Source organism: Ursus maritimus, unplaced genomic scaffold (genome assembly GCF_017311325.1).
Source record: "Ursus maritimus isolate PB19 unplaced genomic scaffold, ASM1731132v1 scaffold_18, whole genome shotgun sequence".
In the NCBI taxonomy this organism is placed as follows: Eukaryota; Metazoa; Chordata; class Mammalia; order Carnivora; family Ursidae; genus Ursus; species Ursus maritimus.
In genome coordinates, this window is record NW_024424230.1 from 8976976 (window position 1) to 9049064 (window position 72089).

Genomic DNA, 72089 nt, shown 5'->3' on the forward strand with positions numbered 1-72089 from the left:
AAAACAAACAAACAAACAAACAAACAAACAGACAAACACAAAGAATCTATATTTAAACACATCATCAAGCTGTCAAAAGTCAAAGTGAGACTCTTGAAAGCAGAAAGGGCTAATTGGTTATGTACGAGGGATTCTCAGTAAGATTAATAGCAGATTTCTCATAAGACAAAGCCAAAAAAACAATAGGTTGATATATTAAGATTGCCAAAGTTAAAAAGACTTTCAGACAAGAATTTTATATCCAATAAAACTGACTTTCAAAAAGTGAGGGAGAAGTTAAGATATTACCAGATAAACAAAAAGCTTACAGTTTGTCACCAGCAGACCTGTCCTACAAAACCACTAAAGGGAATCTTTCAGGATGAAGTGAAAGGACACTAAAGGAAAAATCAAATCACTATACCAAAATAAAGACCACCAGTAAACATAACTACGTAGGCAAATATAAAATACAGTATAAATACATTACAGTTACCTATCTGCATCAAAAGGCATAAACACTATAACTTTTAAGAGATACTAAAAAAGACTGTAGCAAGTTGTACCTCCACCAGCACTTTATGTGACTTTCTATTTCTTTGTAGTTTGTCCAAGCATTGGATAGTAGAGATATTTTAATGATTGGCAGTATGCCTCAGCACATCAGAATGTCATATAGTTGCAATCACACAGTATGTAGATTGGCTTCTTTCACTCAGTAATAGCATTTAAGTTTCCTCCATGTCTTTTCATGACTTGATAGCTCATTTCTTTTTAGCATTGAATAATCCCATTATCTGGATGTATCACAGTTTATCTAATCACCTATTGAAGGGCATCTTGGTTGCTTCCAAGCTTTATATTCTTTATACATATTGCTTCCAAGTTATTATAATTCCAATTATATATAAAGCTACTATAAACATTAGTGTACAGGTTTTTGTGTGAACATAATTTTTCAGCTCATTTTGGTAAGTATCAAGGAGTACAGTTGCTGGATCATATGGTAAAATATGTTTAGTTTTATAAGAAGCTCTCAAACTGTCTTCCAAAGTGGCTGTTCCATTTTACAGTTTATATTTCCACCACCAATGAATTGGAGGTTCCTATCGCTCCACCTCCTTGCCAGCATGTGGGGTTGTCAGTGTTTTGAATTTAATAGGTGTACAGTGGTACCTCCCTGTTGTTTTAATTTACACTTCCCTAATGACATAAGGAGCATGTTTTTATGCTTATTTGCCCTCTCTATATCTTCTCTGCCAAGGTGTTTCTTCAGGTCTTTTCCCTTTTTAAATAGAGAGTTGTTTGTTACCTTAATTAATTTAAAAATGTTGACTTTTAAGAATTCTTTTGATATTTTGTCAACAGTACTGTATCTCCTGTCTTATGCAAAGATTTACTCCCAGCCTGTGACTTGTCTTCTCATTCTCTTGAGTAGTTCAGTTTTTACTTCTACATTTTTTAACCCCCAAATAAGACATTTTTGTTATTATCATCGTTATTAATATGTTATAAATCTTTGTTTAGATTTACCTATAAGCTTAGGATTTCCTGCACTCCTCATTTATTCTTGCATCTCAGACCTTCCTTTTGGGCTCACTTTTCTTCTTCTTGAAAATATCCATTAGATTCATATAGTAGGTGTCTTTGGGTGCAAGCACACTCAATTTTGCATTTATTTGAAAGGATCTTTATCCTCCCTCATTTCTGACGGTCAGTTTTGCTAAGAAGTTATGTAAATCAGGAATAATCATCATTTTCTGAAATATTTTTGGTTTTTTTTAAGATTTTTTTAATTTATTTGAGACAGAGAGTGCATGCATGTGCTCAAGAGTGCAGGAGCAGGGGGAGGGGCAGAGAGAGAGGGACAGGCAGACTTCCTGCTGAGCAGGGAGCCCATGTGGCACTTGATCCCCGACCCTGAGATCATGACCTGAGCTGAAGGCAGACACTTAACCAACTGAGCCACCCAGGTGCCCCAGAAATTTTCTTTTTGTTATCGGTTCATATTCTATTTGGTATCATCTTAGTTCTTTGATGGAACTCTCATTCAATAAGCATTTCTTTCTCATTCTTCAATCTGTTTTCTGTCTCATATCCTCTGCCCCTTCTTTCTCCTTTCTTTCATCTCTGTTTTACCTCTCTCTCTCCTGTAAACAAACTAACCAAACATTTCAGGTGTTTCTTCCAAGTCAGTGATCGTCACTTATGCTGCCACTCACTCGTCCATCCACTGAGTTCTTAACTTAAGCTATTTTAGTCTCTATTTTTAAATTTTTCTTTTTCTTCCTTCAAGCTTTCTGATCTTTGTCAGATCCTTTTTATGGCCTTTTTAAAAAAGAAATATATTTTATATCTTTTAATATTAGCATGCATAGTTTTATTTTATTTTCTGTATTTGACATTTTTAATAGTAAAGGGACTGAGAATCTAAATCTATTTCTTGCTATTTTTACTGACTCTTACATGTTTGGCTTATTACTTTACACATTGGGCTTTTCTTGGTTTGTGTGTTTTCAATCACAATAATATTTATGTCTATATATTAAACTGGAAAGAAAAAAACCCAGAAATACCAGTCATGATGTAACACAAAGCATAGTCAAATAAAATCTTTCTTGGAACATTTGACTCAACCTGTATAGGCAGTCAACAAAGCTCTTTCAAAATGCCTTAAATTTGTTTCCTTATCAACACATTATAAAACATTAAGGATAAAGCATTGGAGAAAATATGATACTTTTATGTCCAAATGCTTTGCTTCATGATCACCTCTTAATTAAAGATAATTCTGGGGCACCTGGCTGACTCAGTCAATTAAGCATCTAACTCTTGATTTCTGCTCGGATATGATCTCAGGGTCCTGGGATTGAACCCCAGGGAAGGGCTCTGCCCTCAGCAGGGAGTCTGCTTGAGATTCTCTCACTCCCTCTCTCTTCCCCTCCCCCTCTGCCTTTCCCCTTGCATGAGCTCTCTCTCTCAAATCAATCAATAAATCTTAAAAAAAAAAAAAGTCACAAAAAATGGTATTTTCCTTTTATAAAAAGACTTACTTTTTTTTGGTAGTATTAGTAATTATTTGTTGACTTTTTTTCAAAAATGAATGATAAACTCCTTAGACTGAAAAGGGCTTGAAGAAGTGAGAATGTTTACATCTGTTTATAGAAACAGGTATAATAATGGTTAAGATTCCTTTGATATTTTGTGAATGGCTTTTGGCAAAACTATATAACATTTAAAAAAATGACTGACTCTTGATTCAGTAATTCTACTTTTAGGTATTATCACTAACATATATCTAGAGATGTTCACTGTAGCATTTTTCATCAATAAGAGAATGGTTTCTTAAAGTCGATATATCCAAACAATAGAAAATCATAAAACAACTGGAAAGTGAGCATAATTTTATTTTTATTTATTTTTTATTTTTGGAATATAAGCATAATTTTTGTATACTGACATGGTAATATGTCCACAATATGCTAACACAGAAAGAACACGTTTTAAACAATTATAATCTAATTTTTAAAAAACTACATATGAAAGTAGATATACTCATCAATTATGAACAGTTCCCCCTATTTTAACATAAGCCTAGGTGATTTTCCTTTCTAACTCCTTTTGCTGTAGTACCAAGGAGGTCTTTATTTACATTTTGACCTCCATTTAGCATCATTACCATAGAAATACATAGAGAAAGATTCATTGCTCAACCTTGGCTATCAGAATTGACTTTTGAAGTCCATGGCAGAGAGAGGAGCTTTGAGAGGAACAAGACTTTGTGTTATAAGAGCCATGATATATTGAGTTTGAAAGGCAACATTTACACCATAAATAATAGATTTGAGAAAAAATAGATGAAAAGCTGGGTGACCATATAATGGGTAGATAAACGTACCGAAAGATGTGTAATTTGGGGATTTCTTAGCATCTCAATGGATCATGCAGAGAAAGCATGGCAAGTAGGAAAATCTATCTGGAAAGCTAAATCCCAAGTGTTAATGACAGTTACATAAGGGGTTCCTGGAGTAGAAAAACCTCTTTTTCAAGTTTTTTCATTCTTATATTTTTGGCAATTTACAGTAATTAATAACTGCTTTGTGTAATCTTTAAATAATCTTAAAAAACATGAAACAGAAGGAAAGAAGTATTGGATTTGGGAAGGGGCAAGATTAATCCAGTAAAACATCTGTGGTTTTTATGATTCATTGAGTTTTTTATGATGTTATTTAAAAAAAATAAATCTTATTACTTCTAGTTATTTTCCAGAAATTACTAAATAATTCAATCACTTAAACAAAATGACATAGATGTGTAACTTTTATAATTAGCAACAAGCCTCGTAAGGAAATTTGTTTCATGTTCCTCAGTTATTTTTGAGAGGTTAGAAATTGGGGAAGGAAAGAAAGGAATGGCAGGTGAATACAAAACGTACAGGGCAGTCCCAGGAAACTACTGGAAGAAGAGTGGAGGCTGGGAGACTGGGGAAGGATGGAAAAGGAGACCTCACGTCTGAGGGAAGTGAGCTTTCCTGAAAGAGCTTGCCAATTAACCCAATGGCAGCTGTTATCTTTATCTTACAAACTGTTCAAAGTCAAGAGGACATACAGCACATTTGATTTATTTTTTTATTTTTATTTATTTTTATTTATTTTTTATTTTTTTTAATAATAATTTTTTATTATATTATGTTAGTCACCATACAGTATATCCCCGGTTTTCGATGTAAGGCTCGATGATTCATTAGTAGCACATTTGATTTAAAAGAGATTTGAAACAACTCCGAGTCCATGGATATCACTGAGTTTACCAAAGCAGAGGTCAGTTAGTGTGAGGACATTGTAGATCTGACCAGTGTTTTTAGAGCTCATGAGGAGCGGGTGGCGTGGAGGCAACAATGTGCTCAGATAATCCCTGTCACGGCATTCTGAGGAAAATACTTTTTTTTTTTTTTTGAATAAATTGTGGTATAACCTAGAGCACGATATGCAATCGAATGATATTGCTGGTTTTGAAATTTACATTGTGACCACCGGCAAGTTACCCAGGCATCATCTGCTTTAGTTCTCCCTGCTTAAAATGCCAGAAATATTAATTTCCCCGGCTGACATATGTATGTTCTTAGGGTAAATGTGATGGCAGTTTGAGAACCAGGGAGAGGTCTTTAATGAATTGTTTTAGTTCACTGTTTTTTTTTTTCATCGTTATTTAAAAAACAAAAAAATCTAGGTGAGGAGCCTGCCTTTCCTAGCAAATGGTGGTAAGTTCTCAGTATGGAATGGAATGGTGATGATAGAAGTATCACTTTTTTCCTAGTGGTAAATATTGGAATATTTGAAGGTGATGACCTTTATTAATATAAACTTTATTGTTACAAATTACTCTATTATTAATTTGATCTTGGGTAATAGCATAGAGCAAATCTAATTAACTGTAATTAGTAAAATAATCATCTTAAGCCTTTAATCCTGAAAGGAAAACAATTCTTTTTTTTAGCTTTCGATGTATTCAATACTTGAAAAATGATTGTTTTTCTCCCCCTTCTTTTTAATCAAGAAGTAATTGCTTCAATAATTAGGCAAATAGTCTTAGTGGACCAGAAGCTTGTCCTCTGTGGAAATGATAAAAAAATGCGAAAGAATGACACATTAATCAGCATATAACCCTATGCAATATTGAAACTGACACCATTTTAGAACTTTTTCTAAAAAGCAGGATTATCTTTCTTGATCTCATTCAATTTTTCATTTTGCATATATTTAATATGGCATGTTATTTTTCACTTAACTAACATTTTTGCTGAGGATGCACATGTGAATATGAAACAGGAACTAATGTGTGACAGTGAGTTGAAGCTGTAGTAAAGGAAACAGGCAGATTGGAGAAATCTTTCAGAACCAAGCGTATTATTAGATAATAGAACAGCCACCTAAATACTCTAGGCTTCATTCTCTAAAATGTCCTGCTCTGCTTTGACTGTGGCGACAGTTGTGCAATGGGTTTCCTGGATTGCTGGAAAATCATAAGCATTTGTGCAAATTCAGCACTGTGTTTTGAAAAATAGTCACGGAACGGTTCTATACTCAATTTGTTTTGAATTGGGTATGCATGATTTAAACTAGAGTATCCTGCACGTTGTACTATCTTGCAGTCTCTTATTCTAGGTTATCTAATATTTAGAGCATGAATCTAGGTGTCTTTCAAAGCATCTCATTTATTCTCAATAATTTATTCTTAACTGTCTCTCTTAAATACTCTGATATGATGTGCCATTTGATTTTTTTTCATTTAATGAATTGTTATCCTGCTGTAGACAAAACTTAGGGGGAGAGAGCCTATCTCTGGCCTAATTTAGAAGTCTAGTTTTATTTGAGCAGACTTTATAGTCCTGTTTCCTTACATAAGTCCACGGCGTTTTGGAGCCTCCTCCACCTCCAAAATCTCCTATATAGAATACTTATCAAGTGCAAATGGTCCCAGTAAATTTATCTATGACATTCCATCTCTTTCATCCTGTGTGATCTCTTTGCTTCTAGTTTCTCCTCCTACAGTTTTCCATAACTCGACAGTATGTATCTTTCTATGGTACAATTTGATTCCCACTTAAGAAAAGGAGAATCAAATGGAATTTAGGGTCCATAAACATATAACCAAAATAAAAATTCAGTGGATGGGCTCAGCAGAAGAATGGAAGGAACAGAGTAAAATCGTAGAATTAGAAAACAGAACAATATAAATCATTCAGTCTGAATAATGAGAAAATAGACTGATTCTTCTTCTTCCACATTTGCTTTTATTGAGTTGTAAGAGTGAAGACCTAGGAGGAATAGGGGCTACTTCATCTTCCCCAGAAGGAAAAGTCAATGTCAAAAAATCTGTAAATCTCAAGCATTCTGACACCACTACCTAATACCTCTTTTGTGTGTGTGTGTGCATAATTCACAATGTATCTTCTGTCATTTATGGTTTCAGTTTATCTGAAGTATAAAGAGAATTTAGCAATGCTTGCAGAACAACTCAAATGCAGAATACTTCTGATTTTTAAAATTTTAGATTTTTTTCCCACATGCAACCAATCACACATTTTTTAAAGCCACTCACCTTTATTGAGATATTTCAAAGAACTCGAATTAGCTATAAAAAACATAACTCTCTTTTCATACTTGTTACACACACATATACCCACATCCACATACATACATTTAAATTGAATCATTAAGAAAAACATAGTATTTCTTTATCCTATGGTACTTATACTAAAATTTACTACTGTAATCATTTGGGGCACTTGCAAAACATAACTTTGTTTAAGCCCACTCTGCCAACATTAATTCAGATTTTGTGAGGAGGGCCCAGATTTTAGTGTTAATTTTTAGAGATTCCCAGGTGATTATAGAAGAGCCATGATGATTATAGAAGAGCATCATTGAAATAAATAACTTTATTATAACTAGAATGGGAACCAAAACCAATTTCTTCAAGACACATTCAAATCAGTTTGTGGACTCAAAAATACCCAAATGTATTCAAGAGAGCTTAGCCTGTCAGACTTAACCATTTAGCCTGCTTTCAGCATGTATCAATATGTTGAACCAGCCATGGACTCTCCAGCCTAGCAAGGGGAAACATGCTACTTCTTTGCTCACCTACCTCGTTAGGGTGAGGATATGTTCACCTAAACGTTTAAAGATTTATAGTGAAGATTTTGAAGTCTCTTTTAATCAGTTCTAAATATTTGGTAAACTTTCCTATGTTATTTTTAACTCTAACTATTTCTGTACAAGGTGCCATTTGCCCTCTTTTACAGTTGGTGAGGTGGGGCCTTGGATGCATCACATAATTATAAATGTCAAAACCATATTTAGAAACTCAAGTTTGGAACATCTGGGTGGCTCAGTCAGTTAAGCATCTGCTTTCAGGTCAGGTCATGCCACCCGCGTCCTGGGATCCAGTCCCTCATGGGGCTCTTTGCTCAGCAGGAAGCCTGCTTCTCCTTCTGCCTGCCACTCCCCCTGTTTATGCGCGCACGTGTGTTCTCTCTCTCAAACACATAAATAAATAAAATCTTAAAAAAGAAAAAGAAACTCAAGTTTGTGTGTTTCCATTACTCATTTGTTTTACTTATGTAAGAGTTTAGAAAGAAGTGCTCTGGGATTTATAAAAAGCAAGAAAGTAAACCATTAGACCTAGATTGTATCATATAATGTTATAGCCCATCTCTTTAGAAGAAAGAATTATAATTTAATGTGTAAAACACAAGTGACTAGAAGATGTACGGTTATAGCTCCTTTAGTTTTCTATATATCATCTAAGCTAGATTACTAGATATAAACAAAAATGCACGAGGGCCATCTTATAATTGGTAAAGATTCTCAAAATACTTGTTTCATGCCTGAGACAATGATTTATTCTCTTCAAGGTGAATAATACATCCTTTACTTTTTGCCATAATATCTAAAAGGACCATATTTATGCACTAAGGACACTCTTTGACATTCGCCTCTTTATTTGTTTTCCTAGAAATAGAAAGAAGTCTTGACTAGGTTGGCAGATACATCTGAAAGAGCTGATGACTGCAGGCGTGGCATAGGATTGTCAAATGAATTCAGAAAAATGGGGAGTTTGAAGAGCTTTCCAATCCTAATGAATTAGACTCTCACCATATGTTTTGACTTTTTTTTATTGGAACTATATTCCCAGAGTTTCAGTCAAATCTATGTTTAAGTAAAAGCTGAAATTTCATTCTGAAACCCCTAATATGAAAGATGTTGTGTCGTCCTTGTTTCTTTTCATTGGTTTCCTATTGTTCATTGGAAATGAAATAAAATGGGCTATAAGAAGATAGGAAAAATGTCCTATAGAATGAATGCTATATGATTATTGTGGTGGTTAATTTCATGTGTCAACTTGATTTGGTAGCTGGGAGAATATTGTTTCTGTTTGTGTTTGTGAGGATGTTTCTGGAAGAGATTAGTATTTGAACGAGACTGAGTGATGAGAATTGCTCTCACCAGTGTGATCCATTCTGTTGAGGAACCAACTAGGACAGAAAGGCACAGGAAGGGTGAATTTATTCTCTCTGTTTGAGCTGAAATATCCATCTTTTCCTGCTCTTGAGCATTGGTGATCCTCATCCCCAGGTCTTCAGACTCAGCCTGAATCATACCATTGACTTTCATGGGTCTCTACCTTGCAGAGGGCAGGTTGTGGGACTTCTCAACTTCCATAATTAAATGAGCTGATTTTTGCTTCTGTTGGTCTTGTTTCTCTGGAGAACCAATTACAATTATGCACTTATAAAAGAGAAAAACACACGTTTCTGATTATAAGAAAATTTATAAATGATAATTTAACTGAGCTGAAAAAAATCATGCTAACATACCAGTATGCAGTATCCGGTGAATAACTAAGTTTTTGCATTGTTTTTATTTGAGATGTTCACAATATTTTAATCTTCATCTGATTTCTGCTACATGTTAATTATCAAGCGATTTTGAACTTTGGAGTATTGATTGGTGGGGGTTTTTTTGTTTGTTTATGTAAGAGGATCTGCCACATGAATTGTAGAGTATTAATCCTTGCTAACAAGACATTAATGATATTTATATTTACCAAGGTGAACTTGGCAACAATTCTGATTCAGAGGTTTTATTTCTGGTCTGGTGGTGAGAAATCTAGAGTTAAATGTCTATAAAACACTGGCAGTCTGCTAACAACACATAAACAGGGCAAGTTCAACAACACTGCTTTGCATGACTTAAGCAAGATTTTTTTTTCTGCTACAATTATCTTTCTAATGAAAGATTCTTTTGAGTGACTAAACACATTTTAAGGAATAATTAGTGTAAACCCCATCACGATATATTACTAGGCTAACAAAATTAACATGGCAGTCTTGGGCCAATGATCAGCCTCTTCTTGTCCATGCATCTAGCTCTGTCAATAAAACACATGTAACGAGAGATTTTTTGCAGTGGTGCATTTATTTCTTTATGAATATATGTTGGTCTCTGGTGTTTCAAATATTCATGAAATTCAGCTTTAAAACGCAATAGTTTTAAAATATAGAGGTACAATTGGAAGAGAGCATTATCTAATTGAGAGAATTGCTAGTCATCTCCCCCATTCTGAGTGGCTTTCAAAGGACATTGCAATTCAAGGAGGCTAATTTTAAAGTGATTTCAAAATAAGAAACATTATTTTTCCATATTGTTTTTTAAAGTGTCTAAATAATTGCAACAAAGAAACATATTTCCATAACAGAATGTGGTATATGGACACTCCTCTAATTTTAACTGGTGAAATCTAATTATATTCCAAATACTCTGGTGAAATTTGCTTGTATAAGATCCTATCCTATTTCTTATGGATGGCCCATATACCATTCTAAAAAGTAAATAAAAGGTACTCTTTATTGTGACTTTGCATGGAGAGATTTGTTCAATGTAAGTAAAGCTTGTGCAAAAATAATAAAGATGATAAAGAATAATGTCTTAATAAGAAGGACTTTACTTAGAAAATTTAATATGACTCATTGATAAATGAGTTATATTAGAGGCTTAACTAGGACTTAAATTACCCCAATATCTTATGATGTTGGTTGTAATAATAATTCAGTTTTAATATTTGTAGAACTAGAAAACTAAGAATGTAATGAAAAAGGCAGGAACAGTGAACCATTGTAAATGACATCTGGTTATGAATCATTTGATTTGCTATATGTAGGAAGTTTCATTGGTAAGTCTTTACAATCAAAATTATGTTTTCAAAATCAACATCAATTTTACTTATATGGCTTTGAGATTATAATTTTAAAGATCCAAAATATGTGCTCTGGCACTAAAATTATAAATGAAAATAGAAATCCCTGAATGACACATTTTAAAGGTAGAATATTTAGTAATTCAATATTGAATACCAAATGTTTTTAATCTGGTATCATCAGTGAGATACTTTTTGCATAGCTTCCTTGGAAAAATGTGAATAACTCATTCACATGGGAATTCTGGAACTATAAGCTCCATGTGTGGATGGAGGGTATGGGGGTGATACAGAGCCAACTTGAGGAGGGGTAGATAAAGTTCTCGAACACATGCATTCATTCTTGAGTAGTTGAGAGTGTCTGAGAAGACAGTGTTGCTACTGGAAATGACCCAGAATGGGAGGAAGTGGTATGACACCTACTGTGGGTTCTACGGCTGCCCCAAAGACGAGCCACAGTTTCAGCCGGGGATGGGGTTGGGGAGGTCAACACAAAAAGACAGAAATTAAGTCCGAGTATCCTAACATCAGGGAGAAAAGTAGGTAAATGTTCATCTTTCAATATGTTCCTTCTAAGTAGAAAAAAAATACCCTGCCAGGAAATACGGTGGGAACAGAAGCTTTTAAATGCTTTGTGTGAGCTGGGGGCAGCTGCAGAAACTAAGAACTGAAACCCAGATCTTTGAGTTCGAATGGAAGATCTAGCTCAGACAAAGAACATTAAAAACATATCTCACCACTCTCGATTTTATTCTTTTATTCTTTATTTTTTCTTTTCAGGAAGGGCAGGGCAGGCTTTTACTATTTCAAAGGTCAATGCCTAATGCAGGTGAGAAAGAGGGCGCATGGCTTGGTGACAAACCCTGCTGAATTTAAGAAGAGAGCTCTGAAGAGAGGCTAGGATAGGCAAACAAAAGGAGTGAGAAGAACTGCTTCAAACCCAGACAAGAACTCCTTCTATCAAATTTCAGTTAAGAATGGTAGGCAAGTTCAATGCCTTTGAAGGAAGAGAGATCTCCATTCACCTCTGAGCAAAAGAGTGAAGTTGAAAATGGCTCCTATTTGTGTATATTATTTTTGTTTCTGGAATCAAGTGGCTGTATTCTTTTATCAAGGAGAAAAAATCTCTCAGTGATTTTGCAGTGTGTGTAACTGATGCAGCCCAGGACGAGGAGGCTGCCTGGTGCCTCGGCACCAACATGACCCCTTTTACTGAGCAGATGTGGCGGGTGGGATCTTGGCTCTGCATTGCTGAATAGTTGTGTGCCTTTATTCACATCATTTAACCTTCCTGTCCCTCATGTTTTTCTTTTTTTTTCTCTCTGCAACAATAGGGCCTTCGATCAAGTAATTTCTATCATTTTTCTATCGAAAGTCATGTAATTAAATCTCTCTTATTTTACTTACTAGGCCATTTCTTCTATGACATTTACCATTACAAAAATAAAGTGTTTCCATAGGGCATAGTCCTGAGAGATTTGAGAATGACTTTGGGGGTTTTGTGCTGTCATTCAGCCTTGTCGACAGCCAATTGAGTTGTTAGTTTGGTATTGATTGCGGGAGCAAATGTCTCCTCCAGCACTGATTACTAAAATAAGAAAGTCACACAACCCATCATGGCTGATTTGCTTTTTTTTTTCCCCCTGCTAATCAAAGTAAACTATTTAGTGCACAAAATACTTTTATAAACCCAACATTTTCTAAGTAATATTTATAATAAGTGATAGAACACCACTCTAAAACTAAAATCACTGCTGGTATTTATTGACCATGTGTGATATGCTAGGCGTGCATGTAGCAGGTACATTCCACATATTAACTCACTTATTTCCTATAGCCACTGTGAGTTAAGGGCATCTTTCCCCATTTTATAAATAGTGAAGTATTAAGCCCACAGAACCGTGATCATATTGTAAGTCTATGGGAAGGGGAATTTGAACCCAGACCATCTTACTCCCAAGCCTGTTCTCTGAATTCCACACTGCCTTTCTCTCAGCATAGGCTACTCATTTCTGCTTTTCTCTTGCTGTTTTCTGCTCCTATTATCAAGGTCCTTAGTCAAGAATTCCTACTTGTTTCTTTTATATCCCGCACTTCACACACACAGATTTTTAAATGTCTGCTGTTACTTTTGGCTTGACTGGTCTGACGATGTAAACTCAGAATTACCATGAAGCCTTATATGTGTCTATTTTTTAAAAATTAATTTCCTTCAGGACTCTAATGGCCTTATTATTTTTTTTCTAGAGCAGTAGCCAGTTCTGTCCCATGTTCGTTCTCATTAAACTGAACAAGAACTGAACAAGTTTTACTGCAGTTGCCAGTGGATTTCTTCCCAGTTGCTTCTAGACTTTGCACTCCTGTTTTCACTGGCTTTATCTTTGCAGTTTTAACACACCCTGCAGAAGAGCCCTGTTCTCTCCACTTACGTAGCACAGGCTGTTTTCATTGGTGACCCTGGGGAAATGCTCTGCCTCTTTGTCTCTAGGAGGCAGCACTGGCTGTCAGTTAGTGGCTGTTGACAAGCTGCCTTCTAATGGGACCAAAAAAAAAAAAAAAATCACTTTTAACAGGACATAATTTTGGAAGACAATTATGCAGAACTACCATTTCTCTACACTTCCAGACCGACAGTAATGGCATTTTAAAAGTAGATGCCTGCAGAGGGACTGTTCACAAAGAGTGAACTACAGACGATGAAATGACAGATCATCAGGAGAGATATTTTTGGGCAGGCAGGCTCTTTGGTGTCCCTGAAAGTGTACTGCATATATACCCCATTTTTGAAAGACACTTTGATAAAACACCTGTGAATAAAATATTTTAGATTAAAAAAAAAAAAAAAACCCTGCCAGTTCTATCGAGCCTTCACTTAAACAAGAAATACATTGTATTATGGCATTTTTCACTCTGTGCCTAATCTAGCAAAGGGATCTGGATGCATGTGGGTTTTATATGCTTAATATAGATTGTTTTAGTTTTCATTCTTAAACATGAAAGAGAAAATTTGTATTTCCTTGTGAAATCTTCAAACAAGTTGAATAATCCATAATGACACGTCATTTAATTTCTATCAATCAGTATTGTAAATGGGCACAGAATATTGTAGTCATAATGTCATGTAAGAAAAGTTTTAGCAAAATATAGCATTTCTCATTTGGATGATAAGATCTGCTTTTTATTTATTTTGTTTTAAAGAGAGAGTGTGCATGCAACTAGCAGAGGGGGCAGGGGACAGGAGGATAATCTTAAGCAGGCTCCATGCCCAGTGTGAGCCCAGTGCAAGCCCAACTTGGGGGCTCGTTCTCATGACCTTGAGATCATGACCTGCGCCGAAATCAAGGGTTGGATGCTTAACCTACTGAGCCACCCAGGCGCCCCGATAAGATCTCGTTTAAATACAGACATCAATTAATGCTTGAACCTGTTTTTGAAATAATTTTTTTTTCATGCTTGGTAACATGTATTTTTAAAATATAAATTGAATTTCATTTGTAGGTGTTAACGTGTCTCCCCCAGATTCTTCTTTAGAGCCTAGGGATGGCTTTCATGGAGTTTTAAGCCCTACAAAATTGTATGGAAGATTTTGTGTGAACATGAAATTGTCTTGATAAAAGTTAATAGCTTTGATAAGGTTCTTAATGAAACCTATGGACCGAAAGCTAAGAAACAGCAGCCGTGGTGAAGTAGCCCTAAGTCATTGTTTATATTCCATTCCAACACATGGTTTCCTCCCCTCTCCAGATTCTGGAATATATGTTGCTGGGCTTTGTCTTAGGGACGGTTTCATCACAAAAAGAATAAACCTAACTGAGCCATCTTGAGAAATGGTATCTACTTTAAAGGATCAGGAGATGTTAAGGAACTCACTGACAGGAAATGCAGTCATGCTTTGAGAGGGGCTAAAACCAAGCTTTGCTGAAGCCGTTAGACAGGAAGTTTCCTCTCTCGTGTCCTCTTCACATCTTTGGTCCCTGTGTGTTTATTTCATCCCACTACATGTGTTATTTACTTACTTCTGTCCAAACCAGGTTCACTTCTAAGAGTCAATGTTAAATGTCTTTGTAAGCTATAGTCCTGCATCAATAGTTTATTAATTTGAGTTTCTACGTATCAATACCCAATTCCTAGGAGAGACAATACCATTGGATTAATTGATATTCACTTCTGGATCCAGGTTATGGGTTCACATGAATGCTTGCTCATTAAAGACGGTCTGTGAAGCTAGTGGGCTTCAGCGCAATCTGTTTGTCATATTGGTAATGTTAACAAACCTGTGCTAAATATGACAGGTCAGAGTCCAGTCAGGAGACTTAATTCTGAGAACCATTCCATTCAGAGTGAGTAGTTGAATAGAATCAAAATGCCAATTCTTTAAGGCTCCTAATGCTCCAGTACCATCTAGCCACCTCCCCGAAAGGCATGCCAGATCTCCCATAACTCAACTGCTGGTATAGAGGGGGACCGCTGGAATCCTTCCCTGAATGGTAATCGTCTGTGCCTAGAGAGTTGTTAAGTATTTTTTTTTTAATATAGCTCTGCTCATTTTTAGAGCTCTCCACATTTCTCAAAGGTTTTGAGAATTAAGATGAGAAATATATTAATATGTTGCTGCTACTGGCCTTATAAAGACACTGACTCCTGTTAATACCAAAGTAGATAAACTGGAGCCTATATAGAGAGGGTAAAATGCACACATGGATGAAAGATTGTGAAGGGAAAGAGAGAAGGTGTGGCTGCTGCCACCATTGATGGCCCTCCAGTTTATGGAGCCAGCCTTGCCTGGAGTGAGAGAGCACTTCCTATCTATAGGAACTTTCATGATTTCCTCTGGTTCCTCACAAATAAATCTCAGTCTGAAAAGAAGTCACTTGGGTGTCTATTTCTTGTAGGCAAGTCATTCCCAAAATAAGTTCAAGCAGATGTAGTCTAGAGATAAGGGGCTGGGCAAAACAAAATATTGGAATGGAGAAGCTAGCAGATTAGACACAGTTGAGAAGAAAATCAATAAGCAGACTAGACTATGGGAAGAACTCAGAATTTAGCATACGTAAATAAACATCTTGGATGATAGAGTAAGAATTTCCAATGAACACCTCATAGATGTTCTAGAAGGGGAGAATGGAGGAAATAGAATATGGGCATGTGGGTATTGGAAAACGAATCCTGAGGATATCCTGAGAATATTACTGGATTGATGAAAGACAGAAATTCTCAGATTCAGGGGCGCCTGGGTGGCTCAGTTCTTAAGCGTCTGTCTGTCTTTGGCTGAGGGCGTGATCCCGGCGTTCTGGGATTGAGCCCCACGTCAGGCTCCTATGCTGGGAGCCTGCTTCTTCCTCTCCCACTCCCCCTGCTTGTATTTCCTCTCTCGCTGGCTGTCTCTCTGTCAAATAAATAAAATAAAATCTTTAAAAAAAAATTCTCAGATTCAGTAATCCTGAGTAAAAAGAATAAAAATAAATATAGACTTAAGAATAACAGTGTGACACTAAAGAACTCCAGAGATTAAAAAGAATCTCAGTAGCTCCCAGAAAGAAAAGGCAGAATACCTACAAAAGAAAAGTACTGATTTCGTATCTTGTAGATGATAATCGTTCTTATTTTTTACTCTTAGAGAAACTAGAAGGAATAGCAATTTCTCCATCTTGAAAAATATGTATTCTCTCAACAGCCTCTCTACATATCTATATTTGCAACATGTATTTGTAATGTAAGGCTGGATTTCTTTGTTTCTCTATAGACAGTGAGACCCTTTCAAGGAAAGTATTATGTCTTATTCACCTGTGTCTCTAGATTATCAAGGGCCTGGCAACTAGTTGAAGCTCTTTCAATGGCTGAGAGAATGAATGAATGACCAGTTCCAGAGAATTTGTTCAAACTGCTCAATGAAGATAGTGTTCCTCGTAAGCACCATTAGTATACCCCTCCTTATGAGAATCTGGTATATTTACAAAGGCCATCTATAACAACAGTTCTTATCTTCTAAGGATTACCTTTGATGACTTACTTTTTTTCATATTGCAATTCTATCTGAGGACTTCAGACTATAAGAAAACCAAAAAATTAAATTTTTTAAACTGAGGGTAAATTTGTAGTATAGGTAATTTTTTTTTTTTTTTTGGACACTGAACATAGTGAGTAGAAAATGAGATTAACAAAGAAAGAAAAGGAGCAAAATAAAGCAGGAAAGCTGAAGATCACACTTTCCTACTTCATAATTTTGTGTAAGGTCAGTTTGGCTTCTTGATAATTACAACTTTAAATATCTTTATATTATCTTAAAGTCTCTATCTGGCTCCAGTTAATGTAGAAAACAAACAAACAAACGAGAAACAAATTCTTGAAGTGAGAAATTAGAGTGAAACAAGTTATCTGACATAAAATTAGTTTAATCACATTACAGATTCAAATGTAGTAATCATGCTTGGTATCATTGAATTAATCAGTGGGTCATTCCTTATTTTAGAACTCAGTAGGAGACAGTGGGTTAGCTGTATCTCTGTTTTGTTTTTAACTACACTATCCAGTGATATCTCAAGATCTCATTAATTTTCAAAGTCTTACTGACTTAGATGCTCTTTTTGGTTTCCAAAATGTCAGTTTATCTGGATGTCCAGGCAGAAATGCTCTAATCTTTCAAGAATTTACATCACAGAAAGCTGGTGAGATTTCTAGTGCTGTTATTTATTTTATTATAAACAAACAAGGATTCTCAACTGTAAAATATTACCTCCCTGAGTTTCATCAGTTTTTAGGAAATTGAAATGTTTGTATTTCTTGGCCAGTGTTCTTACATATTTTAATTTTTTTAAAACTCAGAGAAATTAGAGTCTTTATATTTCAATAAAGACCAGGTGTGCTTTAAAAAAAAATGCCTTAGAACTGCAGCATTTTCTCTACCACACTCAATTTTATTTGGGTAATTTGCATTTTATCTTTGGACAATCAGTATGGAAATGCTTCCGTTTACAAGTGGTCTAGACGATGAAAATCACAGCAACATATGCGACTTCGGAGGCATGCATGTTTTAGTGACTATTTGATATAATGTTCCTTATGTTTCATCAAGCAAAAGCCACCAGTGAAAGGAGAGGATCTTCCCCTGTGTCTTTAAGTATGGAGTTCAAACTGGCAGTACTTGGGACCAACATTCGTTATTTACATTCAGTGCAGCTGTTTGCACTTTGAGAAAGTTATCTACTTTAAATGGGGAAAAAAAAGCTTAACTGGTTTTTGGTTTTCCTTTTTCGTTTTAACAGCGAAACAAAATAAAGCTGTATGAGGATGGGAGGAACCTGTATTGAAAGAGCAGGTGAAATATAATACAATTATCTCTTTTTAAAATTTATAACCATATTTGTTCTCATATATTCCTTAATGGAAGTTTCCTCCAAGGGATAATATAGCTCTGTTAAAGCCAGAGATTTAACATTGCCGTAACCTTTGCTATTTTCAAGCCAGCCAAACATGACTGTAGAGAGCAGATCTGCAGCACTTTCTCTTTTAGCACAAATTTGAGTCTCAGTGTGAGACTGTGTTCCCTTCTACTTCCAGACTGTTCAGATTTGAATCCATTTACCCCCAGCCAACCTCGAAAGGAATGAGCTCTCTCTTTCTGGTGCTCCACTTGCTTTTGCAGCAGCAAACACATGTAAAATGAATACATCACTGTGGCTAAGCCTACTTCACCATTTGTGACTAGGCACGTTTCAGCTTTGCCATCCCTTTCTTTTGAAGTCTTCTCTATTAGGAGCCGCAGGTATCTGGACTTCATATTCTACCCCTGATAATTCAGGGCTCCCCACTACAATTCTCATATCCTAGGACCTTATAAACTCTTCCCTTTCACTAAAAATATTTGCCTAAACATATTCAGATCCAAATGGTCACGGTGGAAGCTAATAGAGAAATGAGATGTTACAATATTGTCTAAATAGTCCGGGCTTCTACTTTCAGAACACATGCTTAATTAAAAGCTTTCTAGGGGCACTTGGGTGGCTCAGTGGGTTAAGAGTCTGCCTCCTGCCCAGGTCATGATCCCAGAGTCCTGGGATGGTGAGCCCCACATTACAGTGGGCTTTCTTCTTAGTGGGAGCCTGCTTCTCCCTCTCCCTCTGCCTGCCACTCCCACTGCTTGCACTTCTCTCTCTCTGTGTCAAATAAATAAATAAAATCTTAAAAAAAAAAAAAGCTTTCTAAACAGAATATTCATTAAAATTGGGAACACTACGACAGTAGGCTTGCAGAATACTCCTGGGGTTTTTGAGTATCCTTAAAACATGCTACACTGGCCTATGGCACATTTCATTTTCACCAATATTTTACTTGTATAAATTAATTCAAACTTTAATTTCTACATAGGCTCAGCCTATGTAGAAAAGGGTTAGGTTGCTTTTGTTTCTACATTTAGAAGATGTGTTCCCTTGTTTGTGATATGTTCTGCTCTCAAGAATTTTTCTACATTTTTGGTTTTTATCAGTTTCTTATGCTATGTCTCAGCATAGCTTTTCTAATATATATTCTGCTTGGAGGCTATATCAATGGTAAATCTGCAAATTTGCATCTTTCAACAAATCGTAGAAACTTGCAGTCATTATTTCTTCAATTTTTTTCTGCCCTGTTTAATGTTCTCTCCTTTTAAGACTAATTACATTCATGTTAGACATTTTAAACTGTGTTATGATGATTGTTGTAATAGAGATGTACAAAGGTGTAAAGGACAATAAATGGTAAAACCCACATTTCCGATTTTCTAAGTACTGAAAATAAAAGAGCTTCTGCCTCGTTACTTTGTAGCACTATCAAACATCCTTATAGTAACTAAAAATAGTCTTGATTCAAAGACATAAGGAGTTATTATGAACATATCTTTTATTTACCCTTTCATACCCCAAATCCTCCAAACTCTTGAATTAGTATATGAGTGTGTGTGTGTGTGTGTGTGTGTGTACGTGCATATGTGCTTACCCTGCATTAATTTGCCTTATGGTGTTTTAATAGGTTGTTTTGTAGCTGGCTTTTTTTTTTTTTTTCCCCTGCTCTTAAGTGGCAATGTGCCTGGAATGTTGAGATGTTAGACTTAAGCAAAGTTGAAGTATTTTTCTTGATGAAAAACAAGAGAAGTCCTACTGGTGACTGGTGCTCCTATCTGTAAATAGGAAGGGTATGCAGCAGGGATTGACAAATGCAGAAGAGCATGTGATACCAGTTGCTTCCTAGACTAACGAATAGCAGAATACAAGTGACATGGTAACACGAGTCAGTTCTCGCATATAGATAGCACTTTTATCGTCTGTGTCTGGATAATAGGAATGGTCTAGACTACAGAATATCAATTATCAGTTGACTTGATGTCACTACTCAGAGCTGCTTTGCAGTTACTGGTAAGGTTTTTTTTCAGAAAAATCAGAAAATACTAGCACTTCAATATCACTCTTCCTGAATTGTCCAGACATTCTTACTAGTATGGTAAAAGCCCCTCATTCTGGATTCCTTTTTTTTTTAATTTAAATTCAAATAATTAACGCATAATATATTATTAGTTTCAGAGGTAAAATGAATTCATCAGTCAGTGATTCATCAGTCTTTTATAACACCCAGTGCTCATTACCTCATGTGCCCTCCTTAATGTCCATCACCCAGTTACCCCATCCCTCACCCCTGTCCCCTCCAGCAACCCTCAGTTTGTTTCCTATGATTAGAAGTCTCTTATGGTTTGTCTCCCTCTCTGATTTTGTCTTGTATTATTTGTTCCTCTCTTCGCCTATGATCCCGTTTTGTTTCTTAAATTCCATATACGTCATTCTGAACTCTTAACTCTAGCCGTTCTAGGTTGGCTAACTGGCTCAGAGCTTGATTTGGCCATCTTGATATTGAACAGTATTCAGTATTTTAAGGGAATTTTGCTTTTAATTTGACATATTTCTGAGACCATATTTCTACTGTAAAATGACTTCAGATGATAACATCACATTAGGTGATAGTATTAGTTTCCTAGGGTTGCTATAACAAAATCACAAGCTGAGTGGCTTAAACAACAGAAAATTTTTGTTTTGTAATTTGGAGGCTAGAAGCTTAAGATCAAAGTGTGGGTAGGGCCATGCTACTCTGGAGGCTCTAGGTAAAGATCTGTTCTGTGCCTCCCTCCTAGCTTTTGCTGGCTGACTGGCATTCTATGACATTTTTGGTTTACGGAGCCAGAACTCCAATTTGCACATGATGTTTTTCCTGTGTGTGTGTCTGCATCCAAATTTCTCTTTTTGTAAGAACACCAGTCATACTGAGTTCCACTCCACTACACTGTGACCTCATCTTAACCTAACTAATTACCTCTGCAACTATGCTATGGACAAACGAGGCCACATTCTGAGGTGCCAGGAATTAGTACTTCAACAAAAATTATTTGGGAAAGACCATTCAACCCATAACAGTCATCAACACAGTAATCTTCATTTGAAACTGGCTTGTGATGGGACTTATTTTTGATTCTCAAAGCCGAGAATTGTGAAAAACAGTCTGCTGCAAGAAAATTTTATTGTCGGTATAAACAAGAAGAGAGATAATAGGAAGTAGTGCAAGATGAGAAAAAATTACTGTGTCAGATCAAAAGTTAGAATCTGTAGATTTTTTAATTGCATGCTTTTTATTGAGTGAATAAAAAGAAAATAGCAAAGCCTCTTTGCCAAAGAAGCATACTATGAAGGAACTTGGATGTTAAATTATTTAAATTATTTTTAAGAATTCCTGTTTTTTAACTAAGAATGTTTATATTTTAAAAATTTCCTCTACTCCTTTGTTTTGAAGTAAAATTGTCATTCTTGTTCAACACAGACCTCTGTGCTAGAGAGATGTGAGGTGTATTCTCTTCTTCTGGGTTCAAAAATTATCTACAGCTTTTCAGTGTTGACATAATACTGTGAGTGGCATATCAAAAAAAAGGCATAGATTTAATTTAAAAGGAAAACATGAGTTTCATTTAACCATACTTCTATTATACACTATACAGAATTTGAAGAAAATGCAAAGAATGGTGTAAAAAAATGGAAATCCTCTTTTTGAGTAAAAATTATGCCAAAAGTAACATGAATTTTGCCTTGTATCTCTTGCTTTCCAACACAAGTATTATTCATTGGGAAGAAAAGAGATGCCTTTTGTATAAAGTATTTCTACCTCCTTGAATACCAGATTTTTAAAAATTAAAATGATATAATTTTTTTGGTGTTGTAATACAGTTGATCAATGATAAAAAATTCAAGAACAACAGAACAGCAAAGAACATATTTTGGATAGCTAAAATGAAACCAAATTCATTCTTACATAATTAATGTCACCAATATTTATTGACTCCCTATATGCACAAGTCATTGGGTTGAAGTCTGTGATCTTTGTCATGAATTGTGGACTGTAATCTGGAAAGGCATCGACAAAATTCATAAACAAGATATTATAATACAAGGCTGTATTTCAAAAGTATAAGGAGAAGATTAAAAATTTCCATGACTTTAGGAATACCAAGAATTCTTTTATCTCAAGAGATCAGAGAAATCCTCATGGCCATGGTCCATGTTGGGATTTATAGATCAGGTACAATTTTAACAAATGATGGAGAAAAAACATTTTAAAGGGCTGAAAAGCATTAGCCAAATTCTGGAAAATAAAAATTAAAAGTGGTAAGAACAAGAAGGAATGTAATTTTCACTAATAGTCAGAAATTGCTGATAAGACCCAGATAGGTCCGGGGGCAGAGGAATGGGACCATGAAGGCCAGACCAGGGTGTTTAGACTCTATTTATTGAAAAAGAATATGAACACAAATATTTTTTAATAGTAGGGCAATGTGTTAATAGCAGTTTTAAGGATGATTGTGTTAGCACAGTACAGAGCACACTTGATTGGAGGGATGGTGGACATAGGCTTAATATTTGTTTCACCTAGAAGCCTGAGAAAGGAAATAATAATCTCACTGGTTTGCAACAGTAAAAAAGGAAATAAGGGATAATGTGTTTTTCTTTTGTATGTATTTTTCTTTTAATTTGATCATTCATGTACTCATTTACTTATGGAAATGCATTGTATGGATTTTGCCAGATAGCATATCATCTGTGTTCGTAGGATCAGTATTCCTGAATTCTAGACCTCAAGGAATTTATGGAGATTTATTATCCAGATAATTTAACTAGTTTATGTTCCTGGTTGTGGAAGACATGAGAACATTCTCACAAGCCTCTAACTACGGGGGATGTAGTGAATCAAGGGCACCAGCTGCCACACTTCCAACATCTGTGACAAGGCTATGCTTCTTATGAGCTGCTCCCAGCAGTGACTGTGCTACATGAATTCTTAAGGCAGACCTGTCCCTGGTAGACAGGAAGTCCTCTGATGGCCAGCTGTGGCTGCAGGATTCCCCAATAGTTTTGGTAAACCTTCCTTAGATTCTGCAGCAGCCTGGAGTACTTCCATCTGGCTTTCTTTTCCTCTCTTTTTCTTTCAAGGTTAGACATGGCGCACTATCTGACAGGTTTCCTCAGCCTTATCCAGTGCTCTCCTAATCTTATCATACAAAGGCATTTTTCTGAATAAAATCATTGCGTATTTAGTCTTACTTTGATATTGACTCCTCAGTGGACCCAGTCAACTGTGAGTGGTACTATCAGTGTTTAGCAAAACACGAAGCAAAATAGAGTTTGGGACTGACTCTTACACCACCTGGTAGGCAAATAGAACACTGTCCTGGTTTCTAGGTGGGGCACACGTGGTTTCTGGCACCAGTGGGTAGCTCAAGTGCTGCTAATATCAGTGGAGGTGTCTTGAGAAAATGTTCTGGTATAGGGGAATGCTATGGCAGATATGATGATGCAGACATTTAAAAAATAGGAGGGAACCATGTTTACAAAGACAGTGCAACTTGTTGGTGGCTGCTAAGTTGCATTGATACCATGCAGATGATGACAGACTGAGAGCTGTTCATAAGTACCCAGTGGTTAAATTTGAGAAGCAGAGAGCCTCTGTGGTGGCATATAAAGAGATCCTTATTCTCTTCAGTGGAAGGGGAGATGCAGTTAAATGTAAGGCAATTCAAGCAATTTTGCTACATGAAACATTCTGCCAAATACGTAACAAATTTTAGGAAACACTATTTTAGGTTAGTGGGCCATATTACCAAATAGCATAATATGAAATTAAATTTGACAGGCATTACATGTATTTTTTTCTCTCATTGTGATGTTTGGTATTGATTATATATTTTTAATTTTATATTTATTTCCATATTGTTTTGTGAAGATGTTTTTAGAAAATCCAGCTTCATGCAGATAGGTAGTGTGAAGTACAATGTTATAGAGAGCCTATTCTGCTATATTTTGGAATTGCGCTTTATTTTTACTCAGAATTTGATCATCATTTGAAAAGCCTAGATTTAAATGGCCTCTATTCACAATTATTCTATTACTTAAAACTGTTTCTTAACAACACAGAGCCCAAGCCGTTAAATGGATTGAGAATCCAGACACAATATTTAGTTCAGAAGGCAAAAATTCATTTAAAATGAATTGAGGTCTGAGAAACCTTGTATAATTCTTTATTCAACCATCAGTCTGAGATTATGCGCTGAGAAGTTATCTAAGGTGACCAAGTGACCAATCTGAGTGTGTGTGGTTGTGTGTTAGGCAGAGTGTTTGTGATTATACTTTTACTGGGGCAGCCTGAGTTTTTTTTTTTCTCTCTTCTCAGTATATCTCCTCTTCCCTTTGTCTTTTTTCTGAGACAACTTCTGTCTTCCAGGGAGCAACTCATTTTTCACTTCCTTGAAGATGACTTCCCTGTTTTACCCTCTCAGGACAAATTTCTTATTACATGGTCTCCTTTATAGCATGTTGTCATAATTAATTTTACATTTTTTAGTTTAGTTATATGATTAGTGCCAGTCTCATATGCTAGACCCTTTCTACTTTATGTGTGGCCCATGCATATAACATCATCAGCGTCACCTGGGATCTTGTTAGAAAAGCAGAATACTGGGTTCGATCTCAAACCTACTGAATCAATCTACATTTTAACAATACCCCAGTGATTCACATACACATTACAATTTAAGAAGCCCTGCACTAGATTATAAACTTCATGAAGCCATGTCTGTCAAATCCCCAGTTCTAAACACTGTGCAAAGAATGTATTTATTGAATAAATATATGGAATGTACCAGAAACATATGGCTCACTGAATAATAATCTTCAAAAAGCCCAACTAAACATGATTCTTTGAAATTTTCCCATTTATTTATTTGGCAAATATTTAATTAACACAAACCACAGATCAGCAATAGTAATATTAATAGATATTTGCAGTGACTTTATAAATTATCATCTAGCTTTTGCTAGCAGATAAGTATTAACATGTGCCAAAGGTTTAAGAAAAGTATGTCAGAGAACTACTTAAATTTGCCCAATCAACTTAATTTTCTGTTAACTTGAAAAGACTGTCAATATATTTTTAGTAATGAAACACCTCAACCGATTTTATGGAACAAGATGAACTGAGAACAGGGTTTATGGACCCCCCCCTTCTAAACTGTGAGTTCAGTAAGGTAGGAGTCAGGATGAATGCATTCATCCTGATTTCTTTAGTCTGATGTATGGTGCTGATGTGCGAAACAAAGGCAGAAGAAAAATTATTAAACTTCCTTACTACCTACAGTCCATTGACAAGTCTTTGAAACAGGCAAAGTGACATTCCTCTAGGGACTCAACTGCCTCGATATTAATACTTTGCTAAGGGCAAAAGGCAATCCTCGCCTGAGCCCCTTCTTCCCTAGTATCCTGTAAGTCTACTTTGATGTATAAAAATTCCTTTGGAGACTTCCTTTATCTCTAAGCCCCGGTACATGTTGGCAATCATCCCCCAAGCATATGGCACACTGATATACATCTGAAGGGTCTCATGACTAAAGTTGTATTGGATGGTAATAAATGACCTTTTCCCAACAATAGCTAGCCCCCTCAAGGTCCTGGAAACCTTGCTTCCAAAATTCCTTAGGGACTTAATGCTATCCCTAACCCCCTCCCAACTTGAAAGCATATAATGGGCCACTCCTCATGACCCCATTGCAGCTCTTTCTGCCCATGAGTCCTGTCCCCGTGCTTTAATAAGATCACCTTCTTGCACTAAAGACGTCTCAAGAATTCTTTCTTGGCCGTTGGCTTCAAACCCTACCTAACATGTTTCCTACATCAGTGCCAACAGCTACTCCATTTGATGGCGGTAAGGCATGAGTTACAGAAAAGGAGGATAAGTGAAATAATTGGGAAAAAATCCTCTAAATTGATGTTAAGATAGAAATTCTTTAATTTAGCTTATATTTCATTTCAAAAACACTTACTAAACTGTCATCCATATTCTCTAGGGAACAATACCAGATCTGTAACTTATTTCAAATAACTAGGTCTTTTAAGTTCTGAATTTTTAGTAGGTCTCAAAGGTCATGCCCTAGGAAAAAGATTAAGCCAGAATGTATGTGATGGGAGTTAATACATGTCTCTTGGTTTCACTGCAGCTATACAATATAATGAGATCTGTATGCAGAACGTGCTACAAACTACAGGTTTCATGGAACTAGCAATCTTTAGCTCAAATTAAGCTGGAATACAGGAAACTTTTCTAAACTTATGCTATATAGTTATGTAATTAGATTTTCTCCTCATAGAAGAGTTGTACATGTGGTACAGCTTCAAAACTGTATGGACCGTGATTTACATTTATCATTGCTAGAAATGTAAGTTTTTCTCAAAGGGTCTAATTAAAGTTCTGGACATCTATCCTTTTGATGTGTACATACTTTGAGATCACAGAGGGTATAAATATGGCTGGTAAGGTTTCTAAAAATATTTCAACAGTTTGGTATCATTTTGACAGTTTTTAAGTTAGCTGAAAGGAAAAATTCACAAAATTACTTGAATAAAATATATACAGATTATTACATTATCATGTGCTCAAGTGTTTAATGCCTTGTTAAATTTTAAAAATAAAATCTTGATTTTTTTTCCAGTAGAGGTGAGTAAATGAAGAAAAAGTATTCTCATAAGATATTATAGTGAAATATTATCCATTTTAACAGGATTAACTGCACTCAGTGTAATTGGAATGAAAGTCAATTTTTAAATATTAAACATATGCCAATTTTTAAATACATGATTTAAAAGAAGGAGGGCCTTTAGAGATCAACCATTTAACGTTTTCATATCTTGACTCCAGTTGGAGCATTCTCCACTGTCTGTATCCCTTCATTTGCACTGCAATCCCAATTAAAGCTCCAGTTTTAATTCCTTTGCTCGTGCTAACTCCCCAAACTAAAATTCAATCTTCACTGTCTCTGTCAATTTAAACTGCATGTTTCATTCATATGTGGAATCTACAAAAAAAAAAAAAACCACAACAAAACAATAAAATAAGAAGAATGAGATCTAAAAACAAAGAAAACAAACTAATGGTTTCCAGAGGGAAGGAGGTAAGGGATGGGCAAAACAGGTGAAGGAGAGCGGGAGATACAGGCTTCCAGTTATGGAATAAATAAGTCACCAGAATAAAAGATTCAACGTAAGGAATATAGTCGGTGATGTTGTAATAATGTTGTATGGTAACAGATGATAGCTACACTTGTGAGCATAGCATAATGCATACAGAAATTGAATCACTATGTTGTACACCTGAAACTAATGTAAAATTACATGTCAACTGTACCCAAATGAGTTTTAATTTTAATGAATAAATTTGAATAAATAAAATATTTTAAAAAGGTGCATTTCCAGAGGGGACTTCTGGGGAAGATGGAGTAGGGGGAGTTCACCTTGTCCCATGGATACACCTAGATAATATCCACCCCCCCCCAATATATGTGACATTCCTCAGGCACTCCTGGCTGCCCTAAAGCTAAGGAGAGGAAAAACAAATAGTTAATTTATAGAGATTACAATCCTGTAAGACGTGAGTCTCCCTCAGTTTACAAATATCTCAGCAATCTACAAGAACAAAGCATTTCTTTTTTTTTTTTTTTAAAGATTTTATTTATTTATTCGACAGAGATAGAGACAGCCAGCGAGAGAGGGAACACAAGCGGGGGGAGTGGGAGAGGAAGAAGCAGGCTCATAGCAGAAGAGCCTGATGTGGGGCTTGATCCCAGATTGCTGGGATCACGCCCTGAGCCGAAGGCAGACGCTCAACCGCTCTACCACCCAGGCGCCCCAGAACAAAGCATTTCTATCAATAACCTAGCTTCCAGAAGAAAATGTGGATAAAATTAAATGTCCTTATAATCTGCAGCCCATTGACAGATGCTTGAAGCAGGCAGAGTGTAATGTTCCTCCAGGAAGCTCCCAACTATCTTCATGTTAATACCTTGCTAGAGGGAAAAACAACCTTGACAATGGCAAGGCCTCCAGTATCCTGTGAATCTTCTTCAACAAATGAAAATCCTTTTGAAAACCTCCCTTTTCCTTACTTCCCCCAACTCTCAAGTATTTAATCAGCCACCCCTCACAACCTGGTACAAAAGCTCTTTCTGCCCATGGGTCCTGTCCCCATGCTTTAATAAACCACCATTTTGCACCAAAGACTTCTCAGGAATTCTTTCTTGGTCATCGGCTCTGGACCTCACCCCTGGACCTCAGCCCACCAAACCTCACCTATATTCCAAAACCACATCGCATGGACACATGCCTCAGTGGGAATACTCTCCACCTAGCTTGCCGACAGCAGACCTTGGTGCTGTGCCCTTCTGTGGATCTGCATCGTCCAACCCAGCCAACTTGGCAGCAGTTTTCCCAGGAGGCTGTAGTTCCCTTCCTAGAGTGAACCTTCACAGACCTTGCTGACACCTCATGCTCCACCCCTTTATTCTGCAGACTCACCCCCTCCATCCCAGCCTGGGCAGTTTTCCCAGGCAGCTGCAGGTCCCCTCCTGCACTCTCCTTGCAGATTTGCCCCTTCAAGCCCAGCTGCAGGAGTTTTCTAAAGTGGCTCCAGGTCTCCTCCCGCAGCAGACTGCACAAATTTTGCTAAGACCATATGCCCTGCCCTCATATTCTCCTGTGTACCTGCCCTTGGCAGGAGTTCATCCAAAGCAGCTCCACAAGCATGGCTGTGTGCAAGCAACCCTGACAAGGGCCAAAGCCACTCCAAAGTAATTCCTGCCCTGGAGAAAGGGTAAGATAGCACCCATACCAATCCAACTGTGGCCCCAGCAGAAGGCTGGGGGCAGAAAGCTGGTCTGACTGCAGGCACTCCCCACCAATGAAAGCTCAGGGGACAACACTGGAGAGTGCCCTACAGTTTGGGGCTATGGCAATTCTGGCAAATTCTTGGTCTGACTCAATTCAAGCCCTAGGCAGCTCCAGATTGGCCCACTAACAACACAGGGACCACACCCTGCCCACATCAATCAAGGAGAACAATTGCAGATGACTGGACTGAAGGCAAAAGTGTCTCAGCCACAGTAGCATGCATGCAACACACATAGGAGACAACATGAAGTGCCAGGTTCTGGTGAACAGGGGACATTGCACTGTAGGGCACTATAGAACTTCTTCTTTATAAGGCCATTACCTTCAAGAGCAGGAGACGAAGCTGACTTTCCTAATACATATAAACAGACACAGATAACTAGTAAAAATGAGAGGGAGAGGAATATGTACCAAATGAAAGAATAAGACAAAATCACATCAAGAGAGCTAAATGAAAAGTAGATAAGTAATATGTCTGATAGAGAATTTATAGTAATGGTTGTAAAGATCCTCACTGAACTTGAGAAAAGAGTGGAGGACCTCAGTGAGCCTCTCAACAAAGGGATAGAAAACATAGAAAAGAACCAACAAGAGAGGAAGAACTTAATAACTGAAATTAAATATATACTAGATGGAATAAGTAGATTAGAGGAAGTGGAAGAATGGATCAGGGACCTGGAGGACAGAGCAATCAAGCTGAACAGGAGAGAGAAAAAATAATAATAAATGAAAATAAATTAAGGGAACTCAGGGACACTATCAAGCCTAGTAAATTCACATTACAGGGATCCCAGAAGGAGAAGAGAGAGAAAAAGGGACAGAAAATTTATTTCAAGAAATAATAACTGAAAACATCCTGAATCTTTAGAAGGAAGCAGAAATCATAGTCAATAGTGAAAAACTGAGAGCTTTTTCTCTAATATCAGGCACAAGACAAGGATGTCCACTCCTACCACTTTTATTGAACATAGTTCTGGAAGTCCTAGCCATAGCTATCAGACAAGAAGAAGAAACAGAAGGCATCTTAACTTCGCTCTTCATGCACTAATTTTTGTAGATTCCATTTGTTTTCTTTATAGCATAACACCTCCTGAATTTAATCCTTTGCATTTTTCTTACACCTCTGCTCTTTCAAGTCCTACCATACATTCATGAATCAAGTTTTTTCTTGTCTAAGTTTTTCTTTCCACAGTTGTTAGATTATTATTCATTAACCAGAGTTTTTGTTATGTCACTCCACTAAATTCCCCAAATGGATTTATACAGCTTACCCATTTTTGTCTAAATTTCTAGCTAAGTCAGTACCCTTTGTTATTTTATCACCCTATCTCTAAATAGTATTCAAATGAACTTTTACACCTCAATCCTTACTGACTCCTGTGTGCTAGTTCTCATATACCTTTTGTCTCTTTATTTAGGCTTTTCCTGTTTTTTAACATCTTAATTCCTTTTTTCCAACTTAAAATCTGGCAGAAATTGGAACTTCTCAGTGAAGCTTTTCTGATTATGCTCACATGTGAATTTTCTTTCCCACCCCTGAATTCTAGGAACTTATTCATTGGATGATATATTACTTTGTACTATTAGGATCTTGGCTCTGCCACTTACCTGATGTGTATCCTTGGAAAAGTTATTTAACTTCCTTTGTCTCAGTTTTAACATGTATAAAGTGAGCAACATAATAGAATCTATCTCACATGGCTATAAAGGTTAAATAATATATGTAAAATCCTTGGAATAGTTCCTTTCATATATTATATGTTTAATAACAGTTATATTTTATTCTCGTAATTATTATGTAAGTCATCCCGCATGCTTCAGCTCTACAGTAATGCCATGTTGGAGTTATGGAGACTCAAGAGGAGTAGTCTCGTAAGCTCAAGTTCAGCTTGAGGTCATCTAACTTAGAGCAGAAGGCAGAGTCAAGGAGGAAAATGTCAGCATTTCAAGACAAACACCGAGAATTAGATAAAAGATTCAATTAGAATTTTTGCCTACAAGTTTCAAGGTAGAGGTCTACGAAGAAACCAGTTGTAAAATAAGGAAGTAATTTAGATCATCAATCAGAGGACTGAAAAGACCTCCATGTGATCTGTTGCTCCAAGAGTTCTCCATTCTCTGTGGTTTTCCTGCACAGTGAGAATATGGTGAAGGGAAGCAGTTGGCTCTGCCCACATGACAGAAAATTCCTTAAAGTATTGCCCTCAAGTAAAGATAAGTATCTTTCTTCTTGGTCCATAGTCGACATATCTAAGAGTGGGCCATGGTTTCTGAGCAAATTTTGATCTTTGTAGGAGTTTTAAAGTTCTGTCAGAATCTCAGGGGGTTCGGAATTCAAGAAACATGGTCCATTTTGTCAACTTTAGACTTAACCTGTTAAACAGAGCAGGACAGTGTTTAGTTCTGAGCATTGTGCCAACTACTCCACACAAATTCAGCAGTTTGTGGAAGGCAGAGGGCTGGGCGAGACCTGGGCTTTGACACCCCTTCCAGTCCTTACACCTGAGTGGGCTCAGAGGGGATGTACAACAGCTTTTCACCACCAGTGAGCTAGATGTTATTCTAAAAGAAGGACATGCACTACGGACTGAACTACAAAAGCAAAACTTTTTCAGCCTTGGAAACAGCCTGGTCATTTATCTGTGTCAGCAAAGAAATAACTTTACCTTGGAGCCCTGGAAGGAACCTTGAGGCAAGTTTTTCTTAGCTCTTGTTTCTGTAATCATTGTCCACTGAACAAAATCCAACCCACTTCTGTTGCCTTCCTTCATCTTAAGCCTGCTTGGTGATGCCCTCTTCAACTTATTGATTTCTGCTCTCCTATTTGCTAATGTCATCTTCCCCTTGTGTTCCTAGTTTCAATAAGCCACATGAGTCGAATTTTATTATTTGTTATTCATGTGATCTTAGATAAGGTTTTTGAACTTTATGTGTCTAACTTCTATTCAAAAGGGGCCTACTTGGCAAGACTGTTGAGACTTAGCACAATACTGACTGTTTTTAGCATATTGAAAATTACTGAAAAGTACTAACAGTCCTGCTACACCAACTTTAACGATCATGGAGAAAACCCATCTAACTGACTGTCCTTAAGTTGTCTCCATCAACTCAAGAAAAGATAACTTGGAGCATGAGACACTGTGGACTCTGAGAAACAAACTGAGGGCTTCAGAGGGGAGGGGGGTGGAAGAATGGGATAGGCTGGTGATGGGTAATAAGGAGGGCACGTATTGCATGGTGCACTGGGTGTTATACGCAACTAATGAATCATGGAACTTTACATCAAAAACCAGGGATGTACTGTATGGTGACTAACATAATATAATAAAAAATATTATTATAAAAAAAAGAAAAGAAAAGATAACTTGGAATCACACCATTTAATCTCTAAGTTTATATCCTGGGCCCTGTCAGTATGTAGTGACTCACTTCAAAAATATGTAATTGCCAATGCAAATGACCTAGTTTTTGAGAAAAGGTGCAATACTTTTCCAGAAAAGCGTTATACAATTTTATTACCTTTTTCTCATTTTCTTTTATTCTGAAACCTATTATATCCAAACAATTTGTTTTTCTCTCTTTCTCTTTCTGTGTGTGTGTGTATAAAAAACTACCTTGTTAGCAATCAGAAGAGAATTTAGCTGCTTGAAGGCTCCAGGCCCATGAGAATCTTACCAAATGACAATCAAGCTCAATCTTTCTTTACCCATTTAAAGGATATAGTTAAGAAATTAGTCTAATCCAATTACTTTCATTGACTAGAATTGGCAGAGAAAAAAAATACTATAAAAATTATGTCCTAGCTGTGAAAAACAAAATGACATTACTTTCATTTTTAGTATGCTTTTACTCCTTTTTATCATATGTAACACATAGTACAAATGCCACATTATTTTTGTGTTGCATTGAAAAATTGGCAGATTGAAAAACACAATCACAAATGTTTTTAATGTCTTGCCCAAGATCTCAGAACTGCTGTTAAACTCCATTTCCTTTTTATTTTCCTTTCAACACCTTCCCTCTTTCTGATGGCTAATTCATATATTGATTTCTTGCTCAATATATGGCAAATATTCATTTTGAGAAGTAAAATAATTACATCATTGAAATAGATAAAAGACCCTGCTCTTAGACAGATTCCAAAGCTAAAGAACTTTTGTAGAATTACTCTTTCCTTGCATTTTCCTGTTTTCTTTCTCATTCATTCATTCATTCATTCAACTGGTAGCAATTTTGTTCGGTATAAATTACTTGCTGATATGAAGAAAGAAGAAATTTTAATATATTTAGAACCATTGTTAAGCTTTGTTGTTAAAGCATTTTTTAGCCCATTAGGAAAAAACATGGGCAGACCAAAATTAATATTAGGTAGTTATTCTTTGTTTGTTTTGTCCTCCCTCTCTGGTTTTGTCTCTCATGCCCTCATCGTTGTATATTCATGTGTTCAAAAATGATCATGTACTTACTAGGCACAGGCATTCCCTTAGGCACTAGAGCTGGATTTTCTCACAAGGTTCCTACTGATGCGAAGTATACAGTTTCCCAGGCTATCCCATCCTCCCATTACCAGCACCACTGTAGTGTGTGCACGTTCACATACACACACGCATGCACACACACCTACCTGGATTCACAGTATCCCAGGAGACATCAAAATTACCTTTAGTAGATGATGTCATATCAATTTTTCACAAACATTTGTCTGCTGACCAGCTGCATCAGCATTACCCAATTTTCTTAAACAAAAGCACATTCGGGAGCTCTACCCATCATTACTAAATGAGAGTCTCTGGAAAGGAAGCCTGAAAACTTTCATTTTTAACAAGATTCCAAGAAATTATGGTGCATCCCTAGGTATGGTAAACCACTCTTATATTTTGTGTAAAAACTCATTATTTTTACTACCCATGTCAAAACTCACTTGCCCTGTTCCTGATCGAATAAATGTATCAAAAGAAACCATCAATAACTGCTAATGGTTCAGTGTTGCTGTAAGGAGAGTCTGCATTTGAAAAGGAGATACTTGAGGACAAATGTAACTAATTGGACACAAGGCAATTTCACTATAAAAGATTAAAAAAATTGTTTGAGTTTGGTTTGACAGTTGATTTCATCAACTGGTTGATAGTTTTGTTTCATTTCTCCATTGACACAGTGCTTCCATTTTTATATTATATAAATATTAGCCTCATACCGGTCTATACAGTGGTGCACAGTTTCAAACTTATAGATCCCAAAGAATTTTGAAATGTCTATCAACAGACAATGCGCCCAGTACAAAAAACAGTGTAAAAGGTTTCACAATGCAATATAAAACTTGTTACAAACATGCATCCTAGTATTTGGAAACTGATACCTCTCTTCATGAGGGAAAATATTTTAGCAAAAAAAAGAAAACGTAGGATGCTGAACAAGAAGAAAAATCAACCAGCAAAAAAGAAAGAAAAGAGAAGAAAGAGAAGTAAGGAAGGAAGAAAGGAAGGAAGGAAGAAAAGGAAAAAAAATGTAGAATCCTATAAATGGAAGACTTTGAAGACAAGTGCTTAAGTGCAGTCCACAAAATAAGATCAGTTATTTGCACACTATTGCCATGAATCTAAACATATTTTAAATGTATTCAAATTTTTATATTTCACAATAAAGTCTTTAATTTTGTTATTCATTTTTCATGTTTCATTATATCATTTTAAATGAATGTCCCTCTTTTACTTTTCATGACTTTATCTTTTAGGTCAAAATTGCCTTATGGCCAATTAGTTATATGGCAAAAATACTTACGGCAAAGATGCTTACAATGCAATTACCTAGAACCTGAAGAATAAATATACAGTGTGGACATTTTAGGGACTGTAGTGTGCTAATAAGTAACAATATTTTTGGGAAGCCAGGATTGCTGGTATGCCTCAAAATCCACCATGGAATGGGGATAGCTTCCTACTTACAAAGTAGAAGTATATATTAAAGGAGAAAAGTAAAACTTGTATGTATATACTAATCAATCATTTTTATTACTCAAGTTGTGGTGTGTAATGGAAGGGGGAAAATATTTGAACAAGTCCATTAAGATGAAGTGGTTGAGTCACTGTTTGCAGAAATACATTAAAATGAGGTTGATGACTCATGTGCTGTTTCACTTTTCTGGCGAGAGGCAGCTGCTCACCATTAATGACCAACAACAGTGAGGAGTGATCCATCTGCCCAGTTCTGGCACAGGGGAATACACCACCTGTTCAATTTAGAACTATAGCTTCTGCAAATCAACATGAAAATGGAGTCTCTAGATTCTTTTAAAAAATGCTTGGGATTGCTGAACCAGAATGGCAATAATGTGTATCTTTTATGTAAAAACATCAAGAAATTCAAAAGCCTTTGTTTGCTTTCCCCACCTAGTGTTTGGAATTACTTGGTAGAAACAACGCTGTCACTGGGAGATGAAAATCTTTGACACAATGCAAAGTGTTAACTCAAGTGTTCCATATTAATAAAATGGTTCAGGGGTGCCTGGGTGGCTCAGCTATTAAGTGTCTGCCTTCAGCTCAGGTCATGATCCCAAGGGTGCTGGGATCGAGCCCCACATCAGGCTCCCTGCTCGGCGGGAAGCCTGCTTCTCCCTCTCTCACTCCCCTTGCTTGTGTTCCCTCTCTCACTGTCTCTTTCTGTCAAATAAATAAATAAAATCCTTAAAAAAAAAATAAAATAAAATGGTTTCAGATTCATCAGAGGCTAAATTCCTCTTAGATCTATGCTGATGAACACCAGTGGGAAAGCAGTGCATTTTGTGAGGGTGAATCTGGTGTAACCTTTTCTAGTCCTAGATCATTAATAGAATTCAGTAAATACCAATAAGAAAATTGTTCAGTAATTTTGAGATTATAATTTCACTGAAGTTTATGTCATACAAAATAATTGACTCTATTTTGCTTTCTCTTGATCACTCCAACTAAAGTTCTTATCTTTTCTGGGAATAGATATCTCATTTTTTCCCTTTACAGATTTCTTTTTCCATAACTTTGCTTATAATATTCTCCCAGCTAGATTTACCTCATACCTTAATCCATGTTATCATAGTCAGACACCCTTCAAGATCTTGGTTAGAGTTCTCTCTCTTCTCTGCTGAGGTCTCAAAGCAGCCTAACTCAAGCGTGTTTCTAGTACTTCTAAATATAAATATTTAGAAATTCAATTATCTTGTATTAACTTGGATTTTTAAGTTAAAAATGATAGAAACTCAGAAAATGACTAAAATGTTTTTCATATGCTTTTTAGTATTCTATATAATGGAAAAACTGACTTTATTGTTCTTTAAGTAGCTAAAATTTAGTAAAATTAACATACACTCTACATATTTTTGTATATTCAAAATACTTCTTGGTAATACTAAAATTAGCTCTGGACTGGATGTCTACCAAGTACTGTGAAGATTTGACCCTACCTGTAAACTAACAAGTTAGTCTGCCACATTTTATGGATTCTGGAAAAAAACATGAGACTCCTGGGTCAGAGATAAAGGAATTTTTTACTCACAGCACAGCAAGAAACATGAGCATCTGCACATTTGCACCAGTTCCCCTTATTGCCAAGTCCCATGGGAATACTGCAGATGTGCCCAGATGGATGCCTGCACACATACTGCCAGAGAGAGATTATGGTCTTTCTTTTCCACTTCAAAAGTCCTCTTTAACATTTCTTGTTGGCTGGTTTAGTGGTCATGGATTCCTTCAACTTTGTTTGCCTGGGAAACTCTTTATCTCTCCATCTATACTGAATGATAGCTTTGCTTGGTAGAGTGTTCTTGGTTGCAGGGTTTTGTTTTTTGTTTTTTTTTTCCTTCAGCGTTTTGAATATATCATGACATTCCTTTCTGGCCTGCAAAGTTTCTGCTGAAAAATCAGCTGATCACTTTATTGGATTTGCCTTGTATGTAACTATTTTCTTTTCTCTTGCTGCTTCTAAAATTCTCTCTTTAGCACTACTTTTTGCCATTACCATGTGTCTTGGTGTGGACCTCCTTGGAATTGTGTCTACGTTAATGTCTGAAGAATTTTAAGTATGCTACTATGCCTACCACTGATAAATATGACCAATAGAAACTGAAAGCACATTTGTTTGATCACAAACAGCCTTTATTTAGGACTATTATCAATATGATCTCAAATATCAGGATGAGGCCAACTTGCAGGATTGACCTCATTTGTCCCTGTGTCTCCCAGGATCCCAGACCCAACTGAACAAATCCTATCAGGGTCTATCTTAGAAATACAGGCAGCTTTCTCCTTAAATAATTGACATTTCTACTTGGATTGAGATATAAATCCAGGCTCAGTAGGAAGTCTTAGAGTATTGCACAGACTCCACCTTGGCCGGCTAGAAAGACGTTTAGGGCAATTCTATCATTCATAACCATCCTAACCATTGAATTGTGGATGGTCTGATTACCTTCCAAAGTTAAGGTGGTATAATTCACAATGTCAATTTAACATCAGGGACAAACGCAGCAACACCCTTTTCAACTGGAGAACTCCTATTGTAGGGATAAGTGCCACTGGGTAGATATAAGTCATAGTAGTAGTTAGTTATGCCTTTGGGAATCTTTCTTCAGTAAACACAGTTAACCTAATTTTTTATTGGCCTCCACAGTAACCTGAGTTTTACATGATCTATTGGTGGTATTTCTATGACCATCCCTGTAGTACAAGCCACCATGTTTTGAGGAAGAGGGAAGAGAATGACTGACTTCCGCACAAGATGTAGTATTAAGGGTGTACGTAATGTTCCTGGAAAAAAGTGTTGTTCACAACTGTTGATGCCCCCTAGAAAGACCCACATCAATTGGGAGGGGCAGGTTGATTGCCTCCAGCATGGCATTCTAGCCAGCTGGTAGGCTTGAGAGTCTCAGTTCAGTTTGGGTAATTAAGTCTAGTCTTTGGTTTTGGAAGGATACCTGAGAGGAAGTCCAGCCCATCCTGATCGATTATACCATCCTCCTGGTAGCATTCATCAACCTCACAGGACAATTACTGAATGGCTTTGGGAATGAAGCTCAAGGGGACAACCAGAAGATGCTATAGGGAGTCATCTTTGTCTTGCCCCTATTCTAAAATGGGAAGACTTTATATTTATATCTTTATATCTATCTATCTATCTATCTATCTATCTATCTATCTATCTATCATCTATCTATCATCATTTATCATCTATCTATATTTAAAACACTTTATCAGACATAAGAAATCTCTACAGGGAATAGTAGGAGAGGAGCTTGAGGTGCCTTTCTCACTTCAAAATTAGTGAGAAATGTTTGGTGGGAACAATAAGAACTTAATATGTGTCCCCTGGTGACAAACTGGTATTGACCTGCAGTCTAGGATTTGTTAGGGCAAAGGTTGGGTGTTTTACATGGACCAGATAGATAATAGGCCACATACTTAACAGTACTTATGTGAAACTGTATTGGGTTCTATTCAATAAATTCACATGGAGAGGTGAGACTTATTTAAGGTGTCATTATATTTCTAGGGGCTGATGCAGTATTAACTGAGCAGGTAGAATTGGAATACAATTTCCTGCATTAAGGACATTATAGATTACAGAGTCCTGGTGATGGGGGAAGGTCTTTTATTAACCCACAATGGGATTGTTTGGGACTGAACATATTACTGAATCGAGACTGTGTTTGTTATTTTGGATGACTATAAGATTGTCTATTTTATAAGACTGACCAGAAAATTTTACATCTTGAGTTCAATTTTTACAGAGGGACAAAGGACAAATTAGGCCCAATGTGCAAATTTAAAGGAGCAAAATAAAGTCATTTTCTGATTGTATCCATAGAGTTATGTTTTTATAACATTCTGGTTATATGATGTACTGTGCAATCTACTTAGGATAAATAGGAATTAATACATGTTACATATTATATATAATAACATATTGTATATATGTGCCATATGTTGGTGTTGAGATAACTTCCAATTTCTGTCCATTAGGAATTGATGAAAAACCTCTACCCAGACATAGTGAAGAAAATTTCTGTACTATCAGTCTAAATGCTGCTTTAACCTGCATTTTTTTTTGCTTCACACACTCAGATTTATTGGAGTTTTCATAGTAATTATAAAGAAATCAGTCTTATTTAGTCTTCAGTAATTTTTAAACCTCAGTGTAAATAAATAACCAAGTACATTGTCTGATTTAAAGGTTTTTGTTTTTTGTTTTTTTTCTTTTCCTTTTCTTTGGCTCACATTGAAAGATTTCTACTGCTAGCTATGTGTTTCCCTTAAATGAATTGTATTTTCTTTCATGTGGCTAAATCTCAATGATAGTCTATTTTCTCTGTTCAGAATAATTTGAGTTATGTGTCTGTGCCCTCATTTCAGCTCCTTCTGAAAGATGCTCTGTTCTGCATCATGGAGTGGGTTTTATGGCCCCACTTATTTGGCAGAAAGAATAAGATTGGAGTTTGAGCTTTTGATAGCACTTGATTGACAGTTGTGGTCACCTTGGAAATTCCTGTGTGACTCCATTAAATGTCCCTTAAACTGTGGTATGTTGAAATTTCATTAACTAATAAAAAATCGGTCATTTTTATTCTCCACATACGTTGTATTTATCATGATCACATATTAATTCTCACACTTCCCACAATAGATATTGCCTGTTTTCTACACTAACACCATATACAGGGATATTGGAAAAAATAATTTTGTTCATTTTTAAAATATAAAGGTGCTTTTGAAACAGATAAGTTATTTGACAAGGAATGATATTTGTTGTGTATGTTTTAAGAAACCCTCAACCTAAGACTTAATTTATGAAATAGTTGTATTGGGGAACCATTGTTCATATTTTTCATATTAAATGATTTTTGGTTGTATAATAACCTAGAAGTTTAAAGTTTAGTGCGATTTTCTGTGATGTTTATCTAGCAGGAGTTCAGGCTGCTAAACAGAAGCTGAAATCATAATGGAATGTCAACGTGTGACTATTCTCAGAGTCCTTTCTCATCTTGCCGTCTGGTTGTCCCTGGAGCACAACCCTGGAGAGCAGTAGAGACATGTGTAATGATTCAGTGGATCCCATTTTGCCTGTGGATCCCACTGTGCCGCTGAGTGGTGCTTCTAATCTCAGAGCTGGTCTGCTCACTCACATTTGGTCTTTTTTCTGAACCTGGATATTAATCAGTCATTTGCAGTTTATTGACCTTGCTTATTTCTAATTATGTTTAGGGAACTTCTGAAAATTGCCATTGAGAAATTAAGTTGGGAAAATAATGTATTGTCTAAAGCCCAATCTACAATTAGATTGATTTTATTAGTCATGGTGTACTTCATTGTTACTTATTGTTTATAGACTCTGTATTGATGAAATGCTCCATTCAATCCAGATATCCCCTTTGACATCAGTGCCTCCAAACTGCAGGGCTGTATTTAAGACATGTCAGAGTATCTTCAAATATTTTTGTGATTTTATGAGAGCAATCCATGATCTTCTTATGATTTCAAAGTAGACTGACATTTCCAAGCAAATATAACAGATATGTTCTGTGATATTCAATATGCATTTGTTTATTTATTTTGATATCTCCTCCAGATCTATTTGGTCATTGGAAATTTACTAGGATACTGGAATGGGAAAAAATTTTTTAAAGATTTATTTGTTTATTATAGAAAGAGTGTGCACGCATGGTGTGAGTGGGGGGAAGGGCAGAAAGAGAGGCAAAGAATCTCAACCAGACTCCTACAGAGCATGGAGCCCAACGTGGGGCTCAATCTCACAACCCCAAGACCATGACCTGAGCTGAAATCAAGAGCTGGACACTTAACCGACTGAGCTACCCAGGTGCCCCTGGCATGGGAACGTATTAATCCTGTACGCTAACTGCTATGCCTTCTGTGCTGAACAATGCCTTACTTTTGCTAGTCAGGAAAATGTGCTGCTCAATATACAGGGGTGAGGGTTCTGACTTCCCTGTAGCTTCTGAGAAATTTGTAAGAATTTATGTATATACTTACTGTTATTTTTACATTTGTTTCAAAGTATCAGTAAAAATTTGGGGACACATTGTATTTTAATGTTATAACTCTATTGTAGGTCTCTAAGTTAGGAATACTCCACTAAAAGTATTTAGCTATTTTATTATATGGGGATGGGGGAGAGAGACAGAGGCACAGAGACAGAGAGAAATTATGTATAACCAAAATGTCTGAAAATGGAAAAATGGCTAGGATTGGACGATGATCACCTGCAGGGCTAGGAGAACAAGCAGTTGATGCTGGGTTCTGTTCACTGCATCATTCTTAGTGCTAAAAAAGACAGAGGCCTCTGTTCCTGAAAAACAAAGACATCTGACTTTTTGCCATCAGCACTGTTTTGAGCAGCATCAGGTGTTGCACACCTGTTTTCGTGGGTACCTTTTGCCTGCACTCCTGACTGAACCTGAGTGCTCAGGTACCAGAGCCCCACTATTTGTACCCGAGATGCTAGGTTTTGATCTGAATTTTTGTTGTCATTGTTTTATTCTATATTTTTAAAATTGAACTTCTTTTACAATATCCTGAAAGTACGTTCCTAGTCATTGAAGTTCTGTGCCCCAGAGAATAGACATTTTGTTTTTTTTAGTATGAATGTTTGAAATGGCAATTTTCCAAGCACATTTGATGTGTATTTTAAAATATTTTAGTTTATATTATAAAAACACAATACAAGGAGAAGACTGTATAAAATACATGCATGCCCTTTAAAGTAATACAAATAAAAAAAATACCGATGTCACCATTATACAGGTTAAACAATAAAATACTGGCAGTGCCTTAGAAAATCTTCTCCCTTCCCTCTCTCTCTCCCCCTCCCTCCCCTCTTCCCTTCCTCCTTCCTTCTTTCTCCTTATGTCTCTTTGTCTCTCAGTGTCTCTCTTCTACTTTCTTTCTCACACACATGGTATTTTATATTCTGTGAGAATGCAGACTCCGGAATTAGTTAGACTGGCTGTGTACCAAAGATGCTTTGGCTCCTTGCGTGCTGTATGATCTTAGGTACAATATTTAACTTCTCTGTGCCTCATTTTATGATTTACAGGAAAGGTAATTATAGTAATACCTAACTCAGATATATTTCATCATTGCTCTGAGAACAATACTGACATACCCTTAAACACTCCATAAACTTCACTTGAAAAATTCTCCTTGCATATTGTGTTGTCTATGATTACAGTGGGGGTAGGATTTGAAATGAATCTGTTTTACAGATACATTGATATGAAGGAAATACATCTTCTTTATATTAGGTTCAAAGAGGTTTTTGAAACTGGTGCCTTGGTTAATATATGAGAGATAAGGATTACTAATAGAAATATAGAAGTATGTGGAATACCTCAAATATGGTTTTAAGTGAAAATGCAAGTTACAGAAGAGTAGGTATAGAAAAAATGAAATTGTCAGCACTCACACTCTCTTGGAAAATTGTGTTTTTACTTCTATGTTTTTTTATTCCACTTATGTAGTAATACTTAACTTAGGCTTAAAATATGTTTAAAATAAGGCATTCATATTCTTTTCTTCTCATCTTTAACAAGAATACCTACAGAAATTGTACTGGTTTTGAGAAAGTAAATTTCACACCCACTTAAACTGTTTTATATTTTCATCTCAGAATAACAATACTTATGTCTTAGTTGAAGATCGATTTTATTTGATTACTATGGCAATTCAGTTGTGTTACTATGCAATTATTAAGAGATCTGATTCTTCCTGAAAAATACAGTAAAAGTTGAAGTTTATCATTTTTTCAAGCTTTCATCTTTCTGATCTTAATTGATCTTGATTTGAAGACACCAGTTTCTTGATGCATTTGAGAGAATTGTCACTAAGTATGTCATATTGAAATGTATTATGTTGATGATAATGTTATGGAAAATAGTTGGTATTATTTCTAAAACTGCATTGTCTATTGGCCAAAATAATCCATGTAAAGGGATCCAAGGTAATTCACACACTATCAGCATTCTATTGATAATATTATTATTCTTTTTTAAGACATGGGGGAAAAACCAGCCTAACACACAAATAGCTGGTAAATCCAGATTGAAGAAAGCTGAAGAGATTTACCTCAGTGTATGTTCAAATTATGTAGAATGGCCCCAACTCACGAGAAGAGGCAGTATTTACCAAATGTACTTGCCATCCTTCGATTACAGAGAGTGAAGGCACCCTGCCTTACTCAGGAGAAAAGATAGAGGACGAGCAAGGTGTCATGGTGTTAGCCACTGGATGGAGAGTCCGTTCCTAGTCTGGCTGCCAACTTCTCACTGACCAGCTCTGACACTCCCTAATCTGCCTTTTTAAAGATCTCCCTTTAATATTTTTTTCCCCTGGTTCTCTCTAGCCCCTTAGGCGTCAGCATAATTAATTCTATCACTTTGCACAGAGAGGCTACTGGCAGATCGAAAAGACTGATAAAGGCATCTGAAGAAAGACATGTACACAACTGACCCTTAAACAACAGCGCAGGTCCACTTATATGTGGATTTTTTACAGTACGGTACCATAAATGTCTTTTTCTTGAGATTTTCTTAGGAACATTGTCTTTTCTCTTGTACTTTATGTGTGTATTATTAGTAAGGCTTCCATAAACAGTAGGCTAGTAATAGTAAAGTGTTTGGGAAGTCAAAAGTTATATCCCGATTTTTAACAGTACAGGGGGTTGGCACCCCTAACCCCCACATGGTTCAAGGGTCAACCCACATGCTGACACTAAACGATAGGCCATAATTACTGTTCACCCCATTTCTAGTCCATTCCTAACATTTTTTTTCTTTTGAAAGAGTTATAGGTGCTGGCGTTCAACATAATCCCTTAAGGAAGGATGTTATAGAAGAGAAGGCTATTGTTTTCTCCCAGACTCAAAAATCAGATAAAACAGGAGAACCAGTACACACACTTACACATGGGTAAATTGGTGGTCTACCCTAGAGGAGCAACAACAAAGCCAAAATGACTAAATGTGTAGAAATGCAGCAATTCACACCATAATTATTAACGATACCTTTCCGCACACAGTGTTTAATGCAAGATGGAAAGTCTAAAGGTAACTAAGTGTGAGTTCTCCTGTAAGCAATGTCTTTACAGGCAAAGGTTGCAAAGAGAACAGAATGTTAATATATGCAGGTCTAAGTACATCATCATCAAGAGTTCGCTTTTCTATTGAGATACAGCAATTTTGTGACAACGTCTTGTCAACTGTAGAACTTAATAGTGGCAATTATCTTTTGTAAAGAATTATAATACACCTTGGATTCAAAAAGCATATACTTTTTTGGTAAAAGTATTGAGATGCTTTGAATTTTTAAAACGTATTGCTTCTAATATGAACAGATTTGAAGTACAAACTATTTGAGGATTCTGGGGCTGTAAGTATGAGTGACAAAGACAGAGAAGTAAATAACACTTAATCACCATGTGGCAGGTGGCAGGACAGGTATGTGGAGGAAAGAGTTTCCCTCGTGACTTGGGCAGAGGAGAGGGCTAAGTTGGGTTTTAAAGAGAACATACACAATAAAGGGTAGGAGCCATGGATGTGAGAGTAGGAAAGGGATGTTCAGAGAATGGCAGGTCCTTTGAAGTAGAGAACGTGGCAGAGGCATGTCCAAGGAAGTTTCTGGGAAAATAACCAAGGGTCGGGTGGGTAGGGAAAAAGAGGGTACTTTGTATGCTACATTTTTTCCTTTTTGTGTCACACTTTTAAATTTCTTTGTTTCTGTGAAATGAAGGAAATCAGCCCTATACCATTCATTCTTCAGTCCTAGATAAATGGACTCCTTGATCACATGCAGTTCACTAAAATAGTTACTTAGTCATTGTTTTTTCTAGGTTTGACTCCTGACATTTAATGGCAGGCACTAAAAGCCACCTGTGAGTGACTGACATGAAAAAGGCGAAAACAGTATTAGTAGCCTGAGTAAAGAGGCTGTTTGGAGTCCCAAAGCACTTTATTTTTTGAATTTTCACAGATGTGGGTGAGGGTTTTTGAGCTTTAGGTGAGAAGAAGAATCGTTCAGAAAAAAAAGATGGTGCTTATTTTCAGAGGATGACGATGCATCAGGATTTAAGAAGGCAGTTTTTCTTTTAAGTGATGACAGCTTAAAATTAAAGCTATTATTTTTCTACTAGATGCATATTTGGTCTATTAATTATGCATTCAACATGTCATGTGCAAAATGAGTTAAGGGATAAGGATTAATGGATCACGAAAATCACAGCAGTAAATAATAAAAAGATCTTCTTAAATTATTTCATAATTTTATGCCGATTTTAACATAACATTTTTATTAAATACATTTTTATCCAGAAAAATTTGCAGCTCAAAAGTAAGTAAACATCGGTGTATTGTGATCATAGCCAAAAATACTCACTCAGAATATATTCTGGTATAGGTAGAACAGATTTCTGTAGCTGGAATTTCTGTCATACCTGCTGGACATTCATGAAAGGCCAACCGTACTTTGTTTGGTGTCCCACACTCAGCACCTGCCACTAATTTGCTGTAGGATATTCAACACCGTCAAGCTGATCACTGTTGGTATTATCTGGGACTGCACTCTACCAATATGATAGCCACTAACCACATGCAGCTACTGAGTACCTGAAATGTGGTTAGTCCAAATAGAAATTTAGATGTAAAATACACACCAGGTTGCCAATATTTAATAAAAAAAGAAAGAAAGAAAGAAAGAAAGAAAGAAAGAAAGAAAGAAAGAAATGTAAAAGAGCTTATCAATAATTATTTATATATTGATTACATCTTAAAATGATAACATTTTATATATATAATATTTGGGTATATATATATATATATAATACTGAATGTGTATTATTTGGGATATATTATTAAAATTAATTTCACCTGTTTCTTTTTACTTTTTGCTTTTTAAAAAAATAGGGCTTCTAGGAAACAAAATTTGGGAATATATATATATATAATACTGAATGTGTATTATTTGGGATATATTATTAAAATTAATTTCACCTGTTTCTTTTTACTTTTTGCTTTTTAAATAGGGCTTCTAGGAAACAAAGTTCCTATGTAGCTCACATCTGTGGCTCACATTATATTTCTGCTGGGCAGCACCAATCTGGAATGTTTTTGTTGGGCCATTACATGTATACCTTTTTTTTCCCCTGGTTTTTAAGACAACATTGTAATTTACAACATTATAACTTACACCTCTATTTCTCAGATAGCTTATGTCCTCTTCATGAATTTATTTCTCTCGTAACTAAGTTCATTTTTTAAGAAAGATTTCTAAGAAGTTTGCCTATTACAGACTTTTGAGAATTTTATGATTGAAAATATTCTTATTTTCCTTTTCATTAAAAAAATATTTGGCTTAAAATTCTACATTCAAAGTTCTTTTTCTTTACACTTTCAAACTATTTTTTTCTTTTTTTAACATCCTGATTTGCCATTTAAATGTCTGATTTGCAAGTTAAATCTCGTGTGTGTATGTGTGTGTGTGTGTGTGTGGTGTGTTGGAGGTTGTGATAGTTAATTGTATGTATGTCAACTTGACTGGGTTCTCAGGCCCAGATACGTGCTCAGACATTATTCTGGATGTGTCTATAAGGGTGGTTTTGGATGAGATTAACATTAACACTTCAACTGGTGGATTTGGAATAAAGGAGACTGCACTTCATAAAGTGGGTGGGTTTCATCTAATCAGTTGAAGGCCTGAGTAAACCAAAAGACTGACACCCCCATCCCAACTAGAGGGAATTCTGCAGTAGGGTCTGCCTTTGGCTTTTAACTGCAACATCACCTGTTTCCTGGGTCTCCAGTGTGCCAGCCCACCCTACAGATTTTGAACTTGCCAGCCTCTGTAATTGTATGAGCCAGTTTCCTAAAATACATTTCTTTCTATATATATACACATTCTATTAATTCCATCTTCTGGAGAACCTTGACTAATTCATAATTTCCTTATGAACTACTTTAGGAACTTGAATTGGTGTCCTGACAATTCTCAAACTCTTTCTGGGTTTTTTAAACTATGCTGTGTGGCTCATGACCAGCCTTTTCAATTCTTTTATTCACAATTACTATTGGTCAACATTTCTTCAAATATTACCTTAATTTGTTTTTTCTCTCTTGAATAAATGCTGAAAATTCATTTTTCTTTTGCATTTCCAATTTTTGTTTCTTCTATTTCTTTTTCCTGATCTGACCTTCTAACTTACTAATTCATTCTTTGGCTATTTTCATTCTGCTATTTAGCTTATCTGTTTTATTCCTTATTCAGACTATTATAATTTTCATACACAATATTTCTCTTTGGCCATTTATAACTTCTTATACTTGCTTCATTTATATATATCCTTCCTTGTGTCTTTGAAATGATTATTTTAAATTTTTATTCTATATTCCATTATTTCTGCTTTCTCTGGCACAAGTCTATGTAGGTTCTTCAGTTTGTTTGTTTTTAATTTCCTAAATACATGTTATGTCCTTTACATGGCTTTTTATTTCTCTCTCTCAGCAGTATCCACTGTCTTAATGGAGGAAATGGTTCTAGGGAGTTCTTAAATCCAGAAGTTTGTACATCTTCTACTAAATTTAGATGAGTGTGTACCACAGGGGAGGAGTCATCTCAGGCATTACAGTCTGGTGTCTGACCACTCTCAATTTGCAGCCTCCTCTCTGCTAGACTACTTTGCAGTCATGAAACATCCACATAGCTTGTTCATAGGATACCAACAGCTAAATAATTTAGAGTTTGTAATTTTGCCATTTGTGATACCTCTTCAGCAGTTCCGTAGGGCATTGCTCTGTCGGTTAATCATCTGCCTTCAGCTCAGGTCATGATCCCAGGTTCCTGGGATGGAGTCCCATATAGAGCTCCCTGCTCAGTGGTGAGTCTGCTTCTCCCTCTGCTCCCTTCCCCCATACCCATGCTCTCCCTTTCTCTCTCTCTTTCTCTCTCTCTTTCTCTCTGGCAAAAACAAATAAATAAAATCTTTTTAAAAATAGAATAAAAATAATTCCTTATTTCTCTCCTCTGATTTGACCTTATAAAAATTTTCTCCCCCAGTATCTCAAGAGACCATAGCATTGGGGTCCTTTGGAATGCAGACAAAAATTTAAATTTGGAAATGGACATTAAATTAAAGCTGAGTCATCTCAACAGAGTACTTGAAGATTGGCATTAACGTGCTCCCACAAACCCCTCAATAGTACTTACTGGAAAAATACTTTTATTCCATCTCTGAATCCAGTAAACTAAAGCATCTTACTGTTAGCTCTGCCCTTGGTGTCAGAGCCAAGTTTCTTGTTTGTTCTCCTCTGATGCTTTGTTCTCTATTCCCTAATGTGATTTTGTTACTGCACATCTTTCTTGAACTGTCAGATAAAATGGATTGGGCCAAGGTCCCTGAATCAGACAATTTCTCTGCCTGAACTTGCAACTTCAGCTCAAGTTGTTCCAGTTGGCTCTTTCCTGCCTTTTGAGCCTCCAGTCAAGGTGATTAATTTTTATCCTTTTATCTATTTAGCAGAGAAGAGCATTGTTAGTGGTTAGGAATTTTCATATTGACCCTGAAATCTCTCTTTGATTTAACTCATGTTCTTAAATCTTTCATTTCCTCACATGTAAATTTTCAATCTGGTTTTATTATAACCCTCACTAAGGCTAGCTTCATGGAGATCATGCATTCCAGAAGTTGTAGCAAATATTCCCCTAATTTCTTCAATAGTAGTGATCTAGGAAGACCTGCAAATTGCGCCAAAAAGAAAGAAAAGGGAGATTAGCTGGTAGCCTGTCAGGAAATGCTGCTCAGAAAAATATCCTCAAAGACAAATATTTTGTTAAAAGTTGGAAAAATTTGGGACGCCTGGATGGCTCAGTTGGCTCAGGTCATGATCTCAGGGTCCTGCATGGGGCTCCTTGATCATCGAGGAGCCTGATTCTTCCTCTTCCTGCTGCTCCCCCTGCTTGTGCTCTCTCTCTCTCTCTTTCTGACAAATAAATAAAATCTTTAAAAAATAAAAATAAGTAAAAGTTGGAAAAATTTAAAGTACAATTTAAATTCTTTTCTAGACCCCAAGACACTGCTGTCTAACTGTATATTTACCAGTTCTTCCTTTGCTGTGATATTTTCACCATAATCTAAATGTATTGTAAGACATTTTTCAAAAAGATTTTCTAAGGTGCATTGTCTCTGGAGACATGAATTTACAAAGATGACCATTTTGTTTATGTAATTTCTGTAGAAACACTTTGCAAAATCTCTTTCTATAACCAAGCTCAGAATTTTAAATGAACAAGGAAAGCTGCCTAAACCTCAAATTCTTTGTCACAACTGGCTTAAGTTACATATTTTGCTCATTAATAGGAATGCCACTCAAATAATTTTTCAGAGGGTATTTTCCTGGGGCGCCTGGGTGGCCCATTCAGTTAAGCTTCTAACTCTTGATTTCAGCTCAGGTCATGGTCTCAGAGTCATGAGATCAAGGGTCGTGAGATCAAGCCCCATGTCAGTGAGCTCTGCATCTGGCTCCCAGCTCAGTGGGGAGATCGCCTGAGATTCTCTCCCTCTCCCTCTGCCCTTCCCACCCCCCCCACATGTGCTCTCTCTCTCTAATAAATACATCATTTTAAAAAGAGGGTATTTTCCTATTGTATATATAATTTTAACATGCATGAGTATTTTTGTCAGAAAGATGAGATACAGAAATTTGTAAGGATGTAGAAGGGGACTGTCAATCAATCATATTGGTTACAATGAGAAGTTAATAACTTAATAGAAAGGAAAAGACAGTAAATGGAGACAAATACACACATTCCTCACACACGCTAACATGCATACTTCAACATAGATACATATGTATCCACAGAGCACATACAACACTCACCTATAAACATCCATCTCAATGCATATATGCTCTTCATAACATACACACACACACACACAACCCCCAAACCTTGTGTACACACAATACTTCATATTTACATACATACTATTCTAAATCCCAACATACATGCAGATAGTACACCCATTCCATACATATAAACACACAGACCACAGCCAATATCAGCATATAACTATTATTCATGGTCCCAACATATACACTTCTTAACACATACATATCAATATTCACACGCATCAGCACACTTCCTCTCTCCTCTCCCCTACCTTCCTTGAAATTAAACTTTTCCTCCACATTTCCTGCACTATTCCCCCTCCCACCACTCTTCCATACCCTCTCTCCTATATCTTCTCTCCCACATCAATTACCCATGTGCACCCCATCCCATTATTCACATGCAAGTAGAGCTGAATACATGCACGTAACATTTAGTGAATGACTGATACCTACCCACTTCAAGGGTATCCCTTGAAGAGCATTAGAGTATATATACGTCAGCATATTCTCATAAGCTAATGATCCAGAAAGATTAAATCACATTCATTCTACTTTATTTTAGAAGGTAAGAGAATATTTAGCATGTTTCAAGAAGAATCCCGTTAAATCTATGGCATAACAAAACACTGTAATGTTTAAAAATCTATGGAGAAATTTTAATGATTCAGAAAAGCATATATCTTAAGATTTGCCATTTGTTGATGTATTATTTCCTGGGTAATCATAGATCCTTACCTGCCACTCTAGTAATCACACCGTTTATATCTCAACCCCTACCTCTCATCACAGGGTGACCATACAATGTGAACATTTTTGAGTTCAAAGGGGGTACTCTTTATAACTTTGCCTTAACAACAGAGATAACTGAGGACTCTTTAGGGAAAATTGTGGCTACTCTTATACACAAACTATAGATACTCACTTCATCACTTTCCATTCACTGATGAGTCCACTTAAAACCGATCTTGCCCTTTTTACTCTATGAAAATTACATGTGGGATTCTAGCTAAAGGTCTTAATGTGGCAATTATCCAATGAACACATTGATCAACTTCTTGATCTCACAGTTGAATATTTTATCCATGAAATACTCCTTTCCCTTAGCTTCATGACACCATGTTTTCCTGTCTTTCTACTTCCTTTCTGGATCATTTTGTCCAGGCTCTTCCCTTTCTACTTTATTGATACATACTGGAGTATCCTCAGATCTTGTTCTTAGACTGCATTTTTGCTTTCTCTGTATGTTTGTTCCCATGGTTACCTCATCCACTTTTTAGAGTTAAATATGACCCCTCCAGTGCCAATGACCACCAAATTTATGTCTCTATCTCAGAAAGTTACTGAGGTGCAGCTTTGTATATCCACCCTCGTTTGGATGTCTTGTGGGCATCTCAAGTGTAAAGTGGCAAAACTGAACTCTGCTTTCTTTCCCCACACCTTACCTCCAACCCTCCTCTTTCCCCAGCGTTTTCCATTTCAATACATCACCTGGATGCATCCACACCAAAAGCACCCCATAAATCTTTTTTCTCCTATATGTCTTCTCTCGCTAAATCTTTCCCATTTTATGACAACGGTGTCTCTTGAACACATTTCTTTTTCTCCATCTTCATTGACATTCCTGTCTGAGCTATGATGGTCCCTGCTGCAAATAACTAAATGAAATTCTTTTCTGCATTTCTATCCTTTCCACCTCCTAGTAATTAATGATGTTGTAGCTCAAGTAGTTGTCATGTCTTTGCCATAGGAAGAAACCTGCAGGGAAGTACAGGTAAACCATGAAGGGATGTAGATCATATAGAAGTGATCTATATGTAGGGGGGTAATAAAGTTCTAGGGGCATTGTCATAGGAAAGGATCAAGGACACAAGTACAGGAATACACCTAGAGTAGAAGAACATTTTTTTTTTCACTTGACACTGTGGGAAAGGATGTAATTTTGAGGACAGATAATTATAGCTTTATAGATAAGTGAAGAGTGGGGGTAATGAAATGGTTTTTACTCTTGACAACTTCATTTTATTCTCTTGGAATTTGGAGGCAATATCATCCGTTGATGGAGTGTGTGGGTTATGGGTTGTTAGAGCAAAATTTCTTAGAAAAATTGATCTTGAGCACATGTCAAAGTGTATTAACTTGTTAATGAAGGAACTCACAAGAAGATAATAATGTGTCAAGTCAAAGAAGTATTGGGGAGAAGGATTTTATATATCATAAATGAGAAAATGTTTATATAAATAGCTAGGTTGCTAAGGGCAGATGCTCGTTTACTTCCTGTGGTTATAAATCTGTTATAGCTGGAAAATTACCTTACTTTATCAGTTGGCATGGGTTAAACTTGGGAGCTCAGCAATTAGAGCCAAGTTCCCAGTGTTGCCAGGCATGAATCATTATTCAAAAATAACAAGTCATATAGCTGAGAAGCAGACAATATGCAATTGACCTGTGACTGTTAGTCAGACACATTAAGTTAGAAGTTTCTGTTCCCTTTCAAGGATATGTTTAGCACAGGAATACCAAATGGCAGCCATCACTAAATTTCTCCAGCATGCATCCAAAAATATTAATGACAGAATTTGCTTATTTTTCAGGTTTATAACATTTTTTTTAATCTTGGTCCCTTCTTTGGAGTTAGACAACCATAGATACATCTTGACTGTGAATGTGAAAGTCCTCATTAAAATTTTGTGTTAAAGCCCTTAAAGAAAATTTCTGCCTGTTAATTCCACTTTGAAATTCTTGAATGCAATAAAAAATTAAAACATGCTAAGTTAATACAATAGGATTACAATTATGATTACCAGTAACATTGTTACAAATTTGTTATTATTCCTTTAGCTCAATTTATACTATTGGGGAGGTGGATTTCCAGTTTAAGTGCAAACATTTAATATGAGACTGAAAGAAAGGAGAAAGATACAGAAAAGGGGCTTTATAGGGAATAAGATGGTGGGGAGAAATCCCTCAAAAGTCACTTCTTGGGGTGCCTGGGTGGCACAGCGGTTAAGTGTCTGCCTTCAGCTCAGGGAGTGATCCCGGCGTTGCAGGATCAAGCCCCACATCAGGCTCCTCCGCTATGAGCCTGCTTCTTCCTCTCCCACTCCCCCTGCTTGTGTTCCCTCTCTCGCTGGCTGTCTCTATCTCTGTCGAATAAATAAATAAAATATTTAAAAAAAAAAAGTCATTTCTCAGCCTCATTTTTTTTTTCATTGAGTTTGGAGATAATAGCAGGAGCTGATGGGATTTAGGACTTGTGCTATAACGGCATTAAAAAGAGTAAGGTTTAACTTGTCCTCAAGAAATATTATTCTTTTGCCTATTCTTATTCAACAATAGTATTTTCCCATTGGGGTGCCTGTTGATCATATATTTTCTGGTCCTAATTATTTAACAAAGATTTATTTATTTATTTTAGAGAGAGTGGGAAGGGGCAGAGGGAGAGGGATAGTCTTAAGCAGACTCTGCACTCAGCATGAAGCCAATGCGGGGCTGGATCTCATGACCCTGGACCTGAGCCAAAACCAGGAGCTGATGTTTACTGACTGTGCCACCCAGGGACCTCTCTATTCCTAATTTTTTTTATCTGTACTTCCTGACAGGAATGGATACAGGGGAAGTTCAACCACGTTTCCTTTTGTATATAGCAGACTTCACCAGAAACAATAGACTCAGAGATTCCCACTAAAGCTAATGCTCATTCCCACAAACCTTAAATAGGCCTGAATTGGTCAAGATGAGCTAGGTCATGCACTAATAAAAGAAGGCCCCTAAATCTCAATGGCTTTAACGGACAAACGTTTGTTTCTTGCTTATGCAGTGTGTCCTCTATTCTCTCAATGTCAGGATCCAGGGTACTATTACTATTTTCAGTTTCATAGCATCTCTGACTTCTAATCCAATTTTTTATCTCTTTGTAAGTATGATGTTTTCAAGATTCTAGTAGGCTTCTTAACTATTTGAATGTGACTATCAATAGTCACATTCAGACATACTTCTTAGATTTGCTCTTTCTTTGTTCATTAGTCAGGTTCTCCAGAGAAACAGAACCAGTGAGAGGTTTGTAGAATCAGTTCATGAGATCTTGGGGCTGGTAAGTCTGAATCTTGGGGCTGGTAAGTGGAGCAGATCAGCAGGCTGGAAATTCTGGGGAGAGCTGATTGTGCAGGTTGTATCTGAACTCAGGCATAATTTCTGTGTTGTAGTATTGAGGTAGAATGGTTTCTTCTTTGGGAAGCCTACCTTTGCCTTTAAGACCTTCAAGTGACTGGATGAGGCCCATCCACATTATGGAGATTAATCTATTTGGCTCAAAGTCTACTGATTTAAATTTTAAACACATTTTTAAAAAATGCCTTCACAGAAACATCTAAACTAGTGCTTGACCAATCAACAGAGGACTACAGCCTAGCCAAGTTGACACTTAAAGTTAACTATCACACTTTGCTTCCCCGCTCTATGTTTCTCTCAATTTATTTGTGGCTACATTGGCATTGTGGAAGTGCCACTCTTTTATTTCTTAATCCTTGATCCATTTTGTTCAGTTGAAAGGATTTATTGGGCACCACTTAAATCCAGTGCAAAATTTTTACCATGAGGGTGAAAGTAATTTGAAATAATCCTTTAGGGTTTTAATGTACTTTGTCATTCAATTTTAATTTCTACTCTTGGGAGGTAAGAAGCAGTTACCTCCTCCAAATACTCAACTCTGTAAATTTACAGTTTTTTCTTTATCTCCTATCATTTTTGCTTACAAATCAAACAATTCATTTCTATATTAGTATCTTTTCTTCATACCGCCTTGCCAAATATAGCCAATGGTATTCACCCCAGGCTAATAATTTACAGTTATCAGGAACACAAAATTATTATATACATGATATGCCTTTGACAAGTGTTTCCATATCGTATACATTGGTGACTGTTGCTCTAACCACTCCCGTAACTGCATCTCTGTTGCCTATGCCATTTCTATTATGTTTTCAGTTTTTGGTTGTATTAGCACCCACTCCCTGTACCGATTCTTGTATCAGCCAGGATAAGTTGGGTTTTCCCACATGATAGACATGATACAGCTGGATCTTTACTATCACTATCTAGAACATTGTTTGTGTGTATGGCTGAGGAATAGCACTTTGGAGAAGGCATATACCAACAACGGTATGCTCTGGCTCGGAAATGACAGCCATAATTTCTGCTGTCCACTCATTGGACAGAACTAATCACATGGTCTCTCCCAACCACAGTGGGCCTAAGATGTACAATGCTATTCCAGACTCAGAATGCAGAAAGCCAAAAACATTTAGTGAACAGTAGTGATCAACACTGCAAGTCCTATCATCCCTATCTATACTCATGCACTATTGTAAATTCCTAAGGGAAATTACAATTCAAAGAATGATTTTCATCTTTTAACATAAGTATTTGGTAAATGTTATATACTAAATTGTGTCTCCCCCTGGCCCCAGATTTATAAGTTGAAGGCTTAGCCTCCATTGTGACTATATTTGGACATGAAGCCTTTAAATGAGGTCATAGAAGTGGGGTCCTAATCCAATAGGACTAATGTCCTTATAAGAAGAGGAAGAGACACGCAAGAGCATGAGCACACAGAGAAAAAGACTATGTGAGGAGACAGAGAGAAGGTGGCAGTCTATAAGCCAAAGAGAGAGGGTGTAGGAGACCCAAGCCAGCTGTCAACTTGGGACTTCCAGCCTCCAGAAGTGTGAGAAAATAGATTTTTGTTTTATAAGCCACCCAGTCTGTAGTGTTTTGTTATAGCAGCCCAAGTTGACTAATATAGTAATCATGGTCATTTTAATAAATAATTTGGTAACTATATTTAAATTAGCACACACACTCTCTCTCTCCTAGGCTTTCCAGAGGTGTTTGTTATTTTATAAATTTTTCTGGGGAAATCTGTAATTGAGTTTGAAATATGCAGCCTCATTTGCATTGTGTAATTGAATTGCCCAAAGGACTGCAGCAAAATTTATCTGGCAGTATTTGTGTGAGTTGGGTGGGATCATGAAATCAATGTAACGTAATGTACCTTTCAATAGTTACAGAAATTCTCTATTTTAAGATCTTATTTTTATAAAGAGACTAGCAAGATATGTATACTTACATATACTGACCTGAGATTTAGTGAAACAAATGTGTTGACATATGTTTCTTAAACCCATATGTATTTAAAAACACATTAGTTTAGGGATTCCATTGTTAAATATGTGAATTTACATTGCCACTAATTGTTGAGGTTTTAGAATAGCAAAAATTTTTTGTAAATTCATTTTTGTTTTTTAAATAAATTCAGTGTGTTCTAGTATTTAAAAGGATATTTTCAACACAGCATAGTAGATGTGAAACATTTTCTATTTCAGCATTATATTTAAAATTTTTTCTCATTACAAACATTTTTTAAGTCAGTATCATGAGATGAAATAATGTAATGACTGCATTTTCCATAGGAATTGTTCTTCCAAAAATATCTTTTTATATCTGTTATATACATTTGAAGCATTTAAATATATTAATTTCAGGCTTTGCTTTTATGCTATGCATTTATTTTCAACTGTCAACTGTCAAACTGTACATTTATTTCAACTTGGACTCTGTCAGTGAACCCTCAGGAGAATGCTTTCTTTTGTTTGCTTATCTACAACTAGTTCAGAGTAATAACAATAATAGAAGTAATACTTTTAGTTCTGAAAAAGTAGCTAACATTTACTAAACACTTTCTATAAACTAGACCTTATCCTAAGTACTTTATGTTGTTTCACTTAATCTTATCATAAACTATATGATTTAGATATGATTACTAATATCTTATTATATAAGAGAAAATGGAAACTAGCAGAATGAATTTGAATATTCTGAGACTACACATCTAGTAAATAGAGTCCAGATTGGAACTGAAAAAGGCCATTTCATGATCCTTGTTAAGAATTATGCATTTGTCCTCCAGTATAGTATGCCCACATAGCCCTGGGAAATTTGCTTCAGTGTCCATTCCCAGACTCTACTCATGAAGATTCTGATTCAGAAGGCTTTGACTCATAGACTACCGTCCTTGGAACTACAATTTAACAACTACCATAAAGTGGTACATGGCTTTCCAAAATAGTAAGCTTTTACTTCCAACCAACTGAAGTTTAAAAATTCTGTACATTTATACTGCAGTAGATTGAATAATGGCCCCCAATGATGTCTACATCCTAATCTCTGGAACCTGGGAATGTTATTTTATTTGGCAAATACTTTGAACATGTGATGAAATTAAGGATCTTGAAATGGGGATATTATCCTGAGTTTTTTGGCTAAGCCCTGAATGCAACCATAGGTGTCCTTATAAGAGGGAGGCAGAGGGAGATTTCAGATGGAAGAGAAGATAATGTGATCACAGAGGCAGAGATTGCAGTGATGAAGCCACAAACCAAGGAAGGCTGGGAGTCACCAGAGCTGTGAGAGAATACATTTCTGTTGTCTTAAGCCACCAAGTTTGTGGTAACTTGTTACAGCAGCTCTAGGATTCCAATATACAGACCACATGATGACTTCATATGTTTTCTTGTTGCTCTTGAAATTAGTCAATATTTAACATGTGTTGAACTTCTCCTTTACAATATTTGTGAAGAAAGGCTTCGCTTATTAAACTAGGATTCTAGATTCTGTATTCTAGCTCACTACATGTGGATGAGTTGCCAGATTTAGCAAAATGAAAACAAGGTACAGGCTGCTCATTTAAATTTGAATTTCAGAAAAACAACAAAGAATTTTTAGTATAAATATGCTCCAGGTAATATAGAGTAAAATTTTTTTTGTTATTTATCTAAAATTTAAAATTAACTGGGTATTCTGTGTTTTGCTGGGATACAAAGATAAGTTAGAAAAGGAGCAGGTGTTCTTGTCTTCTATCAGGGCTGATGTTCAGAGCGTAGGTCCATGCTACTGAGTTCATAGCCCAGGAGAAACCCCACCAGAGTAAACACTTTAGAAGGATGGAGCAGATAAGGTGTGATGAAATAAAATCAGTGCTTCTGGGCTCTCATGGAAAAAAAAAAAAATCCAGAGGGAAGAGATAAAGGCAGAGCCCTGACCCAAGTTAGGTCAAAGCTGAGGCTGAGGTGTTCTGTTCTCACTTGGAGAAATACAAGCAGCAAAGCTGCAAGGTGGCTCCCCATAGAACTCTCGGAGATGCAAAGAAAATGAAACTCTCTGTCATTATCAGCCTCCAGAGTACTAATTAATAAAAAGCAGCTACTTTCTTTAAGCTCAAGCCACAAAAAAACCCTGACAGAAAAGCATAAATTACTGCCCCGGCCCCACTCAAGGCCAAGGAAGAAAGTGAGTACCTAGTAGTGATGGTTAGAATTTGCAGGCTGTATTTCACACTGAAGTTATTCCTCAACACTCAACAAATTAGACTTGTTATTCAACCCCAACCATCACTGAAGAGAGTGACGTTTTCCCCTATGTGGTGGGAGTGCAACAGACCAAATGTGTCTAGAATTTACATGTGAAGTCATGATGTGAGATCTAAATGTCCTACAAACCTGAAACTGTAATCATACCTGTGAAAAGTCAAAAGCACTAGTGATTGTTTAATTTTTTGGTGAGACCCAGCAATATTATAACTTTGTTCTACTTTGAATTTCAGTGAGACATTTTGAAATGTTTGATTCCTTGTATGAATTTACTTAATTTGCATGTATCTTCAACTAAAAACTTGAAACAGTCTATGCACTGAGTTACAAAATATCTTTTATCTATTCAGTCATTTTTAAAGATTAGGACGTAGTCCTAATCAGAACCTAATCAGGTTCCTAATCAGAACCATCTTCTAACCCTTCCTGCCCTTGGGCACCACGATGGTTCTGAATAGTACTCAGGGCTGTATTTGACTCACAGCAGTATTTACTCTCTCATTGCTATTGTTTACTTTTATTGGGTTTTCATTGGATCCACAGTGTTTTATGTTTAGGGATTCTTTGATGTTCCCTTGGAGAAAAGTTTATTTTTCTTTTTGAGAGGATAGTTGGATATTTGTTTTTGAATTGTTGTGCCCAAATGATGCTGACAAGTGGGACACTTCTGGACCTAGATATTTGGAAAAACTTCCCTGACACATGAACAGACAGTCGATTAAAAAAAAAAAAAAAGAGGAAAGAGAGATGCTTCTAAACTCGAATTTGAAAATATTTTTGGCATCCTAACATATAACAGGTACATTAAAGTTATTGAAATGAAAGAAAAAAGTTAATTAATGAAGTCTTATAAAGAAATAAAGGGAACTTAAAGTGAAAATACCAACCTGAACATCAATCATTTAGCCAAATTTTTATTATTCTGCTTAGTCCCTGAACTATAGTATAATTCATTTACAGTAAAATGAACAAATCTTATGGAAATACCTTAGGGGGTATCTTTACAGATATATACAGACACACACACACAGAGATACACACACACACACACACACACATATGTATGCACACACACAGATATATTTACATATATATAATTGTGTAAGCTCTTCTGAATAATACAATTCTTTTTAAGTTTCTCTGACAATCTCCTACATTATCCCATGTACTTAATGAAATTAGCCAGATTTATTCACTATCACTATTCTCTGCCTAAAGGAATGAGGAATCCTTGGAAGATTAGTAGATTGATGTCTTAGGTCAAAAAGCAAAACAAAACAAAATAAAAAAAACTTCTTTGTTAGAGTAGGAAGAAAATGGTATGCTTTCAGAGGTGCTCCAAGACGATGATAAAGTGTCAAGAGGACTGCCTGAGGAGGCCTGTCTTCATCCAGATGGGAGCAACTTCCGGATCAATAAGAAAATACTGATTACAGTTCTTTGGAGCCAAGTGAGCATGGAAATTCTTAGGTGTTGCTCAAAATAATGTTTGCTAGTGCAAAACCATACTCCTAATATGACTGAATGAAGATGTCCGATGCCTCCAGAAAAGGGAGAATGTTCAGAGACCATGGGATTGATTTGTTTAGTTGATGCCATGCCTTTCCCCTCTTGAGAAGTTCAAGCAGCTATTGTAGTAGTACAGATGGGTCTGTATTCTGATCTCTGCTTGAAATGTAAAATACATGTGAAAAAGGAAATGCAGGATAGACTTGCTAAGGCAGTGCTACTGTCAGGTCACTGAATATGGGGACTGTAAAGCTTAGTCTCATTTAGAATTGTCATGTCCCAGGGTGTCTGAGATGACTTTGTGGTTCATCTCTACCTGCTGTGTTTGCCAGGAGTGTGCTGCAGTTGGCCCACATTAATTACCCAACATTAAGAAATTAGCTAAATACAACCAAAGCAGGCATTCTGGAACTTCAGCACAGTTATTTTAAAGGAAGCACTTTGGTCTGAGAATGTTAAGTGACACGAGGCCATAGAAATCCTGTCTTGAAAAGGGCCCAGGTTAGGCTTCTCTTCCCTGTGGTGTTTCTCCATACAGACATGTGGTACCGTTAGCAGATGGCCGTCTTAACTGGGACTGGGGACACCTGGGGGAAATCGCCCCTCTGATGGGGAAAAATGCTTTATATGGACACCTTCATTTGTCTAAGTCCGTATTCTCTGTACTTACAGTAAAGGAATTGTAATTTTTACTTCCGTTTAATTGCCATCTTCCAATCAGTCACATCCCAGGTGCTTCGACCATGTTGAAGCAGTGGTAATTTGAAGGAAGGTCTCTCCAGAGGAGAGATTTTTCTCACAGGTGACTTTCAATCAGAAGCAAGGAGAGGGAATAGAACTTAATAGATGGTTTCAACCATTTGAGGGGATCCATCGTTCTTAGAGAAAACAATAAATAACTAAAATCAATTTACTTTGTAATTGCTTTAGAATTACGTTTTTCATTTTTTCCATCAGAGACACAATTCAATTAAAAATATTTTAGATATAAAGATGTGTGGCTCATACTCCATCCTCTATAAAGATGTAAGATAATACATGGATGTCTGTATCACTATAGTCGATGAGAAAGCAAGATAAGTGACAGAAGCATTTGCATACTTTATGCACATCAATCATGTATTCATCTTCTTAGTACAACCTATCTGATATGTATTAATTACTGCAGTTTAATCAATTCTAAGACACTCTTTTATTTTCACATTTTAATGTGAAACGTCTTTGTTCTCTGAATTTGCTTCACAGATCATGATGTCTCGTGATTTTTGTTAGCTAGACGACCACTCTGGTGTGGATGTCATTACTTCTGCATTCAGGACTACCCAAAGTGCTGGTATAAAACTTCAGGTTCCACATCATAAGTTTGAAGAGGAACTTAGGAAACAACAGTGGAGCCCTCTCTTAAGTCCCAGAATCAAATGGTGATGAATATTGGAAAGGAGAGTTGGTGAATGAGAAACTTAAACAACTTTCCTGGAACAGGAATGAAAAGCAGATTGGCTGTCTATAGTATCTAAAACAGCATAGGAATCTAGCAGAGATGACTTTCAGTTCTTTTAACATATCATATTAAGAAACACTGAATTTCCAGCTTTTTCGATGACCATAGAACTAGATTGTGTGAAAGAAAATAGATGTGTGTGAATTCTAAATCAAAAAGGGATTCAGAAAAGTCAGATGCCACAAGTTTCACAGCTACTTTGACCAATGTCTCTACCTTAAATTTCCATTTTATTCATGCCTTAAAGTCTTATGTGATAAAAGTTTACATCTAATCAGGTCTAAAAAACTAGTCCAATAAACATAAAATTATTCTAAATGATAAAACATTAAGGCATATTTTAACTGGCAGCGTCTTTGACTTATTTAGCAGCACAAAATATAAAGGCGTGTAGCAATTATTGTCTGTATTTTAGAGACGAGAATGTTGAAACCTGGTGTAGCCTCATTTTGAACAAGACCACACAGCTAGTAGTAAATAGTGGCACGGCTTTACTTTCAGATTCATCCAACACCTGACCGTGAACTGTTTCACTCCACGTTGTGTCACTCCTACAAAGGAAGGGTCCCTCCTTTGAAAGAGGGAGAAAGTGTATCTTATTAGAGAACAAAGCATTCATGTTTTCCTTCCCGCTTAGCCTTAAGTTAATCAAAAGTCCTCCTTTATAAACCTTTTCCTCTTTGCATCACCTAGCAGCAAGTATTTTGGCAATGGGAAGAGGACAGAAGAACTGGTTTCATAATCAAAACAGTGAAAAGTCAGGAAGGCTGGAGCACATAATGCACAAAACAGAAGCTTCTGAGCACAACCAAGACATTTATGTTCCCACCAGTGTTGTAGTATCTTCAGGGACAATTACTGATGATGTTATCTTTATCGGGGATAGATCTGCATGTCAGTATAAAATTCATCAGTGATGGCCTTATCCAGATGTGTAGATGCCATCCTGGAACATATTTCCTAGTACCTGCCTGTAAAAATACTGATGTTCATCTAAGGCTTCAGTTGAGATCAGTGAAATGCAAATTCTCACTGCTGCAAGCAAGCATTGCAACTCTGGATACACATCTATACTGGGGATCATTTTTGCCCATTTCATTGTGACTCCATGAAATTTTACTGTATAATAAATCAGAGTCCATATTCAAAGGTAAATTGATTATAACTTTTGATCTAAGTTCAATTCTCAGTTAAAAATGCCAAAAATTCTAAATATGATACACAGATAGGGATATTAATCATCTAATGATCAGATCAGACTTATATCAATTTGAATTACTAACATACAGGTGTGTATTTAGTCTCCATGATTAACAATTAAACAATTAAAAACACTTCTCCTAAGGGAGACTGCTTAGCTCTTATACTACATCTTTCCAAGGGATCTAATAAAAATTTCTAATGTCTCTATGTTCCACAAATATTAGTTAACAACATTACAATTTTGTACTATTTAATAAAACTCATAAATAACTACATTTGCATAGGAACAGGTAGTTTTTCTTTCAGTCTGATTACATTTTCCCTGTGTGTTTTGCCTGCCGAAATTTATAAACAGATTAAAAATTAGATGGCTTCCAAGTCAGTGTTTCTGAACCATCTCCCCTGCACAGCCATGAATGAAAATTACCAATTTAAAACAAATAGGTAAAAACTCTGTTTTAAATTCGGTGCCATTCCACCTGATTTAAGTCCAGGCTGAACCGAATAGTTGAATAAATTGCTTATCTATAAGAGCTACAGGACTATGATTAGTTATGATGAAGGAGGAAAGCTTAGATGGGACTCATCAGTACTTTCAAGTATAATGAGAAACGGTTATATAGAGAATTCTAGTCCCCATTTCTTTCTGCAGAAAATCAACTAACTTTAGATTGCAATGTGATGGATTATGACCTGCAATTTGGGGGAAAATTTTCCAAGAAGTCAAAAATGATAGCAGAATGGGTCCGATTTTATTTAATTTTATTCACTAGAATTTGGGAGCTTTAAGATAAATTACAACATTTTGTATACTTTTATATGAGAAAGCACAGAGTACTGATGAACTTGCTGCTAATGTGAGATGTAAAGAGAAATAGGTTCTTCTCCAGCTCTACATGTCCCTTCGACCCCCAATTTCCCATGATTAGAGGGTTATAATTTAGTATATTAATTTTTGTTTCCAGGATATCCACCTAATGTCAAATATTTTGCAGGACTTTAAGTCTTTGCCAAAGCCTTATCGGTGAATATCTTGGAGTAGGACATATTTTCTCATTTCCGATTTTTCTCATTGTAGGCAAGGCTGTTAGGGAATAAGGCCCAGAGGGACAAGAGTAGAAATGCACAATGAGCCACTAGAACATACTATAGTAGTGGTCAATAAACACTTATTAATTATTAAATGTGTGAAATAATATTTATAAGGGGATGATATATATATATGTGAATTTATGTACGTATATGATATGTTTAATATATAAGGTCTAATAAAAAAGAAAATATTCCTGTCAAAAGACACTTCATTATTAGGCACTGCTTAAGAATGTGTTGTCTGGATTTAGAGAAACCTGTATTTGAATTCTGGTCTCCCTAATTTTTAGCTTTATCATTTATATAATATAGATAATAATACCTACCTGGTGATATTTTCTTGAGGGTAAATCAGTTATTTATTATGTATTTCATAAGGTTGCTGTAAAGATTAGATGGCATAATATTTATAAAATACTTAGTACTTATCTGACTCAGAGAAATTGCTCAGTAAATATTGCTCTAATTACAATTTACTTCAAAATTGCCAAGACTGATCCTTAGCAATGTGAATGATTGATGCAATGAGTAGAGATAAGTGGAGATGTGCAAAGCACTATATGGCTACAGCAGGGATTCTCAAGAGAAAGCCATTTAAGAATGCAGAGAAAGGAGGTTGGTTAGGAGAGTCAAGAAATGTTTCTCAAGAATTGATGATATTCAAGAAAAATTTAAAGGGGATATAATAATTATTCAGATGCACGGTACAGGTAAGAACATTCCGTGAATTAGGATTCATAGGTGTGAAAATGCAGAGGTGTAAGGATTGAGGTACCTTTAGGGAGCTATAAAGTATTCTGTGAGGAGGTAGCATTAGAAAGGGGATAGGGTAACTTACTAAGAGATCTGCAGATGTGGGCAAGAGCCATGCCATGAAGAATTTTTCATCGAACAAATATAGTTGGGCTTGACCAGACAAAAGAAAGAAACTCTATAATATTTTTAGGGAGTGATTGGTATGATTGGATTTGGAACCATTCTACAAGTAGTGAGAATAATGAATTAAATATAACAGCACCAACCACAAGATGATCCATTAGTGATTAAAGGTCCAGGTGTGGGTGTGTGCTATAGTCTTTATGGAGCTCAAAAGGAAGCATACTGTATAAAAGTATGTATGAGGTAAAACAGAGGAATTAATGATAGAGGAGATGAGGGAAATGAAAGACAGAGGCTTCTTACATGACTTTCAGATTTCTGGCTTTCATGGTTGAATTCTGCCTTTCACCAAGATAAAAATTAAAATGGGTGGGATGAGTTTGAGAAGATAATCAGGATGTTAAGGAAGGAAAATATTTCTTTCCTAAAAATTTGAAGACCTCCTCTTCTACTTTTCCGATTTTTGAATCCTAACAAGAATTTTTTTAAGTGATTTGTTATTGTACTACTCATAAGCATATTGATTGGTAACTTTAAGAAAGGTGAATACAAAAGTTTGGTATTGCTACTAACTTTTAATTGCCTTGCTTTATTTTTTATATTTATTCCCTCGCTGTATATTAAGATTTTCTTCTTTTCTACAAAAAGAAAGGTCATACTGAATATTCTCTTCAGTTCAACACTTGTCACATTACTAAGATTCTCACAGAAATTCCTTTTGAAAATCTTAACAAGGAACAAATTATCTCAATGAAGAGGTCAGCTTAGGAGAAACTTAGACATATTTGGAAAGCTAACCAACTGTTCTCACATGAAGCTACTTAGAGCATAAAACCCTTTAATGACTATACCTTGAAACTGTGACCACCATTTTTAGCTTCAAATTTATCAGTAGAAATAGGTCCATGAGTGTCCTGTATATATGCTGATCAGTTAGTCTGTGCTGTGCAATGAAAGTTGAAGTGATCATCATGTCACCAGGTTCTTATTTTAGAGCTGATGAAGTTCACTAGGTGTTGTAGGCACAGGTACTGGAAAGTTGTAGCTGCAGTAATTACAGAGACAGCTTAATACTGACTAACGAAAGCTTCACATTCCTTCCATAGGAAAAGTGACCTCATGGACATTCAGTATGTTTTGAGAGCTTTTTAGCGTTGTTGAATTACCTCAGACTTGTACTCCCAGAGTAAGAGTCAGCAAACTTTACCTGTAAAGGGCCAGATAGTAAATATTTTCATCTTTGTAGGCCAAATGGTCTGTGTTTCAATTCTCAACACTGGCAGTTATAGCAAAAGAGGCCATACACAATATGTAAAGAAGTGAAGGTGTTTGTGTTCGATAGAACTGTGTTTATACAGTTAGGCAGCTGGCTGATTTGGCTCAGGAAACAGAGTTGCAAACCCCTACCAGAGAACCTAGGCAATGGTCTGTAAGCAGGTGAAATGCCCCTGCAGGGCTTTGATTCAAACTGCACTACAAGGATTGCTTCTTTGTCAGCCACCAACAGTACAAGTTTCTTCCCTCATAAGAAATCAGAGTTCGTATAGCGGGGACAGCTTCGATTGATTCTCAGGAGCTAGACCTTACAAATTAGTTGCTAGGCTACAATCAGTTGAGTTGTGTCTCATTCAGTCCCTTTCTGTACCCCCCTCTCTACCTCCACTTTCTCCCCTGATACCAATTCTGTGCTATCATATATGGTCACTATACAGAACATTTTCTTCCCTACAAGGAACTTGATGTTGTCTTCTAGCCACACTGATCTCCCTCCCCTCAATGCACCAAACCTATTCTGAAAATCTGTAGTTCATTTCCCCAGCACAGACTTACCGAGTGCACCGAAGTGCATGCAGAGTATATTTCACTTAAATATCTTCTGCTACTTCATTACTGCACCTTACTGGCATCTCCTTAAAGTCACTTGCACCATCCAGAGGCACTGTATTGATGAAAATAGGGGATAGATTCTGTACCACCCAACTTTCTCTCAGGAATTTGGTTAAGGCATTATCTTACAATACTGTGAGATTTCTCTTCTTTACCTGGTTATTGCATGTGACTTCTGTTGTTAATTGGTCATTTCTAATCTTGGTTTAATTACTATTTTCTTAGAATCTTCTGTCTTTTTTCCCATGCTTTCCTGAGCCTACTACAGAGACCACATGTTTAATGGAAGCAGAATATCTACAATACACTATAGAGATAGAAAAAATTACATAGTTATGATCTCATATTAACCTACACATTTGTATATGCAGAATGTACCAAATAAAAATTAATTTTAATTTCCTAATCAAATCATATTTATAAGTTTAACTTTTACTATGAGATATTTGTAGATTCACATACAGTTATAAGAAATAATACAGAGATTTGGTACATTCTTTACTCAATTTCTCCCAATGGTAGTATCTTGCAGTCCAATAGTACAATGTCACAACCAACGCACTGACATTGATACAGTCAAGACCAGGACATTTCCACTGCTACGAGGATTTCTCATGTTGCCCTTTTATAGCTATATCCACCTCCCACCCCTGTCCTCCACCTTGTCCCTAAATCCTAGCAACCACTAATCTGTTCTCTAATTCTACGGATTTGTGACTTCAAGAGTATTAGGTAAATGAAATCGTGCGGTATGTAACCATTGAGGATGGCTTTTTTCCACTCAGCAAAATCTGGAAATTCATCCAAGTTTTTGCATGTGTCTATTGTATCCAATTTTTTTTTTCTTTTCTTTAGCTGAGTCATATTTTCTTGGAGTGCAAAATTATTTGTAGTATTCCCTTATCTTTCCAGTGGTTGCAGGGTCTATGGGATGTATGCTATTTAATTCCTCATATCGGTGACTTGTGTCTTCTGTCTTTTAATCTTGTCAGTCTTGCTAGAGGTTTGTAAGGTATTATTTCAAAGGGTCGGCATTTTGATGTATTGATTTTATCTATCATTTTCCTGTTTCAATTTCATTGATTTCTGCTTTTTATTAGTTTCTTGATTTTTCTCTTTGGCTCTGTTGCCTTTTTACTACCAGTTTCTTGAGATAGGAACTTGGATTATTGATTTAAAACCTTTTCTCTTTTCTAATATAATCCCTTACTGTTATAAATTCCCCTCTCAGCACATACATTTTACTATGTTGTTCTACATATTTTGATATGTTGTGTTTGTACTTTTGTTCAGTTGTGTATTTTTAAAATTTTTCTTTAAGACCTCCTCTTTGACTTATGGATTATTTAGAAGTGGGTAGTACAATTTCCACATATTTAGAAAATTTCCTGTAGTTCTTCTGTTATTGATTTCTATTTTGTTCCTTTTATGGTCAGACAATATGATCTATATGATGTCAATTACTTTTTTTGCTGAGATATGTTTTGTGGCCTAGAATATGATCTATTTAGGTGAATTTTTTATAGATGCTTGAGACACTTGTATATTCTGCTATTGTTTACTGGTGTGTTCCAAAAATAATCAGTTAGGTCCTGTTGGTTCATTTTGTTGTTCAGATCTTCTGTATACTTGTCTGGAAGTTATATCCGTTTCTGAGAGAGGGGCGTTAAATTCTCCATGTACATCTGCCTTTGAAGGTTGGTGAGTTTTCCTTTCAGCTCCGTCAGTTTTTACTTTAAGTATTTTGAGGCTGTTGTTCTGTGTATTTACAGTAATTATGTCTTCTGGTGATCAGTCCTTCATTCTTGAATGTCCCTCTTTGTCTTAGATTGTTTTCTTTGCTCTCAAGTCTACTTTCTTTGATATAAATTTGTTAACTTGTGCTTTTAAAAAAATAATGTTTGCATGGTGTAACTTTTTTCCCATCGTTTTCCTCCAACCCACCTGTATAATTAAAGTTGAAATGAGTTTTGTGTAAATAGCATACAATTGAGTCATGTACTCTTCTCATTTCTGGCTTTCTTAGAATATTTAGACAATTACATTTAAGGTAATTATTGATACGTTCGGGTCGAAATCTGCTTAATTATATGTTTTCTATTTGTTTTCTTTGCTTCTCATTCTTCTTCTTTTTTTCTTTTCTCATATTCCTGTGGATCACTTGAACATTTTTTTAAGGATGTCATCTTGATTTATTTACAATAATCTTTAGCATATAGCTTTGTAGAATTTTTCTAGTCACTGGTCTGGGTATTATGAACTGCAATCTACATGCAACTTAATATAATCAACCTGTGTTATGTTTTAAGTTTGAGTGATATGTGAAGGTGGAAAACTTAGTTAATTGGGTCCCTTTGCTCTTTTCTCAAATATAATTGTCTTCAGTTTGAATTGTTTTATAACTTTTATTTTAGACATCACAAATGATTTAGGAAACACATGAGGTCAAGTATGTCTTTTTTATTTACCCATATTTCTAATCTTTTCCATGTTCTTTCTTCCTTCCTGATATCCCAAGATTGCTTCTTTTATCTTCTGCATTTTATTTGAAACTTTCTATTTTCATTCTAATTCTATTTTTCCTTTCAATTTAGGCACCTGAGTTTCTTTCTTCTGTTGGCTGGGGCTTGGGGGTGGTGGATAGAGGAGAGGGTTGTAAGACACCCTGTCAGCATGTTGTTCCACCAATCCTGGGATCCCCAACTGGTGTGCCTTCTTTTCCCACCCTTCAAGTTTTTTGGTTTCAGGGGGTATAGTTGTGCTTACTAGAGAGGGACAGGGAGACACTAGTCCATGATATCTTGTTCAGGTTGGAAGTCACATGAAATTAACATTAAGATTTTGAACCCATTTTTGAGGAATTCTAAAATTTATTAAAATTATAGGATATAAGTACATGCCTCCATTATTTTCTTAATATTTGAGTCCCAAAATTAATGAGACTGTATAGGGAAGAATGGGGTAAGTATGCAGGCATGCAGGGGTAAGTTATGGTGAAAAGAAAGAGCACTTGAGACGCAAATCATGAAATCAAGGAGGTCATACTGAAAAACTGTTTGCATCACAAGCAATGTCCATGGTATTGCAAGATCTGACAGAGTTGCACCAAATAACATGCAAAGGAAATAATTCTATAAGATAATACAACTAAGATAAATATATTAAAGGAAATATTGGATCATTGAAGTTTGAAGTAGAAGTCCCTTTGAAAAGGAAGTTTTCAAATACTTTTGAAAAAATGATACTTTTTAGGATTATGTCATGACACCTAAACATGAAGTGGAGAAGTATGAATTATGCTTATATAATTTTATTAGAAAATTTAGACTAACCCCTTAGAACTTTTTCATTCTAATAATTAGCATAGAGTCCCTAGTTTAACTGAGCTTTTGAGAACAATGAAAAATAAATACTGTATTAGGATTGGCCAGACTGTGGTGTGGTAACAAATACATTTTTTAATCTCAATGGCTTAACACAATAAACATGTACTTCTCACTCAAATCAAGCTGATGGGACCAGGATCCCCCCGCCTCTCATAGTTTGATCTGTAGCAGCACATGTTCCCAGGATTGCTGTGGCAGGGGACGAGAGGGCTGTCATTTCACAGGAATAGTTTGTGGACCAGGCCTCTAAGTGGCTTATATGCCTTTGGTCCACAAGGCATTGATTGACTTATTCCCAGTCACAGGACCCCAACCCATGTGCAGATGGCTGAAAAAAAAAAAAAAAAGGTTTTCTTTTGGCTTTGCATGTGTAAACACAGCACTTTTTCTGTCACCATTATTTCTTTTTACAAGATATATTGAAAAGCAAGCTTTTTCACTATTACTCTGACTTTCTAGATGCAGTTTTAATTTCATATTTAGGAAAGCTTTACATGCTAATTTTTCTGAGATAATTAATAAAGTCTCCTGTGTACATGAGTCTTTTTGCTTTAAAAAAACAAAACAAACCTCTATTTAAATAGTGCTTGTTCTGCAAGATTTCATAAACACTAAATTTCAACCAACAATGTCAATTTAATATGCTGAAGAACTATAACTAAGCTAATTAACATTATATTAAGCCACTTCAAAAAGGTAACATAGAAATGTGCTATTCTTGAGTCAATATATAGTTTCTGTTTAGAGACAATCGTATCAGAATCCTTCACTAAAATGTAAAAACTGGCTCAGCATAAAAAAAAAGTATCCACTATCAATTGCATTGCCAGCTACACAGACAACCTTTTTTTGGTCAGTTCCCAGGAAATTAATGAACAGATTTGATTCTGCTTAGCTTGGAGAACTGATAAAAATCTCACTCCAAGGTAATGTGAAGAGAGATATAACCTTTCATTTTCTATTCTTTCAAGAATAATTAAAAGACTTAATTTAAAAAATCCCTACCCCATTCAAAGTTCTTTTCTACTTCAAATTATAATAATGCTGATTTATCAGATAAACCCAACTGTCTATACCCTAGGCTATAACAATCTTTTCTCTGTATTCTGACTTTGTAAAAGGTTGAATTTTTTTTTTGTAAAGTGATTTTTCTTACTTCTATTTTAATTTGTAGTCTAATTCATGAAAGTAATGAGACTGTGCTTTTTTTCTCCCCACAGAGGAGAAAACCACGTAGAACTGTATATCCTGACACTATACATACAGAGCAAATTAGGAATAACTAATTTTCCAGAACTAAAATGTATTTAATTATGTTATTTTAAAATTTATTGCTAAGAATATACAGATGAGGGCCAATTAATTTGACCAGGAAGGGAAGTGTCAAAAAAATGTGGAGAAATTGTAAAATTGTTAACCAACTTTTGAATATGAATATAAGAATGCTAAGTAATTAAGAATTGAAGACAACCTTTCACCATAAAGACATCAAAGATATAAACTGTGTCTAATCTGTTGTTAGACTATGGAGCATATGAAAGATGTACATGGAGATAAAACTGGAAAACCAATATTCCAAAAACTTCTCAACATAATTAAATGTTATTTGAATCCTTTCTTAGTGAACAGTTACACTTATGCAATCTAAAAGATTCAATTATAAGTCAGTTTCCTAGAAATGAATGAGAACGTATCAGGCATTTCTGTTCTTTATTTTGATACAGTGACTTTTGCACCATCATTTAGTTGGTATGACAAAATTCGACATCTGTTTTCAAGGTAATTTCCAAATAAATGTCAGAAGTCTCTCTGATTTATTCTCGTCAATGCTTAGTATATTGCAGAAAGGCACCAGAATGTGAAATGTATGTTGCTGTGTCAAGATAAAGTCAGTATCATAAATAAACCACATAGACTCCATTGACACCTGACCCCACTGTCAGCATGTTGGTATTGGTTAGATCACTGATGAAGAGTTGACACTTTGCAGGGATTTATCATTCAGGGGGTATCAAACATTAAGTTGTCTCAAATTACTTGTTCTAAATGAAGGCATTCATGGTAAACACTGGATAATAGCCTATTCTAAAATCATTGCAATAGATCTGCATATATTATTCATTTATTCATTCATCCACTTATTTCCTCATTCATCCATCAGTTTACTCATCTTCACACATACATACACATACACATAGACTATCAAATATGTTCAAGGCATTATGCCAGGTAAAGATGATTATGATGAACTTGCTCTCAAGGAACTGATAAGCTATAATTGGGAGAG